Below are 72089 nucleotides of genomic sequence, written 5' to 3'. Positions count from 1 at the left end.
AAATATCAATTTAAGAAATTTTAAAAGCATATATAAATTTTCGGAAGCAACAGGATTTGAACCTGCGACTCTCTGGCAATAGTACACTGGGCGCTTTGACCACTAAGCTACCGCGGCTCTCTAATTGCGAAATAAGTATACGCATTTATATCAGTCTTATAGCGTCATTAGCGCCATCTAGTATAAAACATTGTAGTTTCTATCTACTTTTCAAAGGTCCATATTACAATGATACACTTTTGAAACAAGATGACACATTGCTTTGTTATAATTTTATAGTGTTTTAACCTACACTTGAAGGAAATATCAATTTTATAAGTTTAAAATGCTTATAAAAATTTTCGGAACCGAAAGGATTTTTTAACCTTGCGAGAACCTTGCGCTCAGGCAATCGCGGCCTGAGCGCTTTGACCACTAAGGCTCTCCAACTGCAGATGCCGAAATTAGTATATGCATTTATATCAGTATTATAGCGACTGTATCCTGTCGGTTCCGAAAATTTCGGTTATTTAAATTTATAATCATTGCGTTATGATACATCCCGTGTCTTAGTCGTTAAAAAACTCAAAAGGCTCTTTGCTGTGAGACAAATTGTATCGAATGGTGGGTTACAGAGGGAGTGTCAGATGATCGGACTTAAGCATCGATTGACTGCTACTTGAAATAATACATAAATGTTGGTTTAATAATACGGCGTAAATGTCAATTTGAGATGGTGATTACAAAAAAAATGTCCGGCTACGTTTGTCGTGGTTTTTTTTTTAAGACTCGCGGGCGCGTTTGGAATTCTCGTAGCTTAAGTTACAGCCAACATTTTAGTGCCATGTACCAATTATTTTTTGTTATGTACCTACGCATTAAAAAGAACATCTATAAACCTTTTTTTTTGTTAATGTTTTTTGTTAATCTTACAATAAAACTTACAACTAAACGAATTAATGTTAGTCATACTCGCGTGAAATGTTGTCAAGAATGCTGGCTGCTTAACGCTAGGTTGATTCTTGGCGCAAAAAATGAGCCAGCCAGCTGTTGCAATCAAAAGGTACATTAGCATTAAAAATACCTCATAAATTTTTGTTAATTTTTTTCGTTAATCTTACAATAAAACTTACAACTAATTACTACAAGTCCTACTCGCGTGAAATGGGGTCAAGAATGCTGGCTGCTGATCGCTAGATTGATTCTTGGCGCAAAAAATGAGCCAGCCAGCTGTTGCAATCAAAAAGTTGGACCTATTTAAATTAATAAATATTTGACTTGGTCTCTTCTTTGCGCTCTTTGAATTTATGGATGAGGTGAACTGTCAGTCTCCGGCGTTAGTAAACCTTAGATTAGATAAATCGATCTGTCACTTGTCGGGCTGTGCAAGCATAATCACCTTGGTTTCACAGGCCACGGGGTTACGCGAAACGATTTATTACTGTGCGATGAATTGCTGACTTGCTAGCACTGAGCTTAATTTGATGGACGTGACTTAACATTCTGCTGAAACAATGCCTATTTTTCACGAAAAGGGTTTAAACCTAGTTTTATATATGTTATGCGATATACTCGTAGCTACTTGTTACGTTGTTTAGTATATCGCGTGATTAAAAAAGGAAAGTCGAAAACTGAACGAACTTTCACATTAAAATAAGGCCGTATTGGTTTTTTTTTCAGTTAATAAATAGAACTCATCCGCGTGGCCAACGTAACATAAGGTAACCGGGGGAACAAGTAGCTTGATTATATGGATACATCATTTATCCTCAGCCTACTGGTGTCCTAAGGCTTCTTCTCTCGTAACAGAAAAGTAATTAGAACCCCGCCTACGATGCTCCAATGCTGATTGGCGGGTTCTTTCACATTTAAGAGATATAAGTAAGTAAGATAATTCAAATAATAAACTCCTTAGAATCGTCGCTCAGGCATCCCCTGATAACGGTTTTTTTTAAACATTGACAAAAAATGCACCAGATTCCAAACATGAAATAAAATAAAATAGTTGGATTTTAATTGTAATTTAATTTATTCTAATTTTAATTCTAGATTTTAATTAATAACAATTTTTTATTTTTTCTTTATTTATTTATTTTTAAAATATATCTTTTATATTTATTTTATGTTAACCGCTCAATTTAGTATATGGGTTCCCGACCTAAAATGAAATGTTTTTATTTTATTTATTTTTTATTTTATAAGGCCTCTTCAAAGATACCCCACCTCAGGGAAAATCGGGTTATGTGGGATTTTTACCCACTAAAATCCCCTCGGTGGCCATCCTCGGCACAAGACAAAAGAAGAGAGAGAGAGAAGGTAAAGAGTTGGACCACACGAATTTCGAAACGAATCATTTTCCATCAGAAAAACTTAATGACTAACGATTTCGCGGCACTACCCGGAAATCGGATCCACTATCATGATCCGTGGTATATATAAAAAATGGTAAGGATTCGAAAACCAGGCATTTATGCCACATCCAAAATTTAATTAAAAATTGGATTTTACTGATACAATAATAAAATACAAAAACAAAACTGAAGCATCTGAAATACAGTTTACATGGCCATAACTTTTCCATTCTTTGATATCTATGAGATCCCGTCATCAGTTTTCAGAATCGGTCCGTAATAATTGATGGAGAAATTATTGAACGTACAAAAAAAAGATGCAGTGGGTAAACTGTAAACGGGATCTCAAAACAGATTTTACCGAAACTCATTTTCCATCACAGCAGCATCTATTATTTAAATTATTTCTTATTCTATCTTATTTTTACATAAAATCGGAGCCTGATCGCTTTAATGCAGCTTTGATATTAATAAATTTAACCTATGTTTATATTCCCAAGTTGTTTCTTTTATTGTATTTGTGCAAGAAAGGTACAAGAATTCCTTTAAGGGTTTTATAACAGATTTCAGACAAATCTTTTAGATTTTAGCTTTAAGTACTTAAAGTACATTCTGATGAAACGCAATGGGAATTGCCTATTTATTTTTCACAATAGACACAACCCACCAATATATTATGAAGTCATAAACATCATACGGAGGCTATAAAATGCCCCCTGAGACAAACTGTATTCTGCCCGAAGCAATAACCGCAACACCGTAAAGATAGTGGGCGATATACATTTTATAGGTTATATTATTTTGTGGTCTAGTTAAAATGATGGATCAAGAAAATGTTCCTTGTTTTATACTATCGAGATCAGGAAATAAAGCAAATGTACCAACACAGACCAAGGTAGGTACCTATTATTTTTGTTAGATCAAAGGATTATAGATATATCTTTAATAACCTGTATTCTGAATTGAAATAATTAATTTCTGTGTTCCATAAGTTGACGTGACATTTTAATATTAGATGCTATGAAAAAAAAAACGATTTTTTTATTTTATTTATTCAACTACAAGTTAGCCCTTGACTGCAATCTCAACTGGTGGTAAGTGATGATGCAGTCTAATATGTTAGTGGGGTAACCCGGTAGGGAGTATGACAGCCGATCATAATTGGTTTCTACACGACGCGACACTTAATCGCTTAGCGGCACGTCTTTGTCGGCAGGTTGGTAACTAGCCACGGCAAAAGTCTCTCACCAGATCAGACCAGAGAAATTTATGTAATAATAAATTCCCAAATTGCCCCTGACGGAAATCGAAACCGGGACCTAAATTCATAGCGCTAATAGTAGCGCCAGAAAGATCACAAAAAAAAGCTGTAAAAAAAAAACCTGTTACTTGTTAAATGTATCAGACCATTGTGTTCCGTCAGTGATAGAGAACACGTTGCTTGCAAATACAATTTACAAGAACAGGATTGTTATTACTAGGCCGACACAAGGTGTATGGCTTCCGATCGATCCACACTTGTCAGCCATGTCCGATTTATGGATAGACAACGATGTCTTACCTCCGAATCAAACCTGTACGCATTGAAGAAGATTTCTTTTGGCACGCCTTGATTGACGGTTCTGGTTGCCTGAAAAGCCCAGAACCTAATGCCTACATTCGCATATAGCATTACTATGTATAAAAGATAAATTTAAGTTGTTTGAGAAGGATAATTCGTACACTACGGACTTAGCGAAAACTTAAAAATTCTGAAGCAGCGTGGAACTAGCGCAAGACAGTCGACTATTTTCAAATTTTATCATACCTATTGCCTGCCCAGTAACTGGGATGTACTCGCAGAGCAAGGTAGAAGATAAAATGCTCCGCGATAAAACATGTCACTTACCCAGTCTCATCGCAATTTACCGTTTTGTTCTTTAATTTGTACACCTGTTACTAGTTATAATGTAACATCTTTTACTCTCATATATTCCTGTATATTTCCAGTTTGCATTGTGCATTATTTCCATTTCCAGGCCGTCGGTTCGATTCCCACAACTGAAAAATTTTTGTGTGATGAGCATGAATGTTTTTCAGTGTCTGGGGGTTTATAAGTAGTACTTAGGGACTAGGTGTTCATGTGTGTATTGTCGTAGTCAGTGGCGTGCATTGTATATATGCAAATAAGCAGTGCATACTCTACCCTCAGGGTCATACAGAGCCTTCAGATAGGACCAATAAAGTTTTGTAACTAAAATGTTGAGCTAAGCACATTGTGCATACCCTGGGCCAAGGGTTATGCTCGCCACTGGTCGTAGTATAATTATTTATTTAAAAAAAAATAGAAACTTTGATTCGTGCACCTTAGAGCGACAATAAACTCTGTGATAACGTTAAAAAGTATTTCTATGAATTGTATGTATTCAGATATACAAATTATTACATATAATTTCTTAACATTTTTTTTAGGTGTTTATTATTTTTGACACTTTAAAAACTGAAATCAAAGCTGTAGTTAAAGAGCTAAACCAGCCCAGTTCAGAGAAACCCACAGCCAATTCAGATATCCACTGTTTTTGTAATCGCAGTACCTAGTTAAAACAAATGTATGCCTTAAGTAGCTTGTTAATCATGAAAAAAATTGTACCTACTTATTTATGTATGAACCCGCAAGCACATAATCCTTTAAATGAAAAAAATAGTAGCTGGAACAAAAGTGCTATAATGTGTACAAAATAAAAGTCATAAACGCTTCCTTTAATCTGCGTGAGAATTAACATCAACCGTACAATATTAATAATGTCATAAAAGGCTGCTTCCTTATTGGGTAGATATATTCAATTCTATTCAATTTACTTGTATCAGTACCTTCGGTGAATTCATATTTACAGTAAATTGAACATCGGGCGTCTGATATATTGTGCCGTGTTATGCTGATCTCACACCGACTTTTTCAAGTTAAAAAAGTAGGTAGTTATTTCTAATTGAAATTCTTAGGCACCGTTAAGCTTGTACTAGAAGTTAGCGCGGCAATAGTCCAATGAGATTTTATTTAAATAACTTCGTCTGGTCCCCTTAGCTGTTGTCAGTAATCCAGGCTAATTTATCCTTATCGTCAGCCTTTTAACGTCCCTCTCCTGTACCTCTCCTATTTCTCAAGACTCCTCTCTCGTAGGAGAGGGCTTAAGAGCATAGACCCATCACGCTGTTCCAATTGAATTGGCCGGTTTAGGCCACGCTATTGGGTAGTTTGTAAACGCATGACATATTAAGATGGCACGTGGTGTGTTTATAATAGTTTCATTTTCATTAAGGAGTCTGCCTTAGTGAGATATCAATTCGAATCTCTATAAATTATACTCATGACGATATTTGAGGTTCAATTTCAGTACTGTGTGGCATAAGGAATCTACAGATTGGTCTATACTTTTTGATAGCTTAGTGTATACTATGTACAGGCCGCATTTCTTTGTAGCGTTGGTTGGGTATTGATAACGTTATTCCCGTTTTTATTTATCGTCGCTTATTCTGTTTATGGATACAAGATATATTTCAGTGACTGTGATGTGTGAAGGTTAACATCGTGAGGAAACCTGCATGCCTGCGAGTTCTCCATAATGTTCTCAAAAGGTGTGTAGAATCCATCAGTACTGGACCAGCGTGGTGGACTACTGTCTTAGCCCCTTCTCGTTGTGGGAGCAGATCCTGGCTCTGTATTGGGCCGGTAATGGGTTGATATGGTTATGATGATGATTTTCGTGTGTGGAACCCAAACATTCACCGATGTTCTGAGTTGTGGGTGCAAACTTAGCCACCTTACAAGATAAGCTTTACATTGTATTGGGTACTTAACTATGAACTTAAAAGTTGGTGCGTGGAGTTGAGTGTGCGGTCAGCCTAGTTAAAGCTCGGTTCCTTTGCGTGATCTCCCGTGCACTTACAAGGGAGCTCGATATAAATTGAAAACAGTGCAGGGAATATCTTTGTAAGACGTGAGCCGAGATGATCTTGGATCTGTAGTGTTTGTTATTTTCCAATTCTCCACGGAATTCGCAATATCGTACGGAAACGAAGGATAGATACACAAAAGACTATTGTGTATTGTGTATGAAGGTTGTTTTATTGATTGATATATACTAACTTGACAGCCGAGTGGCGCAGTGGGCAGTGACCTTGCTTTCGGCGTCCAAGGCCGTAGGTTCGATTCCCAAAACTGGAATGATTGTGTGATGAACATGAATGATTTTCAGTGTCTGGGTCTTGTTTATCTGCATATTATAAGTACTTACGTGTGTGTATTATATTCATAAAAATATTTATCAGTTATCTTATTATCCATAACACAAGCTACGCTTACTTTGCGCCCTGTTGGGTTGTAGGTGGTGATTAAGTCGTTAAGTGTTTTCTTAGAACGTGGCGGAAGGTCGATATTATGTGAAGAAATATGAATGTTCCTGTAAATCGCCATTTGATATTATATATCCTGGATCAAAAGTAGCCTACATTACCCTCTGTCCTTTTAAGTAACACTACCAACATCAACTCAATTGGTTTCTTAGTAAGGGCGTGAAGAAATTACAAACAATCAAACACGTTTATAATACTTAAAGTACGTATATTTACTACCTAACTACATATTTTTGTTGGTACTCGAGACTAAAATATCTTGTTCTAGAAGCTTAAGAAGATTTAATCTTCTTTGCGTTGTTAAATTTGGTTCAGCCGTTTAATTGATATGCCTAGACGAAATGGCAGACTGAATAAATCAAAGGTTTTTTTTTAAAACGTGCTAAGAAAGGGCTTTTTGTATCCACTTAGTTAAGCACTTCTTCTTAATTTAACATTAAATGCTGTTTTGAAAAAGCTGATTAAATTAAGAGGGTTTTTTTTTCATTATGTTACAAGAGGGGAACTGCGGTGATACCATCATCGCACCGTGTAGCTCGCACTCACTAAAGGACGCTTTATATGCACCAAAATAATCATTAAATTTTTATTAATTTAAGCATGTATCATATATATTAATTATTATTTCTTACCTATGAATCTTACAAAAATTTAAAAGGTCTTTGTTGTAAAATGGTGTTTGTGTGTGGTGTGTGTGTGTGTATGTTTGCGCATTTATGACTAATTGTGTGTTGTGTGTGTTTGCCTGTGTGTGTGTACGTATGTGCATGCGTGTACGTTTTGTGTGTGTGCGTGTTTTTTGTAAAGGCATTACTCGTATGGCACTTAGACTTAAATTGGTAGACTTTTGACTCTCTTTTGATAAAATCATGGAGAACTCTCAGGAATGCTGGTTTTCTCACAGTGTTTTCTATCAACGTTAAAGAAAGTTAGTTCGATATTTTAATTGCTTAAATTAAAACGAATCTAACGAAAAGTTAGAGGTGCGAGGGGGGGCGGGAGCTGTTTCCGTCTCAGTCCCCAAGAAAGGGAGGTCGAAGCTCTAATTACCACCACCACTTTTACTGCTATATTAGTATATAGTTAACTTTGTGAAAAATAATAAATATATATTATGACGATGATGAAGTAAGCATAACTATGATGTGATATTATATGGGTACTATGATAGCTGATGAATATTTCTAGAATATAATAAACATAAATACATAGGTATTTATATTTATCACATCACAATATGCATACAATTCATTACTAAAATCTAAATGCAATTCTATAATTGCATGGGTGGGTATGATAATGGCTGATGAATATTTTCATTATAATTATTATATTATTATATTTATTATATTCATAAAAATATTCATCAGCCATCATAATACCCAAACCTAACCATGCAATTATAGAATTGCATTTAGATTTAAGTAATTAATTGTATGGATATTGCGAATGTCTTTATAAATAAAAATTTTTTGGACAATCCCCTTTGTGGATCATCCAAGTAAACATGACATTGGCAAAGTAGAACGTGCTAATTTGGCACACCTAAAGCCAATTAAAGAAAAAAATAATTATCTTTGAGTTTTTTTTTATTAGATATTATTAAAACTGCAGTCAGAATAATTATGTATTTTATACCTGCAGCCAGAATCGTAATATATTGCGGATTTATCTGATAAATCTGAAACCTCTCTGATCCCATCTATATTTGCGCAACGCTTCACTTTTCGATCAAATATCACGATGTGCACGTTGAATATATAAGCTTCACAGGTTATTTTTAAAACAGTTTTATTTGTATTTGAAATGACGGTATTTATTTTGGTTGGTACTTTTTTTATTATACAAATTAAACATTAATTGGCTTTGGTTTAATCATTATACCAAAGCCAATTAATGTTTAATTTTTAATGCCTGAAACGCTGAATAGATTGCTTCTTTATTTGAACGCTCTTATCCCTGCGTATACCTACTAGTCAGATTTGAGAAAGTTTTTTTGCCTGACTTTCGAGGAAAGTTATAGGCTTTTAAGTATAACTATATCCCTTACGAACCGAGTAAGATGCGAAACGCATGCTAAGCGAAAAGGAAGCAATGGTAGGTTATTAAATTTTTTTTTTTTTTTAATAATTGACAGGTAAACAATGCTCTGATAGTAATATTATAAAGCTGTAGGGTTTGTATCGTCTAAACAAAAACATACATTTTGTATTTGTTATTAAAGTGCATGCTTAGTAGTATATATAGGGTAAAAAGTGTTTGTTAGTATTTTTAAACACCTAGTATATTTTTCTTGACTAACATAACACAGAATTTATTTTAAAAAAAAAACTTGCATCGCACACCTTGCCTGTCAAGATACGTCAAAGTACTGCTCTTCGTGTGAATACCCAGAGAAAATGTGTATACGTAGGTCCATGTAGCTAAGCCTAAAGGTGATATTTATTTGATTGGGCTAGATAACTAACGTCACCTATTGCCAAGGCAACAAAAGCGTCTTAAAGTTGCCAAGTTGCTCCAACAACAATACGTACTTAAGCAAACTCCCCATCTGTATACCACAGACTATGGCTATAATAAAAATATATCCATAACAAATATACGTGGTGCCAGTAGGTACATACATAAAGTCGTCCTTATCGATTACTGAACATCTGAAGGTGACCAGAGAGATAGTAATTGATATAAATGATCCCCGTACATCAACCTTATGAAGAGTAATGAGTTGGAAACTGAATATCAGTGAGGCGTGCCAACGTTGAACCGTGAAGATTCACTTTACTATATAACTTACATATACGTATATGATTAAAGACAGCTTAGTGAAGATATAAGATAGGGTAAATAGTGTAATGAATGGAGCGGGTAAGGTAAAGAGGGATTTATAATAAGTAGAAATTTCTTCTACTTTCAATAGGTTCGAATTAATAAGATGGACTTTGGTATTTCTTATGTTTTTTTCAGAGATTGCAGCACTGATACGTCTGATAAAACGGCGATAAATATGTCATGTTAACCAAATTGCAGTTTTTAATTCAATTGTGCTGCCATGAGTTCAAATGGATGGGAAGTGAGGTAATCAACGATTAAAAGATTATAAATTCGAGAATCGACTTCTCGAGAATCTACATCTGTTTAAAAACCTACCAATTTCTTTTGTTTTGTGGTTTTTGGTTTTAATCATTTCTTTTTATATTGTTATAATATTATTTAGCTAATAACTGTACAAGTCATTCCCGCTTGAAATGGTTCCAAGAATACTGGCTGCATTTCCGCGCTGAAAGGCGATCCATAAAATCTTTGCTATTAAGTTATTTCCACATAAGGTTACATGAGTCACAGTGAAATTTAAATACATTACTCAAAGCCATGATAATAATATACGAGTGTCATCAAAAACATAAATTTTCGCTTTACCTAAGTAATTTATTTAAGTTGGTTAATTTATTTAAGTTTAACGTATTGAAACGTAATGTAAATGAAATAATACTTGAAGAATCGATGAATTTATTGAGACAGCCACGTTAATATATTAAGATAATATATAATGAAATATATTAAATTACAGCAATTTTTACACACATTAAGAGCTTTTTTAACAAATCATGAACTCTTAGCAGACTATATGTCTGTGCTTTGGATCTTTGTAGAATATACAGTTTGGCTTAGCGTTACTGCACTCCTATAACAGCACTGCAAAAATGAAACTAAATCTCCGCTTGGATTTTGGTTTTTTTGTGGTTGCTTGGTTGTTTTTGTTATATTTTATATATGTTAATGTTGTGGTAAACAAATAAAGAGTTTAATAATAATAATAATAACATTACAACAAAGCTGGTTAGAGGCAAAAATAAGCAGGTTGTAGTAGTAGTAAAAAAATTATGCCCAAAGATCGCACTCTTGATGCTTTCAATACTAAAAAAAGAAATGGCTAACTAAGCTAGACTATGAGAGTTCCAAACGTGCCTAAGTCTAAAAAGAAGCCCACAATAAACTTAAAACGGGCCGCGGACTTTTTTCTTGTTACTAACATATCTCATTGTTATTAGCATATCTCATTGTTATTTTAAAATATTCGGAGCAATAATACACACATATTAACCTTCAAAACGTCTTCTTCTATATTTCTTCGCTTATTTTCATTTCATTCAATTTAGGTGCAGGTAGGCAGACAGATATTTTTTTATTATAAGTTTAATATTCTTGTAAAAAAATCGGGTGTAGTTTCTAAAATGAACTTTTTCAATTAATTGTATATCTAAAATGACCTGTTATGTTTCGGTGTAGCCATTATTTTTTTTTAACTTGCGATATCTCCTGTGTTAAGTATGTCCGATTCGAATAAATTTAAAAGTATTTTACTACTATATATTACCCTTGATGACAAATTTAACCTTTTTTACGACTGATTTCGTACGAAGTTTTTAATTTGACGGCCGATTGGCGCAGTGGGCAGCAACCCTGCTTTCTGAGTCAATGGCCGTGGGTTCGATTCCCACAACTGGAAAGTGTTTGTGTGATGAACAGGAATGTTTTTCAGTGTCTGGGTGTTTATATGTATTTTATCAGTATTTATGTATATTATTCAATGAAAAATATTCATTAGTCATCTTAGCACCCATAATACAAGCTACGCTTACTTTGGGGCTAGATGGCGGTGTGTGTATTGTCATAGTATATTTATTTATTTATTTATTTAATTAGTTTAGGTATCGGTGATTCAACCAAAGATAGAATTAAGCTATGACATGATGAGATATTTAAAAGTTCTGTGAATAAATGATTTAATTACATTGTTATATTTATTTAAATAAGAATTAATACTGCGGGTTGCATTAGACCTACTTTTGTTTCTACTGGGGACCAAAAAAAATTAAGAACATAAAAGCTGTTATTGCGTTCTAACTTTGATAGATATTTCCTTGATGAATACTTTAATAAAGTAGTACATTATAATTTTTTTGTATCACTACTTGTTTTCTCAGGGCACGCTAAGTTATAATTTGTACAAGCAAAATTTTACTACGTAGAGTTACATAATCGCAATTTTCTTAAGAATTTAATTACTTTTTTTTAAAATAAATTATAGCCAATGTTACGTCGAGATAGTTTTGCTTTTATTTTGGTAAAAAAAAAATGGTTAAAAGCGGTCCAAAACTTTCGGAGCCTACTCGGTACAAACCAAAAACCTTTTCTTTATAAAATATTATTAGGATGGATAGGACTATTCAATAGGCTTACGTTTAATACAAACTTTGAGGATTTAAAAAGTCATCTCCAGCATGTCAAACGGTGGTTTATCAATCGAAAACGAGATATCCCACTAATAATCGCTTCGTGAAAAATTTAAACAAATAGTATACTTATAGTAGCTTCGCAATATATTTATAATAATATAGGATTTGTGGGACAAAATATTACTCTTTATAAACTAAAAGCTGATATTAATAATCGACTTACCAGAAACGGACATAAATTAGTGACATCTGAATGTCGTCTGCGAAAGGTGCAGAACTCCTTTTGGGTTGAGTATACGCTTTTACAACATGATTCCTAAGGTAATTTTGACCTAAATATTAGCAGCGAGGTTACTATACATTTGATAATTTCCTTAATGACGAGGTAGATTGGAAGCAGCCAGCCCGCTCTCATCTCCCGTAAGATAGAAAAATGATGTTGGAACAGAGCAACTACTGAGTTTCTTTCCGGCTCTTCTCGGTAGAATCTGCTTTCCGAACCGGTGGTAGAGTCACTACAAACATACAAACTTGACGTTTCAAAAGTGCTTATAAAGTTGACCTACTTGAAAATAATGAATTTTAAATTTTGAATTTTCAATAAAACCACTGTTCTTTGCGCCAGGGAGATGGACCATTCCAAGTTCTCTAGTAATTAACAAAGTGAGTACCTCTGTAAGTATCATTTGTTTAACAGGATGTACAGACAGTGAGCACGACAGCGTCGGTTCTGTAATTGGAGCAACTGAAGCGATATTTCCCCCTTGAAGCTTCGATCAAAGACATTAACGACTAATCGAAGTAATTAAGAACTGTTTGTAGCATAGATGTTGCTCAATTAATTGAATTCATCTAAAGACAGTCTGAAAGTCAAAACGGGAATTGCAAATTGATAGCGCCAAAGTTAAAAAATTAAATGTGTTTTAATAGAAGCATAATTTACAATCGATGTATCTGATGATAATTTGAGCGTTATCATCATCACCATCATAAAACTTTAACCGGCCCACGATATAGGGCCAGGGTCTTCTCTCAGAATGAGAAGGGCTTAGCCTATAGTCAACCACGCTGGCCAATGGCTGATTGGTAGAATTTACACGCCCTTGAGACATCATGGAGAACTTTCATGCACTCAGGTTTCCCCCACAATGTTTTCCTTCACCGTAAAAGAATTCAATATTAAATTGCTTAAATTCAAATAAATAAATAAATATATATCGACAATACACACATCGCCATGTAGCCCCAAAGAAAGCGTAGCTTGTGTAATGGGTACTAAGATGACTGATGAATATTTTTTTATGAATAACATACATAAATATTTAGAATATACATATAAACACCCAGACACTGAAAAACATTCATGCTCATCACACAAACATTCCCCAGTAGTGGGAATCGAACCTTGGGCTCAGAAAGCAGGGTCGCTGCAAACTGCGCCAATAGGCCGTCAATAAACGCACAACGCTCTGGAAACTACAACTACAAGTTAGGCTTTGAATACAATTTCACCTGTTAGTATACAAGCCTTAGCCCTACATCCTAGACTGTATCAGTCTTGGATTTTGGGCTAAGTTTTTAGGCTTAAAGCAGATACATTCACACTACACCTAACCTAACGGTTTCTACGCGGCATCTACCGGTAATAGCTTGGCAGTATGGCTTTCTCGGTAGGTTGATATAGCCACTACCGAAGCCTCCCACCAGACCAGACTAGAGAAAATACAGAAATTAAAATTTCCCAAATTATACCCGCTAGGAATCGAATCCGGGGCCTTCCTCTTATAATACCACACTGTCTCTTCTCTCTTTGTAGAGATTCTGCTCCCGTATATTACTATCACGTGCTAGTGATATTCAATGTTATCGGGACATTTGATATCCATAGAAAGTATAGATTTCTAAACCAAGTTTTTATACAAACTCTCATCTTCACACTAAAGCTTCAAAAGTAACTTTCTCGTTCAGAAACACTAATATTAAGTAAAAAGTTTATTTCTAATTGCAGAACTGTTTGAATCTCAAAGTTCAGACAATCAAACATTAAACTTTGTTCAAAAACACTTTTCTACGTAGCATGTAGATAGAGATAGTTTTGACAATTGTAGAAATGTCTGGAGTGTTCCGTAGACGTTAGTATATTATTTTTAGAATTTCGACAAATTCAAGGCTAATAGAACATTTATGGATAACGTAGTAGGTATCCATTGTAATATTATTTACAATATTGATAATAACTTAGCGAAATCAAACAACCGATTCCATAGAATCACCAAGTCTGGTGGCTTTGTTCTGTATATTGCACCACGGTTTTATTCAGCAACGCCTTCTTATTCTATTTAAAGAATGCTGTTTTTTTATTAATTAATGTCAATAATTATATGAAGTTGCATTACTGAATAAATCTACCGAAAGTTTGCGGATACAAATACATAATTTCTGAAAAAGAATGCGGACCGTTTATTTTCAAACGGAACCCTAATTAAAGTAAACTATATGCAACAGTCTTCATTTATTTAAAACGGAACTTCAAGCAATCGCCTGAAGGAAAATTAAAAAGAAACGAGCTAATCTTTGCGAAATCTTAGCGCAATTACCTTTGCAACGAAATTATGTTTCTTTCTTTCATTTACAGCCTTTCAGCCGTTCTTTACTGAATTCGTTTTTGGTACTTGTACTAGCTGTGTACCTGCGTTCGTTTTTGTTGTTGTTTTTAATGAAAACTATATTTATACAACGTATAAATGAAACCGAAATAATACTTCACAGGCTTTAGACATAGGTACATTATTAACTGTCTCTGAGTATTATCTGTGAAACCGAAAACCTTATAGTTTTTGAGTAAACCACTGCCATGGTCACATGCAAAATTAAAATCATGTGACTCCTGTCTTTTTAGCGCGTTGTGTAGCGTGGGTACTATGCTCGTGTCGGGTTTATTACAGGGTGATTCTTTATTCATAATTCGGTTACACGTTGTGTAATAAAGTAACATCATTTTTATTTACCTTCTTGTTTGTTTGTTTGTTTGAATTTTGTATTGCAAACACAAAATAAAGATCGTAGAAATTATAAATTGCACAGTAAAGATTTTTCGCGGAGTATAACAAACTAAGCATAATGTTCTTTGTAAATCATAGAATTCTTCTAAACAGCGCCTATTTCTATCCAATACTTACAAGACTGGTTTTATTTCAGAGTTTTAGTTAATTTAGAAGCAGTTCGGCTGTAGAACGAGTTTCCGGAGTCGATCAAAAGAGCCCCTTCTAGACCGTCGTTTAAGAAACTGGTCAAGGAGTTTCTCTTGAAAAGGTTCGAGTGAACTCCTTCTCCGCGGTGAAGCACTTATGTCTCCATGTTTTCCTTTAAACACTGTTTTATGATTTTTATTTCTTTACTTCTCACGCCTTTTATATAAAAGTTAATTTTTTTTTTTTTTTTTTTTTTAATTTATTGTTCAAAATAAAAAGTTACAAATATTTTTCCAACATAATTATCCATCCCCTTAGAAACTATGCGTTTATGGTGGGGATGGCAGGTTCGCAAGTGTATATCTAAAAAAAAAAAGAAAAAATTTATTCAACTACTTAATCTTAATGTAAAAATATTTAAACAATCTTAATCAAACAGTGGCATTTTTGAACTATTAGCTAAAAAATGTCTTTTACAATTTCTTAAAAATATATGTTTTTTTCCATTTACACATTGTAAAGCAGGTGGGAGATCTTCAAATATTTTGGGTAATATGTATTTATAATTCCTTCTTCCGTACACATTATGTGTTTTCGGTAGAATAAACTTTTTATAACTAGGCAGTTTCCGAAAATTACCATCTCGCCCTTTACGTCTAAGATGTTGTATATTACCAAATTCTTCCTTAAGTACAGCTAACGTAACTTTGCTCTGCACTGGCAATAATTTACAATATGTGAATAATTCATGGCATTCCTTTGAGTATTTTAGTTTGTTTTTTTTAGGTACTATGGTTTCTAACATTTTTAGTTGTAGGTTGTATATTCGGGTAATATATGTTTTATATGTTCTACCATAACTACTCAGACCGTATCCAATTATTGAGTCTGCTAGTGCCGAGTATAGTAATCTCAGCGTCTTGTAAGGAAGTTTATATTTGAGTATGTATAACCTACTTAATATAGCTCTCAGCCTTTCGCAAATATAGTTTACATGGGGTTGCCAATTAAAACGAAAGTCAATTTTGACACCAATATACATATGCTCCTCAACCATATCTATATGGGTACAAATGCAATGTTGTATCCTGCCGTGCAAGCAGTCGTGCGCATGCGCAACTATATGAGCTTTATATTCTGCTTTATTGTGAGCAGAATGAATATGCATGGCCTTCGTTTTTTTAATATTTATCACCAGCCCTAAATCATGCGCCCATTTGCATAGGGTGTCGAAGTTGGCTTGCATCATGTGCTCGGCCGCCCGCACGTCCCGATTAGCGACAATGATACATGTATCATCTGCGTATTGATACACAGATCCCTCCTGAAATAGGTTACACATGTCATTTACGTACATAAGATATTCGGTAGGTCCTAGTATCGAGCCCTGGGCTGTTCCTTTAGTCGTTTTTATCTTGTTACTAATGATGTTATCGATTTTTACACATGTAACTCTGTTTCTATGATAATCCTTGAACCATTCCAGGAGGGGTCCCTGTATTCCGCAATTAGTCATACTTTTATATAGCTTATCATACACTAACAAGTCAAAAGCTTTACTAAAATCAATAAAGACAACGAGTACATGCTTTTTGTCATTCAAGTACTCGTTTACTTCATTTGTAAACTGACATAGCAATTGAGAAGTGCTTTGATTTTTTTGGAAGCCGAATTGTTTTGTGTTTATAATGTTATGTTTTTGCAAGAATTGTTTTATACTATCACCTAGGTACTTCTCAATTACCTTGTCGATGCATGACAATATGGTGATTGGCCGATAGTTGTTAAAGATTTTGTGACCACCCCCTTTATATATGGGCCTAATTATGCCAATCTTCAGGGCATCAGGATATGATGCGGTCGCAATGCATGTATTAATTAGATGGGTTATCACTGGTGTTATGTATTTATTTAAATTCTTTAAATCTTTTGCTCTAATTTTGTCATACCCAGCGCTTTTTTTTTCATCGATATTCTTAATTATTTTAGAGACCTGGTTGTTCGTTGCCCGCCCTAGCCTCATTGCCACCCCCTTCCCCCCAGATACTTCTGAGATACGGCACAAAGCTTGGTTACACGTAACAGCTGTCAATTTAACATTTTTTTCAAACTCTTTTGCGAAGCTGTTAGCTAGAACATTTTTTTCTAAGTTAAAAGATTTTAATAGTAGTTCATCGACTGATATTCTAAATTTGCCACATATTTCATTTATTAAATTCCATAATTTCTTAGAGTTTCTAAAATATTTCCTAATTTCATCCCTAATGTGTTTATGTTTGAGATAGTTTATGTATTTATTTGTTTTATTTCTATATTTGTTGTATAAAATTTTGTTATCAATATTTTCTGGATTCTTGAGCCATATTAAATATAATTTTTTCTTTTGAGAACACATTTTAAGTATTTTTTTATTTATCCATTTGCAATTACTTCTATTATTATCGTTTAGTTTTGTAACTCGCGAACAGTTACTGTAAATAGTATTAAACTGCTTGCAAATAAAGCTGTAAACTTCAGTAGGGCAGTTGAATGACAGCGCTGCGCTCCAGTCAACCTGACTTAGTTGCTGTGATACATTCTTGTTATTAAATATTGTAATAAGTCGCGATGCCTTTGAATTATCGTTCACGCGGGGCCGGTGACCTTGTCGCTGCACGTCAACTGCGCTCGCGCACATAATCGTGCATGCTATTATACTATGGTCGGCTATAGGTTCATTTATAGTTGCGGTGTATACAGGCATAGCGGAGGCGAGCCGCGTAAATACGTGGTCTATACATGTTTGAGTTATAAGTTGGCCTTTCGTTTCTATTCTAGTGTACTGGGATATACCACAGCCAAGACCTAAGTCTGACATTTCGTTTAAGTAGGTCGCACTTGTACTGGTTATTTTTTTAAAATCTATATTAATATCGCCTATTAGTAGTAAGTCGGATTTATCCGTCGTTCTAGAAATATGCGACGATATCTCTGAAATGAATCTTCTTTTACAAGTATCTGGTGGACGGTAAACGGAACATAAGCTTAGTTTGTAGTAATGATTAAATTGTATATAACCAGTCACAGATTCAAAGTACTGGGTAGGTGAGGGTAACAATGTAAATGCTAGTTTTTTATGTACGTATACAATTACGCCACCCCCTCTTCTGTATTTTCGCAAGTTCGTGTACATATTATACTGTGGTAATTCAAACAGGTTTTTAGTTGAATCTCTAATATTAACTTCACATAATACAATAATATCTATACAACGTTGACTGTTAGTGATTATATATTCTATGTAGGAAAAATTGAGTAACAGTGATCTTATGTTGACTGTTAATGTAATCAAATTTATGTTTTGGAAGAGAACTAATGTACTCGTTCCAAGAATCAAAATTACCTTCTGATAAGTTATAATCATTGTTATTCATTACGATGTAGTACAGACAAAAAGTAAAAAAAAAAAAACAAGTAGATATTTAAGCTATAAGGTTATTGATGGATATTCAGACCTTTATATTATTCAGGCTTTGTTTTTTAGCGCCGTTACCCACTTCTCGACGTCACTCTCCGATCTTATTGCAAAGATTTTATCATTTTCGGACTTCCTAATTAATATATTACCGCGTTTACACCATACGAACTGCACTAGGTTGGTATCCTTGAGCTCAGACTTGGTCTTCCATAAAAGGTATGCCGTTGCTGGAGTGAGAGCTTCTCGCAGATGTATTCTGCCTTCTCCATCCTTCCCAATTACTCTTGGAGAGAGTGAACATGCTTTGGCTGCCTCTAGCCATTTGTCCCTGCATCCCTCTCGGAGTGTCAGCACAACGACCGAAGAGTGTCTTTTTTGAGATGCCGACCCTTTACTTTCTTTTCTATAAATCTTCTTGATGTCATTATTATCTTGATTGATAGCATTTCCAATTTTCCTTACTATTTCAGATAAATTTTCTTGTTGTTCTTTTGGTATTCCGCTCATTTCTAAGGTATTTTCAATTTTTCCTTGTTCGAGGGTATTCAATTTTATTTGCATAGATTCAAGATTATTTTTCATATTTATATGTTTGTTTTTTAAATCTTTCCACTGGTTCTCAATTGTTTTAATCTTTTCTTCATAGTTATCTATTTTTATTTGGAAATCATCAATTTTATCGGAGTAAAATTTTAAAGTTCTTTTAAGTTCTTCTTGTATTGAGTCGCGTATTTCATGGCGTATCGTAGATAACACGGTGGCCAATATTTTCTGGCTGTTGGAATCAAGGCTCACGCCAGCTGTTATAGAATCAGTGTCAGTGATGTCTTCTTCCTCCGGATCCGGCAGAATCACTGACATTCTTTTTTGCTTCGAGGATCCGACGCATCCACGGCACTTCCAATCGGCTTCCGTTGAGTGTAAAGCTGTCAGCTGATCGTGGCTTAGAGCAACACATTCCCCGTGCATCCATTTATTACATCGTCCGCACTGCAATCCTGGACTCTTTTTCGTTATCACTTTGTTACATTTAGCGCATTTAGGCATGGTATATATGCATGAATCAATAATAGAAAAAAATAATGCAACCGCGCCACGCGCACGATCGTTAGTAATTTTGAAGCGAAATCACTCTGTATACGTCTTTACGCGGCGCTTGCGCCGAGCGATTGAATTTGAATATACATGTTTACGTATGCTGTATATAAATTATAATTTGTATATATATTTGTATATAAATATACATTTTTATGTATATTTTAAATATATCAATTTTTCATATATTTTTCTTAAAAATTTTTGGCCACGCCCTCACCAATACTTAGATTTAGCTCCAACATGATATACATATATCTGTTGCTCCCCCATCGCCTGCGGAGAGGTGCTTGGGTTTGTAATGATGCCCTAAATCATTGTACAATATTATTTTATTATACAAACATTAACATACGGGACCACAATAGGTATACATGTACCCTCATACACTATGACATAAAACGAGCGAGTTTAGTGACCAATTTCGTGATCCCACAGATGTCAAGAGAACGTTTACGACGCCATTCCGAACACGCGCGCCGCCGTAGGTACTGCTTTATCTGAATAAATTTCTAGTATACTGTAGGGGTACGCTTCACGCTAAATATTTATCACGATTTTTGGGGTCGCGATGCAGAATCGTGATTTTTTTTTAAACATTCGCAGCAGCAGATAAGTCACTTATGGCTTTTGAGAAACTTGCGTATTTACATTAAGATTGGTTAAGAGGTTCAGCCAAACATATACTACACACAAATCCTTAACATGGATTTAGTAAATAACACCTTCTTCTTCCAGTGCCATCTCCTACCAGAAGTTGGCAACCATTGGGGCTAACTCAACTTTGTTATCAGCTGCTTTAAACAGTGACTTCGTACTTATTGTAAACCACTGGCGCATATTTTTCAGACAGGAAATTGGCCTTCGACCAGGCTTAAGCCATTAACACCATGGGGTTTTAGTTGATAAGAGTCCGGAATAACCCGGTAAACAGGTAAAAAAAAGGTCGTACTTTGGATTGCGCATTAATCCCATACCTATTATATTTTCCATTTGATCATACTACATTATCTTATTTAATCTTCTTTAATAAAGATTTAATATTTTTAAAAACAAAATCCATGTCATTTTTCGTTGTTAGAAGATAACAATGATGCGCTTATATTTTTGTATCACTCATGCGGGTAAAGTAGTATCTTGACGCTCGCTGTTGCGGTTGAAAAAGAACCGTTTGCCCATTTTAAAACTTGTCGCACTCAAATTATTGTTTGAGTGCGACAAGTAAACTTGTCGCACTCAATACACAATAGAATATGAATATATACATTACGCGAGGATATTAAATAATTCTTTTGATCCAACGCCTGTGTTTTTATCCTCTTTAGCGTACGCTTGTTCTATTTTGTTATTAAAGCATAGGCTGTTTAGCTACAATGCCGTCTAGAAACCCAACAGGGTGTTTTAATGCAATAAACTTTTAAACCCCTCCCCTTACCATCAGGTAATATCAGTCCGCGTTCTTTATACATCATATCGTTACAGGCCCACTACAGGGCACGGGCCTCATCTCACAATGAGAAAGAATTAGACCGTAATAAGTGACGGAGTGAGGGAACACGTCCTGCAACGTGCCTTTAGACCGAAACACAGCATTGATGCTTAGCGGCAGAAATTAACATGGTGCTAGTTCTTCCCCGGACGAGCTCTGTCACAAATATCTCAACTACTACTGGAACTTGTGGACGTTCCTTATTAACCAAAAAAAAACAAAAGTATTTATTTCTTGAAGACCTACCCATTGTCAAACGTCAAGTCTTCTTGTTTGTAGCGACTCAACCGGCGGCTCGAAAGGCAGATTTTACCGAGAAGAAGCGGGCACGAAACTCAGCAGCTGCCTTTTTCCAACATAATCTTTGTTACAATAATTATTTTGTCTTGCGAGAGATGAAAGGGAGCGGTGTGCTTCCAAGCAACCTTGTCATTAAGAAATAGTCAATAGAAATTAATGAATTTTTTTAACAATCATTATCGTAATAAGTGGTAAGGAATAGGGGCTATTTTGGGGGACCTAGTACAATTCACCGAACTTACCTATTAACTTAAACAAAACATGGCTAAATAAAATAAAAAATGAGGGGTACGACGTCACCGGGCGCTTGGGGCGATCGCGAGAGCTTGACATGGCTTGACTTGTCGGGTATTAAGTACGGAAAAACAAAATTGAAACCTCCTCTATTAGAAGTGAAACTGGGATGATATATGACTTATCTACGGGATTAGATCAACAGAACCATTCAAATTTGACAAAATAGGGTTTAAGCATATTTTTTTTTTATTTATTGTACCCGATTACGTAAAGGTAATAGGTTTAATAGTCTTATTTTTAGGAGTTAAGTACGTTATATAAGCTATCAAAAACCTGATTTGACGGTGCAGGTAAAGATCGTAAGGAAACCTGCATGCCTGACAGTTATTTTTAATACTCTCTATAAAAGTTCAAAGTTTATTAAACTGAGAGACATACCAAATACATATGTACCTACTATAATACGATGTACCTACGGATGGAGGTCTATTAGTTTTCACCCAAAAACTACTCGAAGGATTTGACTGAAATTTAGAATGGAAATAGATTTTACCCTGGATTAACACATAGAAAACCGTTTACCCCGGAAAAATCCATTGTTCTCGCGCGTTTTGTGTACCTAAAACTGAGTTTCACGTCGATGAGCTATAACTATAGATATAGTTTTCCATAGTAAACTTTCTCGAAATTAGATTTAGGTATACAAGCTGAGCTCCAAGTTTCCTTTCGATGAATAAGTCTGTACGTAATTGTAATTACAAAAAAAAAATTACGTGCTATTATCTAATATGTGGCGATGCGGAATAATAAAGAAATTTAAGAGCGTTAAGTGTCTGTTAAGATAACACAAGCGAAATTTTTCATTCATTGCCATTGAACCAGAAGACTGAGAGTTACACCATTACGTGATTAGCATACACACGAAGCTCTCTGCCTCCTCATATTTCATTCGTACAGCTAACGTGTGGAATACCTTCCCGGCATCCATAATGTGTTCTGTTAATGACTATTTCACTATCTTCAAAGTAAGATTTAATAGGGACCTAAAACTATTCTCAGTTAGGCATATTATTATTTACTAGCTGAGCCGTGCAACTTCGTCTGCACCTAATCGGTTATTACTTCCGGTAAAACACGAATAAAATGACATTTTCTAAAAATGTATCCTAGCTAGATCGATTTATCGCCCCCGAAACCTAATGTATACTTAATTTCATGAAAATCGTTGGAGCCGATTCAGAGATTCCAATTATACATATACATATATATATATATATAAGAATAGCTCATAATTTGATAAGACATGTCTTATATATATAGGCACGAATATGTGAATGTAAGCAACTTAATAAGCATAATTGGGTTTATTCCGAGAAAGATATTTTGAAGAGTTGTTAAGAAAGTTATACTACTTACTTTTTCTATATTGTAATATTTTTTGCAGTAATATTCGTAAAGCGTGGAAATAATTTAACTTTTGATAACCATAGCTTTACATAATAGGTAGGTACGTCAAACATTTTATTAAATAGAAATAGCATTTTTAGAAATCTGTTATTAATTCATATTATTAATTTACCTTCTAAGTAGTAGTATAATAATTAATCGAAATTATGTTCGTTGACAATTTGTATCGGAATAGTTAGCAGATATAGTTCGGTATAGTTTTTAACAAGTAGTTTAGTGGACTTTGAGAATCGATCAATAAAATGACGACATACACTGCATTCCAATAACCTATAACCTTTGCACAGCACTTTTTTTTAATTAAGTTCCAAGATGATATCCACGATTTTCGACGCTATTTATGCTAGCCGTGTGGTTATATAGTTGCATAAATAACTTCACGGCTGGCATAGGCAGGAACAAAAATTATATCTTCTGATCACCTGACAAGGGATAAAATTAACATGTCCACCTTTCAAAGCACGGCAACAGGGAATAGAAGCAGTTTAACCCCGTTTATTATTACACGTATATAATTCTGATAATAATACCACTTGTGCGTCAATGCTCGGAGAGTTGAAAGCTGTAGGACAAGATATTTAAGATAGTATCCTTTTCCCGCGGAGAAAAATGTGTCTTCCCCATGCTAGCCGTGAAGGTTCATATTTCTATCACATATAGGAAAAAACACGTGTATATACATGACCGTTACTCCATAAAGTCAAGTAATTAGAGATACAGTAATTGGGTGGCATTTTTAAATAAAGGTATTTAATCTAAGCAATTATTAAGAAACACATCTTTGACTTTTACTATTTTACAAAAAATCCTGAAATTGCGTAAGTTTTTTCAGTCATAACCTATCGAGTCGTTAAGAAATTTTGTAGACTTTATCTAAGTTGTAACTTGTTTAAGATGTACAAGTAATGATTTTCTGTAATACTGCGTAAGTAATAGTTACTTTTTACGATTAGAATAATTACAGAACGACTTGCTGAAATTGTACAGTTAACGTAGTTATGAAGTCTACATTCTACCACCCATTTTGAATTTCGATACAATATCAATTGTTTTCAAAGGTTTTAATTTGAATTTACAGTTATATACTAGTGGAATAACCGTAAAGTTTAAAATGAAAACAGATTAATGTTAGTAAATATGTATAAAATAAATCTAAAAAATTGATGATGCACGCAAAAATTTCAGAACCTACAAGATTCTCCGTATCTCCTGCAATCGTGGCCTGAGTGCTATGCCAATTAAGCCCCACGTTACGTTAAGGTTCACGTACCACGAATGCAAACAATATTATATGCGTTTTCTATCAGGCCTATGTCGATTATTTAATATTTTCTCGAAGCAAATGTAAAACACGTTAAAAAAAGAATAAATTGAGTATGATGGTTTGTTCTTTCGAAACTACCACCATGATCAGTTTGGAAAGCAGATTCTATGGAGAATCTCTCAGGAACTTATTCCAGTTAGTTTCGGGTTTTACTAAACCGATTTCAAAGAGACCAAACGACGTAGCTTAAATAATTTTCCGTGATTTATATGCAAACACGGGGCTTAAATTCAAAGTGTAAAGTTCTTTCAAATTTAAAAAGAGGGAACGCAGTCAAAAGTGTAGTGTTACTGACTCTAAAACCGTAGTTTTATTGCAGACAATCTACAGTGACTTTAAAGGCCAACTGCGGTGCTCGGAAATAAACTGACTGACTTCTTTAGATAGCTTTACAACTACGTGCTTCAATATGGCCCGATAATCTCATTGGGCCCAGGAAATAGTCACGTAGCCTTTGAAGGTGTAAAAATATAATTCGAATTTTCTTAACACCTGTTTTTGATTGCTCCAGAAATCATCCTACGAGATAAAATCTCATTATCATTAGAATTGCTCTTATTTTTAGGGTCGTGTCACCAAAATGGTAAAAAGCTTTATATAGAAGTTGTGAATAATGCTATTGAATAAAAAATTAAGTTTATAGAAAACCATTGCAAAAGAAAATTGGAAGTGAATTAAAAGGATTCTTTTTTTCAGTAAAAAAAAGCAGATAAACTGAGGTATAATATGAAAGGCACCCTCTGACACCACTGTTATATAATGAAATACTCTTAAATCTAGGAAGAAAATGTGAGCACTTTTTCATCCACAGGTGGGTCCATCAAGGCGACCCAATATCTACAAAATTGTTTATCACTATTATTATTATTAAAAAACCAAATTAATAGACGCAGCTGAAATGGCTTGCCGCTTTAAATGGAAGTGGGCGGGACAACTATATCGTACGCAGGTATCAAATGAAAGCGCTTGACTAGTAGAATAATTTGCACTTTATTGAAAGGGAATGATTATGTGTGGGAGAGGTTTTTAAATTTATAATCAATGTATTATTTATTTTAAACTGCTATTATCTATAGTTGCACATTTTGTAGATCCTACATTGTTGAAGCATGACGAACTATTCTTATTTGCAACAGTGATTGTATGGAACTTCTAAGCATACTCTGCCTGTCTCAAAATCTAATCTGTATTGCCATTACGAGTTTCCTAGTACATACAGGTCATACTACTGGTGGACAGAAAATGTAATTTTGTACGTATTTCGTAGAGATTTTCTCAGGCATAAAATTAGGTTTGCGGCGGACCGCAGCTGTCTTCGAGGCAATAGGTATCAGACGGGGGCAGAACGTCCGAGTTCCTACGCAATATTAGAACAAGCGTGTTGTGCTTTTGGTTTTTTTTAAACTTAATAAATATCAAGTCATTATTAAAGTAAATTGAACAATGCTATGTGTCGTCGAGCACTATTTACGTAACTGTCAAAAAAAATCCCATAAATTTATTACACTTCTCATGTCTTTCGGAATGGTAGCGGCTGAAAAAAAAATTAAACGGTAGCCTTGTGGCACCATATTCAAATGTGAAAGTTTGTTTAGTGTTCGGAAGTTGTATTTTTTATTTGTACTTTATTTAACTGGAATAAAAGCGTTAATAGCGTTTCTAATGGCGCGGGGATGAAGTGGTAGAGACGTGTGTTGCAGGAATGAAATAATGAGAAATTTAGCTACGTATATATAGGAATCAATCATGTTTTCTCTGCTCTGGTTGCCTGACCTTCAACATAGACACAATTTAAGGGTGTGTAAAGTATAATATTATAGCCTTTTTAACGACACCAGTGACTAGAATGTTTAGCGCCCCAAAACATATAAAAATTTTAATATTCAATTGAATAAAGTATGTCATGCAAAACTTAATGAGAGAGATTTCGAAATATATATTTCATTTTTGTTTGTAACATAGGCTACTATGTTACCCTCCGTCTTTTCAAATAACTCTATGCTAAAAATAAAGTTGATTATTTGATTGGTTAGCGTTGCGTTGTTGGATGTTTTCTTTCACTGTTAAAGCAAGTGATAGTTTGATTGCTTAATTTAAGAACGCACATAACTCCGTAAAGTTAGATCGAAACCAAAGCCTTATTAACTAAGCTATAAACGGTTGTATAATATTAATTTTCAGGCTAAAATAACACGCCCATCCGTATTGGATAAGCTTAAACCCACTCTTGCATGGCAAATTAAGCCTTTGCCCAGGAATAATAATAATAAAATAATAAATAAATAAAAAGTATATTAACTAAAAGGTTGATCATATTATCTCAATGCTTTGTAACAAATTGAATGGCTGTATTTTATTTTGTAACTAAACTATAAAATAAATGTAAATTAGTCGTTCATTTAGATGAGACTTTATGAGGCATAAAATTAGGTTCGCGGATGGCCGCAGTTAGTCTTTGAGGTATGCGCCAGTCAGAAGCCGAAATACACGCCAAGGGAATCAAAGTCTTTATTGTTTTCTTTGTTATTTGGGAATCATATGCTTATAATTATGCCCGTGATTTCGGAGATTCCTATAGAAAAATAAAGCGTTTCACGAACTCCTATGCGATCAGCAACGACGTTAGGCACCATCTAAAGGTGAGACACCGATTCGGAGGATTGTAAAGTTTAAGGGACTAATAAGCAGACAGATGATAAAAGAATTTAGAAATTAGTGGCCTAGTGAAAATCGATTGTTGAAAGGTATGCCTAGGCATCTTCTTTGCTTAGGCGTTACTTAATAAATTCCTACCTAGGACCTCTCACTTCTAAGACAGCACTTACCACTGCTCCAGGGAGGTAGACAAAAGTTAGCTTAGCTATAACTACAAGATGGCCTACCAATCTATATAGCTTGTTTAAGCTATATTGATGTAAATTATATCATACTACGACAAAATTGTCGTAGATAGATATTGCTTACGAAAATGTATCACACATAAATGTATTGAAATTAAATTTGGACTGTAACAATATTATTATTGGAAGTAAAAATAAACTTTTAGTGCAGTTTAGGCTGCATACAATTTGTAATTCATTTAAGGGTAATTCTATATCTTCTCATAACAAATAACCAGATGCAATCCTTGAGATGTCTCCCAATAAGTTCAAAGTTTATATAAAACGTAAGCTTATAGAAAAATCCTATTATAATATTAAGGATTACATTTATGACAAAAAAGCTTGGGTATAAGTTGCTCTTACTTCATAGCCCAACATTAACTAGACTGTGAGATGGTGATAACAAAAAAAACCTGGTTAAGTTTGCTGTGGGCACTTCTTAGACCAGGGCGCGTTTGAAACCCTCCTAGCTATAGTTTTAAATTAACGAATGCAGTTATCACCATCACTAAAATTAGTGTAACATGTTAAATGTATGTAATACTTCATAAGTGCCTGCAATAAGGTCTGCATAAATAAAACCTTTTTGAATTTGAATTTGTATATAAATCTTAAGAACCTTACAAGTAAACATGGCTTAACATCTTAAAAATTAAAATGTCAGAGCAAGAAAAACCACAACATATTCCGCCTATTTGTCAGGACTATTAATGTACAAATTGTGTTGCCCTCATACAGAATCTCAAGCATAATCTATTTTGCTGACAATATTGGTCAAGTAAAATGAAATTGCGAGATTTATTTCGTTGATGTTTTCTGAGGCATAAAATTAGGTTTGCGGGTGGACGCAGCTGTCTTCAAGGCTATATCGGCCGTTGACGGGATACGAAGGGTAAGATAAGAATTAGCCTATTTCAGCCTCTGTTCTATGTTTAAATTTTCTAGGGCTCTGCATTTCAACAAAACATCCTGACAAACAGTCTTCCCTCTTCAGTTCGTTGCTGTGTTTGCAAAAATTATATTTGTCGTTATCACCGATTTACTTCCACTATCCTACACAATATACCTTGTACCCCGGGGTTGTTTGCCTGCCTGTCTTCCTCCAGAATTGTGAAAGTTTTGACAAAAGCAACGATCGAAGCGTCTAGGTTGGAGCGTGCGGACCTAGAAATTAAAGAGTAAGTAGGTACTTACCGTTACTGCTGGAAACTGTCCCACATGTTTTATTTCTCTTACCTCGTTTTCTGATAACTGTAACTTTTAGCCCAAGCGCTCAGGAGGAATAACTCTGTCTTTCAAGCGGAGTGCGTGCGATGTTGAACAGGAAGGAAGGCTTCAACATCAACATAAACAAAAATCTTTCAAGACTGCCACCCTGTTTTACAAACCCTAACACAATGAAACACAGTAACACTGAGATTGATACGACTGGATGGCCATAACGGAAAGATGATAAATGACGCAGCCGACGAACTAGCGCGGCTGGAGACATCGCTGAAAGTGGTAGGACCGGAACTTATTACCAATATCTTTCAGTGAATATAAAACATGGCTACATAAACAGACGCAATCCTCACACTCAGAGCTATGGATTAACGAAAAGTCTAAGCATACAAAGGAGGCCTTTCCAAACCTTAACACACGACTAACATCCAAACTACTAAAACAAAGTCGGAACAAAGTAAGGACTGTAGTAAGCATGATAACAGGGCATTACCGACTAAACATACACCATTTCATTTTAGGTATAACCGACAGTCCTCTAAGCAGAGCATGCATGGAGGCAGATGAAACACCGACTCACGTATTGCTCAGATGCAGAGGAGTAGCAGAGCAACGCGCAGCATACCTTGGCTCCCCAGCATCACTCCCCGAAACACTCTGACCGGTCGGCCTGGACGGCCTGCTAAGCTTCTGGAGTAAGCTCGGCTGGCTGGAGTAATCCAGCGGGGAGCGGTACCAGTGGCAGTATTTACAACGGAAGGTTCCGGACGACCAAGTACGGAGACAAGCCCAGAGAAAGAAGAAGAAGAAGAACTGAAACTTTATTAAAATTCGCTAGCACACGGCTTAATTTCAAGCCCAAATTATAGAAGTGCATTTAACGCTAGTCCGCCATCTGTGGTGTGCCACCATGTTGAATTTAGAATGACGTCACGTCAAGGTGTACAAAAATTTCAGCTTAATCGGTTGAAGATATCTGCTTCAAAATTTTTGCTTTAAGATTTTACCCAAACTAGCATATATAGGTACATACATTGCAAGTTAAAAAAAAGCTTTTAAAATATCAAGCCAATAGTTGGATAATATAGTGAACAATTGACCAAATTATTAATTCCAATAAGAAGCCCGTAGTTGGCGTTAGCAACCACCTTTGAATGTTTACCCTTATCAATTACCCTATTTAAATCTGAATAATCCTAATACGTGGGACATGGTGGGCTCAAGCTCTAAACCCCTCTCCCTTATGAGAGGGAAAACTATGCCTTGGATATAAATAGGCGGATGATGCCATTTTTTAAAATTATTATTAAAGGTTTATACTAAAAGCCAAAAAAGTACCCTCATAAAAGGTTTTATAATAAAAAGAATGATAACATTAGTAGCTTTAATTTATAAGTAGCTGCAATAATTCACATTTTTTACAGCTTAGTTGGTCAGTAATTGTTATTATACCCCGGGGTGCTATCTACCATTGACCCTTCCAACCCCTTCTATAGCAGTGCTAGAAAGTAATCCTTTGTAATTGGGTAACCTTTAATTAATTAATTAGAATAAAAGTTTGCAGAAAAAGTCCTCTTTTCTCTTATTTCATATCATTACAATATAATACAGCTTTGGCCGAGGCTGGTTCTCGCTATAATTATTTTACGGCGATAATGAATGAGGCTATTAATTTCATAGCAGCAGGCGGTGTAAAAGCTAAATTCTCGGTTCAGAGTTAAAAGCACTTTTCTTTGTAATAAAATCTACCAAATGGATCACAGTTCTGGGCTGGGGCATTTCTATACCAACTCCCTCCGTTTGACTGGATACAAATGCGAACAGTTGGACTTGTGGAAAATCCCAAGCATAATATATAAGAGTACCTGTTGCCCACGACTACGTCCACGTTATTTAGTTTGTTTATAAATTGAGCTGGAAATTGTTTCTAGAAAATAAATAAGTTGTTAATTTAGAACATAATTTTTATGTATCACCATAAGCTTTCTCAGCGTACGCCAAGTAACGCTAAATGCTAAATTTTGCTACTTTTAATTACATTATTCGTAAGGGTCACCAATAAAAAAAAAATGCTGTCTATTACTAACTGATAATTTAGCTTTCTTTTGGTAAAGGAATGGTTAAAATATGTCCAATACTTTCGAAGCCTATTCGGTAAACACAACCCAAAGAAATTTTTCCTCTCTCTAATATCAGAATAGATATAGATAATATCATAATCATTATCAACCCCGTTACCAGCCCACTACAGGGCACGGGTATCATAATGAGAAGGGTTAGGCCGTAGTCTACAACGCTGGCCAAGTGCGGATAAGTTCACACTTCCCTGAGATCGCTATGGAGAAGCATAAAGGTTTGCGCACGATTTTTCCCTTCACCAATATATATAATATACCACCAAAATAGATAATATAATAATATAATATACTAGCTGTTGCCCGCGACTTCATCTGCGTTTGATTTTGTTTTTTAATGTGGCATTAAATTTAGTTGTAGATTTAAAAAAAATAAAGTATGTAGTATCGCTAAGCCTTAAATCAGGGTTTTGCTGCTGTCCGCTGTGGAGTTCTGTCCTCTAACTCCAACCGCAGTTTGGGCAAAATTAAACACATATTATAACCTCTATAGTACAAAAATAATTATTTAAATCGGTTATAATTTGTCGGAGTTATGGTGTAAAATCGTAAAACACTCATCCCCTCTCCCAAAGGAACCGGGCTTAATGTCGGAATAAAAAGTATCCTATATTACTTCTAACACTTCCAAGAATATGTGTACAAAGTTTCATGAGGATCGGTTAAGTAGTTTTTGCGTGAAAGCGTAACAAACAAACTTACATTCACATTTATAATATTAGTAGGGATAGGGAAGTAGGGATTATAAGATACGGTACTATTAACGCTGTTCCAAGTCGGGTTTGGACTTAAACGATTATTCAACTGTCACTTCATAATTTTTTTTTTAATCACAAACTATAGACTATATAACTGCCTATTGACTGGGTCATTGAACAAACAAAACGGCATCGACCCATCGTGCTAAATGTTAAAGTATCACTATGCGGGCACTCGTGATAGCTTTGTATTTCGGATTAATGTATTTGTAAAGCTATTCTAAACAAAAATGAATTTGATCCACAGACAAATGATGAACACTGGCTGTGGATCAAAATTTGTATCAGTGTGTGTCATTTAATATTAATACGGGTGCACTTTCAATACACTTTTTTTGGCGTGGTTGAAAACCTTTGTTGCTATCTCCGACCCTTGGGCAGGACGAAGGTTATGTGGGACTCCGCGCTCTAAAGGGGTATACCCAAACTAAAAACTACCACGGCATGTCAATCTTGTTGGCTTTGTTAGACGCCCGGGGAACCCGTTATATACCCCTCCCGGACGAACTTTCACTACACTTAACTCTTCTGAGAGACGGTGTCAGACACCTCCGGGTGTCGTCGTCGTCATCAATGGTCTAGGATTTTATATAAGACAGACGCAACATGCCATGCGATAGCAGCGAGGCTTCAACTCAGCAGCCTATAGGATTTTGGTATATAGGGTGCCCTTCATATTCTTATGAAGTAGGTCCAAAGATCTAAAGTCACTTTACGCATGTATATGATGCGATATCACAGTGACACTCCTTGCCTCGACCCTATTTATTCGTCTTTCAATAAAATTATACCATACGAAGTTGATCTTTTGTGCTTATTCATTTTTTACCGAGCTGCTGACAGGGTTGAGCCATCAATCAATTATTGTTTGTACAACATCAAAGAAATGTTCGGTATAAAGTTAGCTTTGTGAGTTTTTTTATCGTCAGTCATGACATTTTCTTATCTAAAACCAATAGGTACATACTTGTATTTTTCTTAGGTTTATGGCACGGCTTACCTATACCTATATAAAGTACGCAAAAATCTTACTTTTATTTAAGCAATTTTTTTTTTAAGAACTTTTTAGGACAATATATAATTAAACAATGCAAGGGGCAATGCTGCCAGCATCTTGGGAACTGTGCCTCGCTGCGTTGGTTTCGAGGACGTTTTAGATTTTATTTAGTTTTTAAATAGTTTATTTTAGGTTATAGTTATGTATTAATAAAAATTATATTTTATTTAATTAATAATCGTGTGAATAAAATTAAACAATTAGATATATAAAATTTGACTTTCAGGTACATGAAATTTGAACTTGCACTGCAAACGCGCACTTGCAAAATGCATCTACTTAGTTGATAAAAAATAAAAAGACAAACTCTCATTTTTCTTCGGTCTATAACGAAGGCAAAAGGGAAACGAATTATGTAAGGTGGTAGGTAATATTATTCATACTTTTTTTAAACACAAAAAGCCAATTTTTTTTTTTTAAGTTTTTAACGTAAATCACTTTATTTTGGCTTATAAATATACAATCCCAAAAGTTTGTTTTTTTTATTCTACTACAAGTTAGCCCTTGACTGCAATCTCAACGTGTAGTAAGTGATGATGTAGTAAGATGGTAGCGGGCTAACCTGTTAGGGAGTATTTATACCTCTAATCGGTTTATTTTCAAATCCTTTTGATGTTCTCGCTAACATGTTGACGAATGTAAATGATTTTATTATTTTACTCGAATGTATTTTTTTACTCGAAAACTTTTGTGACCGTTTTAATTTGCTAGTAGACGTAGAAGCAGAACAGTTTCGAGGACTATATAAGTGTAATGACAAGTACCTCCTTACATTAATTAGTATTTGACGCGGACTAAAGATGTTTTAAAAATAGCAACCCTGTTCACAAACCGCCTCACTTGGCTACATTTTAGAGTAAACTGACGCCATTTAAGCTCGCAGCCAATTCGTGCCAAGAGTTTCGAGCCACGCAAATCATTTACCCTCTGGCGCTTGGAGTTTTATTTAAACGCTCTAAAAATCATATTTTTGTTCAACATTAACATTTTCTCTTGGGAACTTATTTCATTAATTTCATGTTACTCGTATATTATTAAATTTTACCTTATTTTTCTTATAAATACTAATTTTAAAAAATAAAAAAAAATAAAAATCCTTTACTTCGACCATAAAGTTGATGTTGATTTTACTTTGTATTTTAATCTTATACCATAGAGCTCCTTAAGTTTACGTATATATTAATTTATTTATTCAATTACAATTCCATTACAAAATCATATAGATTACATAGTTATTATATTTTCAAAAGAGAATGTCAATCTAATGTATACATTTGAAATGGAACCCTGTGAGGGCGCTGTAATCAGAATGAGAGGCGAACCTTTTATTGTCATTATTAAATATTCTCATTAAGAAAGTCGTTTATTTTATAATAAGCTTTCTGCAGCAAGTAATGTTATATATATACTTACTTATAAAGACAGAAAAAAAAAATAGATATATCAGTAACTAGACATCGGCTATAAAAAAGTTTGATAAACTTTGTATAGCCGATGTCTAGTTTCTGAAGTTGCTAAAGTGGTAAATATTATTATCCCTCGATCCTAAATTGTATTTAGCCAACAATATTGTTTGGACCGAATCTATTGATGAAAATTCTGCGTCTGGTTTTTTTTGCACTATAACATTAGCATAGAAGTAAGTCTACATTAAACACGAATAGTAAAAAAAAAAACCGCGGCCGCTTTACCGTTAAAAATGACAATATTTTAGTAATATTAATAAATTTAGGAAAAATATTAAACAATACATTCATTTGAAATAATATTTTTTTTTTAATTTAATGGTGGTTCAAATAAGAATATTATAAACATCTTTCTTTGGAATGGCATATATGTCCAGTTATTTTGGTTAAAAAATAAGATCCTTTCAAATTAAAAAACAATTTTCCAAGTCAGTTAATAAGTAACGGAGTACCTATTGGGTTAAAAATACCTTTTTTTAAGGTCGGTAAAAAATACGGCACAGCTGTACACAACCGTCCCTCCATTAGAAGCATCGTACTGGAACTCGACAAATCGCTTTGCGTTACGGTTATGCCCGTAGAGCGGTGATTAACCACTGCTGAAACCTTTTACGTAGATTTTGTCGGCATATTTTTGGGTTTGAAAAAAAACAAACATTTTGAGCGCTTCACTATTATGTCCCATCTAAATCTGAATTTAGAAAAAAATGCTGATTGCGAATGTTTTACAGTTTCCAATCCTAATCCACGAAAATTACTTATTAAAATTTTCAGATGTTTAGATTTTTTTTTATTCTACTGCAAGTTTGCACTTCACTGCGTTCTTACTTTTATCTCCCTCTCTCTCTCTCTTTTATTCGGTAATTTACTAGCTGTTGCCCGCGACTTTATAAAACTTTGATCTGCCCTGAGATAAAAAGAAATCCCGGAACCGCGTATCTCCAGCAGAACCTGAAAATCAGCTGTAACTAAATATATTAGCATGCAGATCCTTCCCCTCGGTCCCTCAAGCGGTGTGAACGTGTAAAAGATAATTTTATTTTTGCGTAAAATTAATAAATAAAAAGAAGAAAACCAAAAACGCGAAGACTAAATTGTAGTGAAAAAATAGGAGTACATAAGATTAAAGGAAGTAACCGTGCAAACGTTGTCTACGCCTCATCAGTGTGTGCAAGTAAGTGACAACTCACAAGACGTTATAGACATAATTACTGCAACACATATGCACCGCTTTCGATAACTCTGCGGCTGGCTGCTCCCCTGGTACAACTGTTTGCATGAATAACCTATTCACGCGCCGCCTGTTTTACGCGCCGTCTCTCTCGTAGGAACGACTCGCAAGAGTGAGCGTTATCTCCACGGCGCACGCGGCGAGTACTAAATACAAAACTACCCACTTGTCATCTATTTACACTACTAAGTCTTGCTGTGCGAAATGGATCCCTCTCAGCTGCAACATAAAATTCATTTTGCTTCCGATTCTGAAATTTCGAAAAAACCATCAACATCTGAAACTACTCAAACCCGTTCCAAACGTACTAAACGTTTGAGCGATGACCAGCCCGGTGATGTTTTTAGCCTATTCCAAACCGAAATGAGGGAAATGTTAGGTTCTTTTATGGACAAACAAAACTCACGCTTGGACTCGCTAGAAAAGCATATCACAGAAATCAAACGGCAAAATGAATGCATCAAATCAACTAATAAGGAAATTGAGAAATCCTTAGGGTATATATCGGACCAAGTCTCAGATTTACAGACCAAAATAAAGTTTTTAGAAGAGGATCGAGAAAAGCTGATGGAGTCGTGTAATTTCCTCCAAAACAAAATTGAGATAATCAAGCGCAACGCAATTAAAAGCCAAATTGAAGTAAGATGTGTCCCTAAGCGTATCACGGAAACGAAACGGGACTTATTTTCCCTGATCCAGAAACTATCCAGTCACCTTAACGTCGAACTAGATGTATGCGATCTACGGGATGTGCAACGTATACCAAACAAGCGAGATCAATTAAATTCAACTCTCATAGTCGAATTTTCAAATACAATTATAAAATCGGAGTTCCTCAGTGCAATAAAAAATTATAGAAAGAATAAAATGGGTCCCGCACTTAATACTATCCATCTTGGCCTTCTTGGTTATAATAAACCGATTTATGTGTCGGACAGCCTTACAAGCAAAACTAGAAAGTTATTCTACCTATCCAGGGAGGCCGCTAAGTCGAAAGGTTATGAGTTCTGTTGGACTGCGAACGACAAGGTTTACATGAGAAAAAAAGAAGGTCAACCCTATATTCTTATCCAGTCTGAAGAGCAATTGGCTAAACTAGAGAGTGCCCCGACGTCTGTGTCCGTACCACTAAACTTGCAGAATAATATGTGACTAATGGGTGTTAATTATACTATACTGCAAACCATGTATCTGTGTTTTACGTTCAATTTAAGAAAGATGACTGGCGCGAAATGTTATCGTCCCTTTGGTAATATATTATTTGGGGAAAATATAGTTATTTTTAAGATAAATCGTATTATTACTACAGTAGTGAAATATCCATGCATTTTTTTTCTGTTAAATATTTTGAATAAAGACTTAATACTAAGTCGATATAACGTGATATGTAGGGTTAAATTGTTCAAAATATGTATTAATAACTTTATATTGTATATTGAAATCATCCAAACTCGTTTCATATTAACTAACTACACAGCAGCTATACTTACACTACCTCCATACCTTACTCACCATTATTTGTACATCCGCGCAAAGTCTAATATCGTGTGGCACATCCGTTACGTATATAAACATTGTTTATTTAAAAGTTGTAGTAACTATATATTTTGTTCCTTTTTTTCTGGTAATTTGCCATTTTACCAATTAAAATGATTAATACAGCTGTAATAAATGATTTGGATACTAATGTATCCGCATCGACTAGTACATATGTCAATGAGCCCCAGCTATGTATTAGATACCTGGGGGTATTAGACATCAAATTACAGTTCTATCACAAAATATAAGAAGTGTACGTAAAAACCTAGATTACCTAACTGTGTTCATACAAAAATTAAACTTCTTACCGGATTTAATAATTCTGACTGAATGTTGGTTGTTGGATGGAAATACTGCATTTAATCTTACAAATTATGAGCAACGAAACTCTACACAATATCTCAACAAAAGTGATGGAATTGTCATTTATTTTAGACAAGGCCTCAAAATTAATATATCTGAGCCATCGTTTTTAGATGCAAACTGCCTAATAGTAGAGTTAGAGAAGGCTGTAACCGTAATATGTATCTAAGGTCACCGTCCTTCAAAAACATTGATAACTTTCTTACTTCACTGGAGCAGTTATTAAAAAACATTAAAGGTGAAAGTTGCTTCATTGTAGGCGATATTAATATAGATATTAAAAATGACACAAATGATACGAAATCAGATGAATACTTAAATCTTACAGCCCAGTATGGCTTTGTCCCTGGTCATCAACTTCCAACTCGGGGCCTAAACTGCTTGGACCACGTTCTTGTGAAATCACGAACAACAACTTCAGTAGTAGTCTGCAGATCAGATATAAGTGATCACGATTCTGTTATTTTTTCAATTAATAATAATAAGCAAATTACTTTACCTAGACCCATCCACTTAAAAAAGGTTAATTATGTGCAAGTAACAAAAGATCTTCAGCTTACAGACTGGTCTAAATTGTATGAAAAAACTAACGCTAATAAAGCCACTGATGAGTTTATCAATATTATAAACACTATTGTGTCTAAAAATACAGAGCTGCGTACTATCCGTCATTCGCAATGTATACTTAAGCCATGGATGACTGCAAGCCTGATTAGATGTGCGGAGAAACGCGATCGTCTCCATATGTCAGTACGTAAAAATCCGAACGACCAAACTCTTTTAATTGACTATAAAAAATACAGAAATACCTGCAATAATATCTTACAAAATCTTAAGGACGAATACGATAGAAAAAGACTATTAGAGAATAAAGACGATCTGAGAAAGAAGTGGGATGTTCTTAAAGATATTTGTCATCTTAATTCTAAAAATAACAAAAAATGTAACAAACTTATAACTGAAAATACTCCACAACCGACACACGTACTTAACGAGGCAAATAACTATTTTTCCACCATAGGCGAAAAGCTTGCAAGAACAATTCTGGATGAGGTAGGGAAAACTGAAGCTGAACTAGCAAAAAATATCTCAGCACAGAGTGTCAAAAACAATAGCCAGTATTCTTTCTTTTTCACACCGACTGATGAACTAGAAATCCTGAAGATCATTAGCAACCTTAAAACTAGATCTGCTGCTGGCATAGATACTATCACAAACGAACTTTTAAAGACATGTAAACTTGTTTTAGCTAGTCCTATTACATTCATTTGTAATCTTAGCCTATCTTCGGGGGTAGTACCAGATACGTTTAAAATAGCAAATGTGTGTCCTATCCCAAAGGATGGAGATCCTACAGATGTGTCAAACTACAGGCCGATATCTTTACTTTCTTGCATATCCAAAATAGTTGAAAGGGTTGTTAATAAAAGGCTGTTGGATTACTTGGAATCTAGAAATCTTCTTTCAGAAAATCAGTACGGTTTTAGAGCGATTCGTTCTACTGAAGACGCGGTCACTGAACTAACTAATTTTGTTTCTGCGAAGTTGGATCAGGGAAATAGATGTATTGGTGTCTTCCTTGATTTAGCCAAGGCTTTTGACACTCTGTCTAGGAAAATCCTGATCAAGAAATTAGAAGCATTGGGAATACGTGGTACTCCACTGCAATGGTTCCAGTCGTATTTAACGGGCCGCAAACAAAAGTTACGGTTGATAACCTATCCAGTAAAATAGCAGAAGTCAATTTCGGTGTGCCTCAAGGCAGCGTATTGGGCCCAACCCTATTTTTAGTCTACATAAATGACCTATGCTCCCTCAACGTCAGGCAGGCAAAATTTTTCACCTTCGCGGATGACACGGCCGTAGTCTTTTATGGAAATAGCTGGGGCTCAGCGGAGCGGTTATGTCAACAGGGTTTGCAAGAGGTTTTTGCGTGGCTCAGAAATAACTTGCTTACCGTTAACACAAGCAAAACAAAAATTATCTGTTTTAAAATATCGAGTAGAACTGATCCCATAGATACATTAAAAATTAAATTCCATACATGTACTGACTACAAAAGTGAGAGCTGCAAATGTCCTATGCTCGAACAGGTAAGTAGTTTAAAATACCTCGGTGTTGTAATAGATGAAGGGTTGCGATGGGACAAACAAATTGAAGCACTAAGGGGTAGGCTGCGAAAATTTATGTTTATATTCGGAAGACTTAAAAATGTGGCTAATGCAGAAATAATAAAGCTTGTCTATGAATCACTCTGCCAATCACTACTGAACTACTGCCTACCAGCGTGGGGTGCAGCTGGTAAAACCTACTTACTCAAACTTGAACGTACTCAAAGAGCCGTCTTAAAAACTGCGTACAAAAAACCTTTTCGGTATCCTACTGACAGCCTTTATTCAGAGTGTGGGTTCTTGCGTGTTAGACAGTTATATATAAAATCCGTTATACTTCGATTTCATAAGTCCGCAGCCTTAACAGTTATAACGCGCTCACGCGTGGAAGTTTCCTTTTTTGAGAACGAAGTTTGGACGTAGATTTTACCTGTTTGCTGGACCATTCCTCTATACGAAGGTTAACAGAATACTAAAAATTGTAAAAATGTCACGATATAAATGTAAAAAGACACTTGATAAATGGTTAATTGAATCAAACTACGGAGAAACAGAAAAAATGCTCACAATATTAGAATAAATATAACATACAATAAACACACAGAGAGACACACGCATGCACACGCATGCACACACAAACACAGTCATACACACAATCATACACACGCACACACATTGCACACATTAAAGAACAATTTTTTTGTCATTATTGCTCCAATTGCTTTTTTTGTATGTTTTTGATTTTTTATTTTTATTTTATTATTAAGTTACCTTTATTGTATTCAACCTGGAAGGAAGTGACTTCCACGACACAGGGAATCCTAGTGTGGAAATCACGGACTTTATCTGTATTCTTTGGATTACTTTTTATGTGTTTGTTTGTTTGAAATAAAAATTTCCGCGTATCTAACTTCCAAAACAGAGGATTTTAAACTTAGATTTTCGCGGTTAATCAACATTTTTTGTAGATGTCAGTGTAGAACAGTTCGTTAAATATCAACAAAACCAACACGATAGCGGGTAGTCAGATTCTGCCCTTGACATCCAACTTGACATTACGTACCTCCGCAGTCCCGCCGTGACTATGATCCATGCAACTGAGTCCAATTATCGACAAAACCCAAAACATTATCGTTGTATGTACCCGTTGAACTATATTTAAGAAACGTTTCTTAGTAGACTAGAAAGAACCTACTCTTCAAATTTCAAGGCTTTATAGTTTCTGAGATTTCGTGATGAATAAGTTAGTCGGTGACCTTACGCTTTAATCTTAATATATATAAATCTCCTGTCACGATGTTTGTCCGCGATGGACTCCTAAACTACTTAACCGATTTTAAATTAAATTGGCACGCCGTGAGCAGTCTGCTCCAACTTAAGAGATAGCTTAGGTCTTTAATTATAGTCGCAATTTTATTTTATTACAAATTATTTGTCTATATTTAATTGACAGTCACATGTTATATATATATACTACTATACTCATTTAAGGCTTAGCGATACTGAATACTTTAAAAACAAAATCTAACGCAGACGAAGTCGCGGGCAACAGCTAGTATTATATATAGATTGCCTCTGCCAAATTGCCCTCTACCAGTCTTCAAAGCCGAGACAGCGCGCTTATAAAAAAGTGTTCATCACTGCACCAGGGAGTTCGTCAAAAGTTTTCAACGTATTCGTTATCATCAACTAGTTAATGTACTCTCGTTGGGCACTGGGCATAGGCATTCTGTTTTTGAAGGAAAATGGATTAGTCTAAGACCCTACACCCTACCTAATGCTAGCTACCCCAATAGTATAGCGATAATATTACCTATTAGGGTAGCTACTATGAGACAGGTAATAAACGTTAAACCCGCTATACCTATTGTAGTATAAACGTTAAACTCGCTATACTACAATAGGTATAGCTAGTTTAACGTTTATTACGTGTCTCATTATAGTTATAAGTGAAACTAATAAAAAAGTGCCACGTTGTTAAGTTCGTTGCGAAAATGTTCATTTGCTAAAAAAGAGTGACGAGATCTTGGGTGTGGCAGAAACTGTACTCTTTCTCAACCCAAAACGTACTAATAAGAGAACAGGTTTATATTCTTAACCTGAAGCATGATCGCTGGGGCCAAAGTTTCTAAGTCGGGCACTGTTTCAAACAATCGCAATTGCGCATAAAGTTTTTAATATGCAAATGTTTTACCCGGATAAACATTATGAACTATGGTCAGTTTGTTTGCGCGAAATATTGCAGCAGGATAAGCGGTTTTGTTTTGAATTATGAATATATTTTATTGTGCGCCTCTGCAGCTGTAGTCATTTCGGCTTTAGTTTATAATTTATACTTCAAAATAACCAACGATGTTTAAGCGATTAAACTTTTATCTCGGTGCTCTTAATCACTTACACTTTTTAGCGCAGCCACCGTCTAAAACTGCTTTATGCATTCATTTGCTGTCCCTTTTTATGAGCTTTTGTTTAATTGATTATGATATACATATATCAAAACACCACCGACGAGGTGGACGGTCGTCATTAGGCGCGTCGCAGGTAGCCGCTGGGTTCAAGCGGCACAAAACCGTGGAATTTGGAACTCCCTACAAAAGACCTATGTCCAGCTGTGGACGTCAATCGGTTTATATGATGATGATGATATATCAAAAGCTTTGATTTTAGTTAACTTGCGTGAAAGGCTGGTGGTTAGCTTTTTAAAAATGGTATGTTCATGCTTTTTTTTAAACAATGGTTTTGGTTAAACGCCCACGGGTAAAAATTTCGGCGGAAATAACATTTAAAATAATCCCGGATGCAAAATAAACTGTTTCTGCTACTTTGCGATAACTATGTAATGTAAGAATCTACATCTGAATTCTATTTCAGTATTATTAGAGCTCTTAGCGGCAGATCGCTTCAAGGGAAGTACTACCACTATGTTTATTTGTGCCGAGCAGCATTGTTAGGTGTTATTAAAGGCATATGAGGTTTTACAGCTTCGCCTCAGGTTGATGGTCACAGGACGGCACTTAATACGACGCGATTCTTGCATGCGCTGCGAAGTGTTGCTCTGTGTATAGGCGATGGTTTTGAACTTGACATTAGGTGGGCCATCTGTTTGGTCCAGATTATTATATCCTTTAAAAATAAAATTATTTATGACCGCCGGTTGGCGCAATGGGCAGCGACCCTGCTTTCTGCATCTAAAGCCGTGGATTTGATTCCCATAACTGGAAAAATGTTTGTCAGTGTCTGGGTGTTTATCTGTATATAAACATATTTATGTGTATTATATTCATAAAAATATTCATCAGCTATCTAAGTACCCATAACATGAGCTACGCTTACTTTAGGGCTATACGGCGATGTGTGTGTTGTCGTAGTATATTTATTAATTTATTTGTTGTTTTTAGGCACAGGGTCACATAGTAACCAGTAGTAATAACATTTAAAACAAAACTGCAGCGATCGCTTGTAACTTTAAACATATTATATATGATATTTCTGCTAGTCACCAACTGACAACTACTAACTGGCATTAAAGCAGAGCGGTGGGTCTGGGACCATAAGATCGTAGGATGGTGTTTTGACTGCAACCTGACCTGGTGGTAAGAGATTATGCAGTCTAAGATACATAAATAAATAAACTGCGACAATACACAAATCGCCCCAAAGTAAACGTAGCTTGTGTTATTGGTAGGTACTCAGATAACTGATGAATATTTTTGTGAATAATATATATATAAGCACTTTGTAATATACAAAAAAACACCCAGATACTGAGAAACATTCATGTTCATCACACAAACATTTTCTAGTTGTGGGATTCGAACCCACAGCCTTGGACTTAGAAAACAGGGTCGCTGCCCAATGCTCCAATCTGCCGTTGTAACATAAGGTACATTAGAACCGTAATCGGTTTTGGCACCGTACTGGATAATTTATACTGCTTAATTTAAATAAATAATAAATAAATAAATAAATATACTACGACAATACACACATCGCCACCTAGCCCCAAAGTAAGCGAACCTTGTGTTATGGGTACTAAGATGAATGATGAATATTTTTATGAATAATATACATAAATAAATAACAAAACACATATAAACACCCAGACATTGAAAAACATTCATGCTCATCACACAAACATTTTCCAGTAGTGGGAATCGAACCCACGGCCTTGGACTCAGAAAGCAGGGTCGCTGCAAACTGCGCCAATCGGCCGTCAATTTAATTTATTATTTGAATTTATAAAGTAATTAAGCATCGGCATCGCACTTGTCGGCAGAGTTGTGATTCGCCACGACAAAAGCCTGACCAGACCAAAATTAAGAATTTTGCAATTCGCCCCTCCTATGATCGATCCCGGGACCTTTTACTTATAAGACCACCAAGCTCACCCGAGCAGCAGGGAAATCGAATAAAATTATCGCCGTTTGAATCCTAAAAGCCTGCCAATTCGTTATTTATATTATACTTCCACGAATAGCTATGCGATCGCCTAAATCAAGATTGGTGGACAAATAAGCTCCGGCCCTGCTCTTGGGATTTCACAAAATCCGCATTACAGATTGATCTCGCCTTTGGGACGCTGAGTAAATGAATACATTTGGAGTCAATATAAAACGATCTACTTACCTCATTCCCTCAATTGTTCCTTGTAAACAAAATGCTTTTAATAATGAAACTATTTAAGACATAACGATGAAACCATATAAATCTTAATAACTTGTTTTTAAGATTTCTATGGATGAAATGTAAGTTTGGGTTCATCCATTCATTGGCTTGTGATCTTCCTTACAAATATTAGAAATGCAAAAGAGTGTTTGTTTGTTTATCCTTCCTTCACGCCCTATCTTAGCAACCAATCAACTTGTTTTTGTCGGCATAGATTTAGTTGAATAAATAGAGAGTAACATTGGCTACTTTTTATCCCTAGTAAATAAACAGTTCCCACGGGATTTTTAAAAAACCGTATAAGGATACGAAAAACGCGGGAAACAGCTAGTTTTAGTAAATAAATAAATGAATGAATACATTTTTATTTTACACCACATAAACGTATAGAAAAATGGAAATATTTATTTATTCCTTAAAATAATTGTTTTATAAATATAACCTAAAATTAACTATTTAAAACTAAATAAATTTAAAACGTCCTCGAAACCACCGCAGCGAGGCACAGTTCCTAAGATGCTGGCAGCATAGCCCCTTTGGATGGCCAAACTAATTCGTTGGCCAAGGTAACTGCCCTATAATAAAAAAAAATATATGCCCTGTAATAGAAAAATTTAAAACAAAAATTTACGAAAAGTATACAATTTGGCGGCCTTATCGCTACATAGCGATCTCTTCCAGGCAACCAAAGGCGTAAAACACAGCTCAAGTAGAGAGGTAGGTGGTGCATATAAATAAACATATATATTTGCATATATGCCTACATACTATATATATACCGCCATGGTGTAGTATCATCAGCCTTCGTTAACAATTTTTTTATTGTAAAAGTACCAAGCATATGAGGATGGTTTCGTACAGACCACAGAAAAACATTTCACAGGACATGCAAGGAACTTGTCCTGCTTAGTGCCGCTCTGAGTACATTCATCTGAGGTTGGGTAAAGCCTCTTGCCTGTTATTAAAACAGAAAAATACAATGCAATGCTGCTTGGCAGCAGAAATGATCATAACGGTAGTTCCAGACAAGCTCTGTAACAAAAATCTCTACTAGGTACTACTAATTCCAATTTACTGAGGTGATATGTTATAATTCATCACATTAACTCATTACCGGCCCACTATAGAGCACGGGTCTCGTCCTACAATGAGAAGTGGTTAAGATCGTAAGTAAGTATCGTAATCCACCACGCTGGCCCAGTATATTGGTGAACTCCACACAGCTTTGAGAACATTACGCAGAACTCTCAGGCATGCAGATTACCTCACGATGTTTTCCTTCACCGTTTGGGCAAGTGATATTTTAATTACTTGAAACTAAATACTTAAGTGTTATAATTAAAGGTTTTTATCTTTATTTGATTATGCCACGTTATTGGCTTTAATACATGTGTCCTTTTCTTTATATTCTTGTAGAAACGCTCAATATGCCTTAATGAATTGTTTCACCCGATTTATTTTTAGATCCAATCTATCATTGAATCCAAGCATTCCCAGAAGGAATGAGATCATTTTCTCGCGATTTATTTCATTACCTCTGCCATGAAAGCAGAATTTGAGACACCTCAGGCCGATCAATCATTCCGATATATCAGGACCATTAGGGTAAACTGAGTTGAAAAATACAATCTCTTTTCGAATAAAAATTCCATCATTAAGATAAACTGTAGTTTAGTCTATCACCTGGCCATATAGCCTGTGCCACAAGTTAACCAAATCTTTATATATATATTTCTTGTGTGCGTGCGTATGTCACTGAACTCCTCCTAAACGGCTGGATCGATTTGAATGATTTTTTTGGTATGCGTTTGGGTGGCGCCCTGGATGGTTTAGATTCACAAATCAGCCCGACAGATGGCGCTGGGGTCCGCTAGTAATGGTATATTTTAAATTTCGCTTTCACTTATGTCAAAATCTTCAAAGTCAAAATAAGTAACTTATCAAGCTCGAGTGGTATATAATCGGGATTAAACTGACAATTAATTAAATTTTCATTTCAGCAATTTAGTTTGATTTTAATAAAGTGTCTATTGACCGTGATGATTGCAAACTTTAAGTTAACCTCATTTAGTCAATTACAATCAAATTCATAATTATAGTGTAGTAATAAATATACTAAGCCCTAAGATGTGATAAATTAGTAAAATGCAGTTATTTTCCTATTTTCACCAACAGTGGGCGATTGGACAGCTATGCTCGAGGAACTCCTACGTTAACAAATCAGAAAAAAGAAGATCCCTAGGAGAACCACAGTTACTGACGTAATTTACAAAGAATCGTTAGTATAAAATTTTTAGTACATTAATTAAATTATGGGTAATCTTATTTTTATTTATATGTGATATATTTATCCTGCTTAGTGCCGCTCTGAGTACATTCATCTGAGGTTGGGTAAAGCCTCTTGCCTGTTATTAAAACAGCAAAATACAATGCAATGCTGCTTGGCAGCAGAAATGATCATAACGGTAGTTCCAGACAAGCTCTGTAACAAAAATCTCTACTAGGTACTACTAATTCCAATTTACTGAGGTGATATGTTATAATTCATCACATTAACTCATTACCGGCATATATCTATGATATATGTTTATATCTTAGTTATTGCACCACCAACCTTTTTTCTATTTTGGTTCCTTTTACGCCTTTGGGTTGGCTGGAAGAAATCCTGCCTGGACGATAAGGCCAAGTTGTACTCTCTTGCTCTATGTTTATATCTCTGTAACTACATTTTTCTTTGGTGTACCTAAAATGTGTATTCATTCGTTCATTAATTAGTGATAATCGCAAAATATTTTTTTCAATACGATAATCCACTATACCTTATACTTTGACGTCTGGTTTCAGTTGTCATCACCCCAGTTTCCGTTGGTCTTACGAAGCGGCTACCAGATACGAAATACCAGAGAACGGACATCAGCGTCCTCTGTGCCATTGTCATACTTCAACTGACAGTATCTTTCAAATTTCAGAACGTGACAAAAAACTGCTCAACGATACACCACGTTTATTAATAAGGGGGGCTGAGTGTCCATCGAATGACATCGAGTGTCGTTTCCGGCCTAGTTATGAGGAATTTTAAAAATGGCTTGAATTATGTATTGTGCAACAATCTCGTACTCAGCCATACTCAGCCACACTCAAACTGTCTGAGAGTGCTACTCAGTGACGCCTCTCTACCAATCGGGCAAAGAGTGCTTGAAACGTGCCAATTATTTCCTCTGAAAACAGTTCTGTTTCAATTTTATTAATTAAATTTATGGAAACATTTAATGCTATGAAAGGAAACCACTAAATTATTAAAAAAAACGGCTAGCTAATTAATGTATTCCACCAGGATTTTTTTTGCGTATAATTTATAAGGTTGATTTAAAAGAAAGCTAGACATTATTTTTATACGAATATTATAAAATACTGATAGCGAGTTTTAATTTTGTTTCAGAAACTTGCTCCACTTACTCAAACCTTAAGCTCACAGTCTCGAAGTTTCCCAAGATCTCGTTCGCGGTAATAAAATAAATTAAAAAGCTGAAAGTACCATGTACCTACAACAGTTCTCATTTATTCAATGTGGGAATTGAAGCAATTTCCAGAAAGAAAATTAAAAAGCATCTGGTTTTCCTGCCGGCCGGGCCCCTCGGTACACTGAAAAAACCTTTCACTTGTTTCGTCTGAGAATTTAGATCAGATTAAATTAGTTTTAAGGTTTTACTCTTTGTTTCTAATTTTATCAAAAGTTACACTCCAATTCGTTATATACTTATATAACAACTATCTATACGCATTAAAAAATAATGTCAAAACAAATTAAAATCTATTATAATCATTGAAAATGTTATAATATTATTCTTTAGGATTCGGATTAGTGACACTGATATCCACGAATTGCCTTACTCGTGCACTGTGGATATTCGTAATAATTTTCGTTAACATGGATGTTTATTTAAGTACTAGCGGACCCTCGTGAATTCGTCTGCGTATGAGTCAATCGAGAAGCTACGATGATTATGATGTTAGCATCAGATCTATTCGATTTGACTTTTATTTTACGTTTATGTTTTTTCATTATTTTAGTTGATACATACAAACATACATCTATCCATACATCCATCCTCACAAACTTTCGCATTAATAATATTAGTAGGATGGTACGCATGCATTTAATCGTTGTCCCATATTCCTTGCGACTTGGTGTTGCTATTTGTAAAGAGTTATGTGCTTTATCTCCGACAATATTTATCAGATCTTAATTAAAATTAGACAATACATGTTAGTATACACTTTTAAATAAAAAAAGAACTATTCAAATCGGTAAAATTTAACAGAGCTATGAAATAAAATTGATAAAAAAATTCATCCCATTTCCCGGATGAAACATAATATTGTTTATCGGGATAAAAAGTATCCTATATATTGACCCGGAATATCAGCTACCACAACACCAAATTTTATTTAAATCCGTTTAGTAGTTTTCAAGTGATGCCCGAACAGACAGACAGACAGACAGACAAAAATTAAATAAAAATCTGTTTTGGACTCGTTTATAAAGCATACCCCGGTCAAAATTTTTTAAATATATTAAATCTTCCAGTTACAGTTTTATTATAAGTATAGATTACAAATGTACACGAGACTTAACAATAGCAAGACGTACCATTTTTCCTAAAAAAAAACCCTCGTAAATAACTCAGTATGAGTTCAGAGATAAAGAAGAATATAAAATGAACAAAACAATGATTATATATCTGTTCAATAGTATTATTACTCGTATCTATACCTACTAGTAATTATTCCAAGACATTGACATCTGCTAGTGACAGATATTGTAAAAAGAACGATGATGGAATTCGATTTCAAGAACTTCGATTAAAAAGCTTCACCAAGCAAGAAATTGCCTTCCCCTTTTTCTTTACAAATTTTCCGGTTTAGTGAGTTTTATTTGACATTGCGAATTATGTATCTTTATTGATACTGTTAAATATTTATAGAGGGTATGAAATTGTGTTTATACCTGCCAGCCTGGGTTATAGCTATTACACATTGAAGAAAAATTACACGGAGCGATGTCAATTTTTACTATAATAATTACTATTAGGTTTGACATCATAAATCATTGTAACGAGTATCTCCACATGCGTAAAGACTATATTTACAGTTAGAATGGCATAACAAATCTTTGACATATATTAATGTAAGATTTAAAATCTAATGGTTCTCTTAACTTTATATGTTATCTTGGTCTATTTGAAGTTTCAGAATATGAAATCAAAACACTTACACTGTGTTGTACTTATACCTTACTTCCCTAATTCTAAACATTGTGTTAATGCGGTCTGGATGAAATTGTAGTTTGTCTGTTTACTTTAAATCTAGCATTTGCCCGCTTTTTGAGAGCGGGAAAACTGAACATTTATTTATAAATAAAAAGTCAAGTAGTACGGTAGGAAAAAAATCAGAGCTTTTTTAAGGTGTAGGTAAATAAAAACGTTTTATATACTATACAACGTAACCTATCCGTAAAACCGAAAACCAAAAAGATTAAAACACGACCATAGTTTTTACTGAAAGAAATCAGATACAGCCCTAACATCACATGCAAAATTAAAATCTTTCGTCGCGTACCTAATAAAGTACTCCTGTCACTTTATAAGGTACGCGTCGCACAGTACTGGCACTGTGCACGTGTCGGTCTTTTATCTTCAAAAGGGTTGTCAAAGGAAACACTTAGTCTTGAATTCGTTTGGATGGAAAAATAAAAATACTTCTTTTAATTTAATAGTTTTACGTGGTGATTCTTTTAAAATTTATCACAGCTTTTTCTTTTTGCGTGAATGCCTATAAGCAGGTTTTTTGGAGTCTGTTTCTTCGGTAGCTGGTTCACAACAGTTATTGCAGCATTGAAGGTCTGTACCACTGTTTCTGAAACAAAATAGCAGTTACGTTACGAGTGTTCTCTAAGAGACCTGCCCCTTTTGTCTTTTAGGTAACGAAATTCTTAGTACCAGTCAAAAGTTTGATAATGTCCATCCCGTGCCTCAGATAGAACTTTAAGTCGTCGGTTTCTATTACTATCCCAGGAATGGAACACATGCTTTCATCGCCAGTAGCCGAGCACACCAATTTTGAGCCTAGTCGCAGTTTGTACGGAGTTCATACTTTGACGTCAATGATATTGACGTTAACACAAACACATCTTAGTCAGTCTCCAGAGAGATCTTCCAACTACGCGGGAGATATAGTGCACAAGTGTATGCGAAAACACAGGTGCATTCTCTTTTTCTTCACTCTTGTAGTCCGATGGGACGAAAGACATCACGGAGGACCTTTAGCTCAACAGGCTTAAGGGTGAATTACTGCCAATGTGATAATGTGTGCCACTCCGAGCTGGTGCTAAGAATTTTTGATAACAACACTTAATACTATTTTGGACCCATTGGCCCGAGCCGAGGATTAAACCCAGTCTACTATCGACAAACTAAATCGACTACAGTAGATCATGCTAACCTCTAGACCAACGAGTTTTTTTTAATTAGTCATTGTCATTGACGTAAAATTAGTCATTGTCAGGAAAGATGTAGGTAGGTACATAAGAACATAGATAGAACTCTCTAGACCAGCAATATATTATATTTATAAGGCAGCTCAGGCTGACTGCCTTAAGAGTAGACGTAGGTTTAAATAAAATAACCATTTCACTAGTGCTAAAGACTAAGACACTAGAGGTATCTCTGCATCGTTCGAGTCCAAATAGGACTGCCGTGTATCGATAATGCAGTCGAATTCATATCAAAATACATTGACATACATACATGACATTGAGTAAGTGACTCAATGTCATGAAAATTGGTTGTTAATCAAATATAATTTAAATTGATTCTTAAAAACTATTTAATAAATAAATAATAATTATTAACGTTTTCGTAAAAATTCTAATCAATTTAATAAAATATCTAGCTAATATGAATTTATAGTTTTAAAGTTTAATTATTTACCCACTTTATAAAATTACTATAACATTAGTTAACCTACACGTCGCGTCGTAACAACCTCCCGCTAACTAGTGTTCATCACCATTTTAGTGTATTTATCTACTAAATAAATTTATTTAGTAGATAAATTACCATTTTTACAATTATTTAGTGGTGGTATATAGATACAACCACTAAATAATTGTTAAAATGGTAAAGGTAGACTAGGGATGCAGTCTGTACATCGCGACCTTATCAAATCGAATGCGTCTCGGGTAAACAGAGCGACTACTTTTATACGATTTATAAGTGGAGGGCTACTGATGCACGACAGGAGCAGGTAATTAATTTAAGACTTAAAGTATTCCTGCATCCGTTCGAAATCGTTGATTATGACAGATTCACAAGCTTACGGAAGGTTCTCTGCAATCCAACTACAGAAGCACTTCATCTTCATGCCAACGGCAAGGTGTTCTCCATCGAAGTCCACTCCACCCACCGTCACCGCCACGAGGTGACCGCGACGCATAGCTGGAGCTCCTGCGTCGTCCTGATAACATTGGTGTTGTCACATACAAACTTTATAAGTCCTGAAGTAATGAAATCTCTTTCATAGTGTCTTTTTCTAAACTTACAAGTTAAAAAAATTGTCATGGCACCCGCGTCCTAACCCAGCTAGTTAAAATAAATATATACTTGTTAGTTAGGCAGATAGGTGCACAAAAACATAGCATCCTGATTTTAAAACTATTAAAATAACAATAAATAATAAATTTTAACCCCAACAATGGGCTGGCTTAGCTTGGTGATCTCCACGAAATTTTTAAAGTGTGGGTCAAGCTAGTGGTAGTTGGAATATATTTTACTTATATTACCTCAGTGATATAGAGCCGTTCGCTTGAATAACATAAAAATTCATGACGATTTTCTGAAAAAAAAAAATATTATGTTAGTTTAAATTTTTAAATATTGGAAGCAGGCGTTTCCTTGCGGAATTCCATGATATACAAGGAAATTTAAGCTCAATTTGATATTAGAATTTGTACGGTGTGATCATTTCGTAAATATTTATCATTATTTATCTTTTCTCCACACCCAACAGATCTTCGGTTATGTACCCTCGCACGCACATTTCGCACTTTACAAAGAACAATTGTAAAAATGGCAAACATCTCCTGAGTTGTGTATTGCCGAAGATCTGTTTGGCGTGGAGTAAAAACATTGAAAAAATTCAAAATCACTTTACATATTCCCCCTGTTCTTCGCGGAGTATAGCAAATTGTGCGCTTAATTTTCACTGTACCTATATTAAATTATTTATCAAAGTAAAAGAAGTCACAGCAACTTAGGAACACCTTAGGAAGTGTCAAAGAGAACTGTAAGCACTTACTCATTCTGTACATTACTGGAACTGCTTTATTTGTCAGTTTTTGACACGCATGCATATTTACAAATCCAAAAATTTCGATCGTTAGTTTATTTTGCTGGAAATAGTGACAAAATTTTACAAAATTGTTCTAGGCTATAAAACTAGTGAGAACAATTTTTATTTATTTAACTACAAGTTAGCCCTTGACGAAGTCTAAAATGGTAGCGGGCTAACCTGTTAGTAGGATGACAATTATATTTAACCAATACGCCTAATCAGTTTAGACATTGTACCGGAGCGCTGAATAGATTAGGGGCACGTGTTTGTCGATAGGGTTGTAACTGACCACGGCCGAAGCGCTTTACAAGACTAGACTTAGAAATTGTTAACTCAGAAACCATATCTCGTCTAATGTATTCTTTCAAAACTACAATTTGAAATTTTTCAACAGATTAACAAATTCCTTAAAAGCCTGCAACGCAGGACTTTATGAGCTGCAGATATTCATGGGCGGGCGCACTTAACATAAAAACATTCGTGGCAGAGTCACCATCTGTTTATATATACGAGTAGATTAACACAATCCGAAAAAACTAAAAAAAAGACATTCGATGCACAAACATCGAACAAGAGAAAATGTTATGCTCTTTGCTCAGATTAAGCCTTGTAAATATTAATTTGTATATACTCGTATATCTTGATTGATATACTTACTCGTGCTATAAATCTAGAGCTACTCACTTGATCACCCATTCTTCGCCGCCAACCATTCCTGTAATACGATATCGATCCTCCAGTTGGACGACGATCTCTCTGACGCATTCGATCATTATTGACTTCAAACCTTTCGTACAATTGGTTAAGTATGCCCTGGAAGTCATTTATATTACGCGGCGAGCTTTTAACTGAGTACCAAACCTGTTTGAAACTATTTAGGTATACTCCAATAAATGTTCGGTGAGTTCAGTGACTTTTTTCCTCGTTACCATAGCAATCGTAAAAATTATGTAAAATTACAATAGATATTTAATAGTTAAGAAAATAAAATTGTTAATTTGGCCAAAAGGGGGACTTGCTAGCAGCGCGGTGTGGTAGCTCTATCAGCCATAGCAGTTAAAAATGAACGTAGTTTTTTCTCTAAGCTGTTTAAAAAGACGTTAAGCGTACGAATTTTTTACCACTGGCCCAAAGATACTAAGACTAGATGATGGAGCGAAGGGGATATCTATGTAAAACGGAAAAAGCTACTGTGTACGTAATTTTCAATACCATTTTACCACAAAACAATGCTATCCTCGAAGTACCTAGGCAACCCCTCTGATAAAGTACAAGGCAAGTAATACAAAAATATAAAGCAAGTCATTGAAGGGTTTAAGCATTATTTTTGCCTGGTTATTATACTAGTAGGGTTATCAAAATCACATTACTACCATCTAATGCATTTCAGGTTTTTCAGTGTATTCAAGATGGGATTTGGCTTTTAAATAAAAGTGTTTCATTAAAAACAACTCAACATCAACCTAGGCCGTAGTTTGGCCTTAGGTTACACATCTGGAGAGGCAAAATCCAGCCGAAATAATGTGAAAAATAAAACACAGAGCAGTCTTGGACAGAGAGCCTTAATCGCATATAAGATGGTTTTACTATCTGTGGTGTGATTTAAAACATTTTTATACCTAGTACATCATTTATTTTGATATACCTAAATACCAAATTATTTTCCCAACTTTTTTGCTCTGCGTCACTGTTAAAATCAGTTGAATCCTCGTATCGCTTTTGACGATATTTATAACGCTAAAAGATTATATTAAATGAATGTGGATAGATATGAGTGGAGATAGCAGTAGTTAAGAGTTTGGTTTCAGTTTCGGTGGGCCGAGTTCGAATCCGAGCACGCACCTCCAACTTTTCTAATTTATGTGCGGTTGCTACGGTGAAGGAAAACATGAGTCAGTTAAAAATCGGTTGAATCCTCGTATCGCTTTTGACGATATTTATAACGCTAAAAGATTATATTAAATGAATGTTGATAGATATGAGTGGAGATAGCCCAGTAGTTAGGAGTTCGGCTTCACTTTCGGGGGGCCGAGTTCAAATCCGAGCACGCACCTCCAAGTTTTCTGATATGTGATGTTGCTACGGTGAAGGAAAACATCGTGAGTGAACCCGCATGCCTGAGAGCTATCCAAAATGTTCTCAAAAGCCCAATCAGCACTGAGCCAGCGTGATGGACTACAGCCTTAACCCTTCTCACAATGAGAGGATGAATATTACAAGGGACTTCGTTAGGGCTCTCTAGACCTTTGTCTTCCTCTATATTTACTGATATTTTTTTATGAACAACTGCCTTCTGTACACGACCCTTCATCCAACAACCAAGCGAAAGCAGACCTACGCTAATTTAGAAATCAAAATTCAAAAACTTGGAAATTGAACCTGGAACCTCTCACTTATGGTGGTAATAAGATCACATCGCTGTTCTAGAGGAATAAAACGGCCGATTGGCGCAGTGGGCAGCGACCCTGCTTTCTGAGTCCAAGGCCGTGAGTTCGATTTACACAACTGGAAAATGTTTGTGTGATGAACATGAATGGTTTTCAGTGTCTGGGTGTTTATCTGTATATTATAAGTATTTATGTATATTATTCATAAAAACATTCATCAGTCATCTTAGTACCCATAACACAAGCTACGCTTACTTTGGGGCTAGATGGCGATGTGTGTATTGTCGTAGTATATTCATTTATTATTTATTTTATTTATAAATAAAAAATAGTATAAAAAGTCATACGTTGTTTTCTTCTATAGACGACGTTGGTTTATCTTTATAAAATACTCTTTTACTCTGTTCTCGAGCTCTAGTCACTGCTTCATATTTGTTAATGTCCTTCTTTCTATTCTTCTTGAGTCTAAAGCGTATACGTTTATTACTCCGTTTACGAAAAGTAATGTTTGTTAGATTATAATTATTTAATTCTTCGAATTTATTGGTCTGAAATCAGGGGCAGAAATGTGTCTGTGTCTATATGTTGTACTTTGAAATAAATGCATGAAAAAGTGATAGCCTAGTGGTAAGTGCTCTGGTTTAACTTTTGGGGGGGCAAGCCGTGCACGCCCCTCTAGTTTTTCTAAGGTATGTATTTTAAGAAATTAAAATACCACTTGCTAAGGTGGAAGAAAATATCGTGAGGAAACCTGTAACATTATGGAGAAGTCTCAGGTTCACCATAATGTTCTCAAAGGCTAGCGGAGTCCACCAATCCCCACTGTGTCAGCGTGGTGGACTACTGCCTAAACCCTTCTGTAGTGGGTAGATAATGGGTGATGATGATGATAAATAATAGATACTAAGACTAAGAATTTAGGATGCTACTTATAAAACTCTTACTCTTAAATAAAGCTTAAATATAGCTACTTGGCGAATACAACTTCCATAATTTTTTAAGGTTTTACTTATGTTGAAGCAAAGTTTGGTCATTAACACAGATAGTTACTTTATATTCATGCAAAATTAAACAACGTAACCACCAGGCAGCTCCTCGGTGAGGCCTCGACATATAATATCACGACCACTTGAGTCACTCGAAAAAAGATATCTGTTGGTTTCAACTCGTCGGGCATACTCGAAAGTTATGCTGCATTTTATATAATTATTATAATAATAAATATACTATGGTTGTATTCATTAATATAATAATTCACGGTTGTCTAATTGAATAATAAAAAAACCTTTAAATTTTAAGGAAATTGTAATGGATAAGTACTTCCGATGTTATTTCCTCCTTGAAGACCGTAGTTGCTTTTGTATCCGATTTAAATGGAACTGTCACCTTAAACAATAAAATATTGTTCTCATTAAAAGAAAAGTACTTCAAACACACATGCTCGATTAGGACTTAAATAATTAACGTTGCATAATTTATAGGATAATCTATGGCAAAATATTTTTATTCTGGTAAGTATGGGAAGCTGTGGCTGCGGCTACTTAATACCCAAAGGCACAAAATACCGCGAAGCGATTAAATGCTTCTGTACTAAAGTACGTGGCATAGAGACTGGTTTATGGGTGAAATATCCCGTTTAGTTGTTTCCTATAAATTCAGATATTCACACAATATAATCGCTGCAGAACTTGTCAGAAGCACTTCCTCAATCCTTCAATAAAAAGGCTGGTTTAATTATTAATTAGTACATCCTTATAAGATTAAGCAACTCTGTGTTCGGTGAAAACTACAGATTTACTTAACATTCAAAACCGTTTCTTCAAAAGTCAAGAGATACGATTGAATTAACTGCAATGCATTCATACAGTTCAGTTCTATTACTTACGCCCATTTCTGTACAGATGCTTAAATAAAGAAACTAAAATTTCTCGTTTTACTAGACATAGTCCTAAAAAGTGTTTAAAAAATCTCCGCATAGCATATAACTGCGAGGAAAAATAAATAAATACATATATAGTTTCCAACATCATATTAACTTTATTATAGAATGTTTGTGCGCATACGCACACACACACACACACACACACACACGCACACGCACACGCACACACACACACACACACACACACACAGCAGAGATAGAGAATGTGAGATGGACGCACGGGCACACACACATACAAACTCTCACACACACACACACACACACACACACACACCTACACACGCGTTTAAGTCAACAAGCTATTCTCACTTAAGTGCACTAGAGAGGCACTGGCCCCTAAGTTACGGGATACCTATTGAGTTTTCTAATAAATAATAGTCATTAATAAAACAAAACTTACGTCGTCGTTCTTACCCCAACTGAACACCAATACGTCAGCATCAACCGGTGTGCTAGTTCTCTCAGTAGCTAGAGGTACCACCTGACCAGGCTTATCGGATATCATTCCGGCAAATGTATGCACTAAGGCCAGATCTGCTGTCCAACCACTATAATTTGGGTGAATTAAAATCCTTTCTATAGGTAGATATTGTTCGTAGCCTGTATTGAACATCTTCTTTGTACCGATTACGACGAACGATGCTGTCATCTCTGGTTGTATGTGCTGATTATCTTTTATTTCACTGTATAAAAAGTTTAGAAACGGTTTAAAGCCTTTTTGTTTGTGAAAGTGGCTTCGGATTTACTCTTCCAGTGTAAATATATATTATTATTAAAATATATGTGGGTAACGGCAGTGCAAACCAGAAGATTATGCTGGGTAATCAACGTAGAACGTGGTAACTGGATCAAACATTTTTTTTGCTTAATACTGAGTACCACTACGGTACTAAATAATAATACAATCAAATTTTATTGCAATTTACCTAATTTGGCTAAAAAGCAATAAAACTGCAACCTAAACTTCTAAAAAATTGTTATATACTAAGAGATACTCATTCTCGTTCGTCGTTTCGACACGACACGACACTTTATAGATGAAAAAAATATAAATTCAGATTTTTTTATAACCTTTAATCCATACGCAAAACTGAAAAAATATGATAATATGAATAAACAATACGGAAACTCGTGGCAAAAATCATAGTCAAGTTAGGTTATATGAGCTGCCTAGTGAAAATCGATTGGTGAAAGGTATGCCTAGGAATCTCTTTTGATGAATTTCCTGCGTTAATTGCCTTGTTCGTCGTTAGTGAAAACGGGCATTAGTCTTTTTCGATAATTAGTATCACTTTGTTCATGTCTCTTTAACGCAGCACATACACTACACTATCACTATTCACTAACTCAGAAGGGTTTCTCCTTTTTAGTCTTCTCACTAATTTCGCAGCTGGATTGCCTCGACGTTGAACTAGTATGGAGATTTAACTTTGTACTTTACCTTTTCACCGTGTTTCGGAGAGCATATTAAGCCGTCTTTCATTCATATGTGTTTGCTGTCACCCACTTTTCTTTGATGGCCGATTGGCGCAGTGGGCAGCGACCCTGTCCCTGTCCCTGACCCTGACCCTGACCCACGGCCCTGAGTCCAAGGCCGTGGGTTCGATTCCCACAACTGGAAAATGTTTGTGTGAAGAACATGAATGTTTTTCAGTGCTGGGTGTTTATATGTATATTATAAGTATTTATGTATATTATTGATAAAAATATTCATCAGTTATCTTAGTACCCATAACACAAGCTACGCTTACTTAGGGACTAGATGTCGGTGTGTGTATTGTCGTAGTATATTTATATTTATTTATATTATTTATTAGGAGGACAGTTAACGACTCCTTTTTGAAACATAATATGTGGTATATGAGTTCATGTAACTTTTCTAAGTTATTAAATTTAACTCTCATCGTCAACCAGCATGCCTGAGAGTTCTCCATTATGTTCTCAAAGACGTGAGAAGCCTATCAATTCGCATTTGTCAGCGTGGTAGACTACGGCCCAAACCCTTTTCATTATGTGAGGTGGACAAGTATTTGTTTAATGATTATGATGATGATCATATAGTGTAAAGATACTTTGAATAGACATGCCCTATTTATAGTAGAAACACTTGAAGAGTTTATTATATAATGTGAGTACTAACAAGCAATGTGCAGCTGTTATAACGACGTTATCGTGAATAATGGTACCGGTGCAGATCTTTTTCGCGCCATTTGTGAAAACAATACTGTAACATAAGGGAGTAATTATTATCTAGCTTTTAAAACCGCCCTGGCGCAGTGGTTAGCACACTGAAGGCAGTGTGTTAAAGCAAAATACAAACAAAACATTTTAATACTTGAACCAGATAACACAAAGAAATTGATACATAATATATAAAAAAACATTTAAAAAATTATTTGGTGTCGTAATTTTGGAATTCAAATTATCAGGATTTTCTCTGTTATGGTCTGGCTTTGGTCGTGGCTAGTTACCGACAAATAAGTGCCGCTAAGTGGTTCAGCGTCCCAGCACGATATCGCGTAAAAACCGATTAGAGGTATGGGTTTATTATCACTGCGATACTTTTAACAGGTAAGCCCGTTGCCATCTTAAACTGCGTAATCAGTCGAGATGCATTGAATTGCTAGCTTGTAGTGAAATAAAAAAAGCTTAGTAAAGCAATTTTGAAGTCATTGGGCATAAAGTAATTTTAACCCGTACGAATTTACCCTTTAGGGTATGGATACCCAAACCACAGGCACTTTCGCCTTATTCTGCTTCTAAATTTAGCCCTAGGACTAAATCAGCAAGCACTAATTTATTAATGACTGATGATTGCTTGGAACTAATCGTATGTGTTATTAAATAGAAAATAACAAACAACCAATTAATTAGCTGCTAATAAACTAAATTAATAAATTATAGGTACACTAAAAGAAACAGCAAACGTATACAACGTGTAAATGAAAACCGAAATAATACTTCACAGGCTTTCGGTACCTACATTGTGTACCGAAACTGAGACTTATCTGTGAGACCGAATAACTAGTAGTTTTTGTGTAAACCACTGCCATAGTTTTAAATGAAAGAAATCAGATACAGCCCTAACATCACATGCAATATGAAATCATGTGACTCCTGTCACTTTATGAAATTATTTATGCACCCTTTAACAGTATTTCGTGATTCGGTTACACGTTGTATGATGTAATTATAATTACGGAAGAGTAATTTAAAATTAATCTGAAGCCGAGAACATTTTATTATACTTTAGAGTATTTGTAAAATTAATTAAATGTCAACTTACTCGATCAAAGCAACGAACGAATAATGATCTTCTGGAAGAGTCTCGTTATCAAGTTCCTCCGAATCAGCTGATAATCAAGTGAAAAAAGTCTTATATTTAACGACGGGGTGCTATGTATGACGTGTCTGTGTGTGTCTGTCTGTGGCATCGTAGGTCTCGAACGGAAACACCGATTTTAATTTTGTTTTTTTTTTTGTGGTCGCTAAATAGAAATCGGTCCACGATGGCCGCCGCCACGAAATGAAGGATTGCATCTTCTTTCACCAGCCCTTGAATATGGGTATCAAATAAACGGGCTTGACTATTAGAATACTATAAACTACATTGAAAGTCGGAGTTTTTAAAATTTTTAATTAGTATTGAGAATCCTATTATTTTATCCTGCGAAATTAAAGAGTTCTCGAGGTATTTACGCTCCCTATCAAAATTCTAAATACAAAAACGGTGTTTTTTTAAAACCCGGATAGGTTTTAAAAAAACACCCTTTTATTTTTCAGAATTATCGGATACTTTAGGAATATTATAGATACACACTTTATACTGTATGTTACAGTTTAGTTTAGGAGTATTTTCATTCACAATCCGATACATCCTAATTTACCTAAGAAATTATGTAAATACATTGCTAATCATCATTTACCTTCAAATGGCTATTATATTATGTAATTTTCCAGGTAACCAGACTACGTGGTGGTGAAAATGGATTTACTGTATAACAACATAATTATTGTTAAGTTACCCCGAATGTGGTAGATCGCAGAAACACGCAGGACACTTTGGTTTCAGTTGAGGACCTGGTAAACTTTAGGCATGCTCTGAACTGGCTAGAGCAACCTCGCAAAGAACGTACAATTAATGATTCTACTGATCGCGTATAGAAAGAGGATCAGAAGCAGAAGATAAAGATCGAACCTCTCCATGGACCGCTGTGACCATAAACGTACACAAAGCACATCACGTCACTGACTATTATCAGGAATATACATTTCGGAAATACCTCCATTTTTTTTAATGCCTTTAATACAATCAAGCGTACGACTCACGTACCTACTACAAAAATATATTTTTATAGCATTTCTGCGAATGCAATTTTATGACATTTTTTGATAGTTTTCGTTTTCTGCGTTATTATATTCTTATGTTGTTTTCTCTAGAATTGCGTTTTAACAAAAAACCAACTTCAGAAAGAAAAGATGCCTAATATTAAAAAAAACATAATTCAAAATACGAGACTGACGCCGTGGTACGCATGAAGCAGAAATAAATCGACCAAACATCTAATCCAGTAAAATAATTCATAAACATTAAATTCAAAATTTAAAAAAAGCACCTAAATATTCCTACTTATTGAAAGGAAACGAGCCTTTTCAATATGGTGTTCATTATTCTTCTAGTTAATTAACCCATATTGAGTGAGTTGTAAAATAATATGTATTTTGCCATTTTCAGGCGACGGCTATATTGAACCGATTTTCATTAAACTTAGCTAAAACACTCCAGACAAAAAAAAAAACATTTCTAAATAGGTTCATCTGTTCGGGAATGTAAAAAACCCACCTTTTTGCATCGGGGTATCAACTTCCAAGAAAAAGAAATACCTATTGAAAAAAACAACTCATTTTCCTGGAAAACTTCTTTAGTTTAATGAAGAAGCTTAAGTCGGGCGGTATTGCGCATTACTATTCATCCCAGAATTCAAGTTGTTGTGAATAATACGATAAATAGGTAGATATAAGGGTAGTCTAGAAAGTTTTGTTTAGTAACTAATTCGATAAAACAACAAGCAGATGTCCTAGAAGGAACCTTTTATCATCTATGGTCATCATTTAATTAATCATTACACACTTTATATAATTATATTCTAAACTTTTCAGCGTGGATTGTATTTAAAAGTTTGTGGATACATGTAGATATAGGTTTTTATACTCTTCAATATGTGAGCGTGTCACTTAAATATTTTGAGCTGTGCAAAATTCAAAAATGTTTTATTCATGTAGACGTTATTACAGGCACTTATAGAGCGTTCATACATATAACATGTTACCACTAATGTAAGGTGATGGTGATAACAACATCCGGTAACTTTAAACTAAAACTACGAGCTAGTGCCACGTAACATAACAAAAATGTGATTGATTCTACAAGGGTGAATATCAGCTGTAGATGAAGGAAATGACATTTTTATAATCTAGTTTGTTTTAAGTATAAATTCATCAGTGTACATATAAAAGATATTTGGAAATACGCCAGTTTTCTTCTACTATCTGCTACTATCTGATCTTCGTTTAGTAGTAAAATATGATCATAAAGTAGTCGGTTTTATACACTTTTGACCCATCGGCCTATACCAAAAATATTGTTTTAAAACCTTACTATAACTAGGAAAGGTCACGTGAACGCTATTAATCTGGCAACATGTGTGCGCAACTCTGTTATATACAACAATTTGAATAATGTGTAGCCAAGTTAATATTATGGGTCCATTATTAAGCCTAGAAAGTAGTAATAGTGAAACGTTGATTTATTAAAGGAATAAAAATGTTATTCTTGTGGGAAAGTTCTATTTTGAAACTACCCTTACTATGTTTTTGTAGTTATAATTGACGGATTGATAATAAAGAGGTGGCGAGATATTTTCCATCAGAGGTGTGGACCGGACTGGATGCGAAAGGCTCGCGACAGAAAACTTTGGCGAGACTTGGGGGAGGCCTACGCCGTAGAGGCAACTTAAACGTAAATGTATTTTTAGTAAATGTAAAGTTATTTGTAGTAAAAATATGTAAAATATAAATGTAATACGTTTTAGAAATAAAGGCTTTTTTATTTTTATTTTTTATTTTATTTTATTTAATTGACGGACCTTCGTCTATAAACAGAGCAACACATCGCAGGGCAGAACATCTCCTAATTTCTGATTTGATCACGTAGAGATACTTCTAACATAGCTCTTTCCATTGCTCGCTGAGTGATTCTGAGCATTCTTATGAGGCCAACAAATGAGAAAATATAGTCAATTTATTCCCCGTCTTTGATGGAAAGAATTTTGAAGACATTTTTAATTGGATATTTCATAACTACAACTATCAATCTATTAATACTTTTTAGTATTTGACAGCCCAATCGTCGAGCAAGATAAATACACATCACAATACGACCATTAAAGTCAATAAACGATGTGATAGCGCGGGCGAGCGATGCGACGTGGAAGATCGGGGTTTATTGTGTAGAATAGCGAATGCAAGTTCTAATTGGGAAAATATACTTATTATTATAAGGGAGGACGAAGTCACGGGTAACCTTTAGTAAAGTTTTAGAGCTTTATGTCACTACATTGCTTTGATATTAACAGTGTATTAAATTATATTATATACGAGTAATTTTCATTAGTTTAATGATAGTTGTTTATCATGATTCATGATATTTGATATTATTAATGTCGACAGTTAGCGTGATCATAATATTAATTACCAAATAACATAAGTAGATAATTTCGTCATAATCATTATCAGCTTACTACAGGACACGGGTCTCACGTTGGCCAAGTGCGGATTGGTAGACTTTACACACCTTTGAGAACATGGGCGTGGGTTCGATTCCCAGAACTTTATAATGTTTGCTAGATGAACATATTGTTTTTCAGTATCTGGGTGCTTATCTGTATAAAGTATTTATGCATATTATTCAAAAAATATTCATCCGTTACCTTAATACTAATAAAACCAGCTACGCTTTCTTTCTTTATTTATTTACTTATTTTATTATTGAGATATCTCGGACATGCAGGTCCAGATCAAAATTTTTCTTTGCCGGTAAAGCAAGTTATATTTTAATTGCCTAAATTAAAAACAAATACGTAAGAAGCATGGCGCAGATCAAACTAGGTCCAATCGAAAGGGAGGCCGAAGCTCTAACCACGTAGCTACGACCGCTTTATTATGATTAAAGTTTTATATTTTAATATTGTCGTAACTACTACATTTATAAGTTCAGTTACGACATAAAATTAAATGCAATTAAAATAAATACATGTCAAAAGTAAATAAAACTAAATTAAATAATAAAATAAAAAATAAAATAAAACTAAATTAAATCTAATCCAAATAAACCAATTCAAATATCAAATTTAAATAAAAAGAAGAATGAGAACAATCCCTTCAAAGTCTAAGCGGCATTGGTATTGCAACGAGCCTATGTTATTGGTTATGAGGTCTGTAATAATATCACATACTCTTACTCAGAGTTAGGATCATCATTACATCAACCCTTTACCGGCCCACTACAGTGCACGGGTCTCCTCCCACAATGAGAATGGGTTAGGGCCATAGTCCACCACGCAGGCCCAGTGCGGATTGGTGGATTCCACACGCCTCTTGAGAACATTATGGAGAACTCTCAGGCATGCAGGTCTCCTCACGATGTTTTCATTCACCGTTGAAGCAAGTAATATTTTAATTGCTTTAAACGCACATAACTTAGAAAAGTTAGAGATGCGTGCTGGGATTCGAACTCGGCCTCCAAAAGTGAAGTAGAGGTCCTACCCAATGCGCTATCACTACAATTGCCCAATGCGCTACCATTGCAATTCTGCATCGTTTACTTCCGCTTTAGAATATATTTAGTCATAGTAGAAAATTTTATATTTAAGCACATCACCTCAGTAGTAAAACGTAACAGCCTTTCAGTGCAAGGAAATTGAAGACCATAAAGGTAGTATATGATATATCGCTTGGCATAAAATTTAAGCCTCTCCGTTCATTGTGATCCCCGCTGACTAACAAGGAACACGATATTGATCGAATGCAGCTTTGAAAAATACAATATGCCCAGTGGTTGTATTCATATGGCATTTACTCTGCCGGATATAATAGTAACATTTTATCAGTATGCAATTCCTTAATTTGACGGCGGATTTGTGAAATGGGCAGCAACCCTGCTTTCTTTTTCATAGGCTGTTGCTTCGATTCCCACAAATCTAAATTATTGTGCGATGAACATAAATGTTTTTCAGTGTCTGGATGTTTAGTTGTAAAAATGTAAAAATATTTATCAGTCATATCAGTACCCATAACACAAGCTAGGCTACCTTTGGGGCTAGACGGCGATGTGTTTATTGTCGTAGTAAATTCATTTTTATATTATACTAGCTGTTGCCCGCGACTTCGTCTGCGTTTAATTTTGATTTTCGATGTGGAATTAAATTTTGTTGTAGATCTAAAAAAATTAAAATATTCAGTATCGCTAAGCCTTAAATGAGGGGTTTGCTGTTGTCCGCTGAGGAGTTCTGTCCTCTATCTCCAACCACAGTTTAGGCAAAATAAAACACATATTATAACCTCTATAGTACAAAAAACATTATTTAAATCGGTTATAATTTCTCGTTATGGTGTTATAAGTTATGGTGTAAAATCGTCAAACACTCATCCCCTCCCTCAAAGGAACCGAGCTTAATTTCGGGATAAAAAGTATCCTATATTACTTCTAACACTTCCAATCACACAAACAAATTATTTATATAAAACTAGCGGACCCAATCGCCATCTGTCGGGCTGTTTTGTGAATGTAAACCATCCACGGTGCCACCCAAACGCATAGCAAAAAAATCATTTAAATCGGTCCAGCCGTTTAGGAGGAGTTCAGTGACATACACACGCACACAAGAAATATATATATTAAGATTAAATCATATATATTGCACCTAGATTTAACAGATTTAACAGATTGGTATATTCAAGAGAGGTATGACTTTTCCGTTTCAAAGGCAAATTAAATAAACACAATAAATTCAGTTCATAATATATTGTTGAGTGAGCAAGAAATTTGAAACGATGAAATTACAGTATAAATAAATTCCTTCCTAATAATCTTTACGCGGCTCGCTCTTTTAGGTTTAATTCATTAATTCATGCCTCTGTTTTTTGCCGAAAATTCAGAAGTCATTAAACGCTCAATATTTCCAGCGGAGAGCTATATAAAAGGCAAGTCACGCTATTAATTTTACAGGAAAGAGGACAAACTTTTAAGTTCAAGGACACGAAATTTGTATTTTACATAATTTATCATCATGATTATTCTACTTAATATAATAATAACTACTGGCTACTACTACTACCAATCTCCTAAGAAAGAGGTTTTTTTTTTCTAATGCGAGAGGCACACTTATATAATGAAATCATACTATAGGTACAGCCAGATCTAAATAGCAAAACTAGTGGCATAAAATTTGTTTCATGACACTAATTTCATAAACAATTTTACTTGTAAACCTCTTATTTCCCAATGCGTGCGTTATAAAATTAGAGCCATAAACTTTAAATTGTTGATGATCTTAAGAAGCTACTTATTTATAGCTTTTGCCCGTCGTCTGCATGGACTTCAGAATTGGGACGAAAGCTTAGCTCGTTAACAGTCTTTAATCCTACCACGGGAACTATTTCAGAGATTGTTATAGAAAGTACATGTTCTTTTACGTAGCATAGGGCATGCATACCAAATTTCAAAGCTGGCTGCCCGTGGCTGAGCTCATAAACAATTTTAAATTTTCCCTCAAGAACTACTTCAGTAATAGGGATAAAAGGTAGCTTATTTTCTTTTCCATGTCAAAGGCTACATGCATGCCAAAATTCATCCAAATCTGTTCAGCCGTTTTTGCGTGATTGAGTAACAAACATCCACACTTTCACATTTATAATATGAGTAAGGTTATCGATAGTTACTGATGGCCTAATGAGCCGGATGGAAGCTAAAGGCCAAATTTACAAAGTTGGTTTGTGGTTGCAGACCTTGTTTTTCCTCATGCATCCACTGTTCCTACTCACCGCTTGAAGACGGAGCCACAGGAACGCTTCCGCAATCAACCGCAACTCTGCCAATGGTTGTCTGATAAAGCAGACTAGCCTCGCCATCCAGAGGCACAGTGAAACAGCAGAAAGCCTGCCAACTTAAAAGCCCTACTGCTGGAGATGGACAACCTCGTTTGCATCACTCCGAAGGCACAAGAAGTAAGAGAGGAGAAACAACCTCCCGCTCCTGGCCTTCCATCGCATACCTGGACGCCCTTCCATCCACCCCTTCGGAAGGGCACGTGGTGTTATTAGCCATCGGCTAACAATATTCCATGAAAATTTCCAGAGAAATTTTTAACCGATGATTTCAGGGTGCACCGGCCCGAATGTTTGGTCGAATCAGGGGACTCAAATCACCAAGGCACACATCATGAACTCGTGAAGGTTACCCGATCTAGCATACCTCGGGTGCAGATTTAAGTCAACCTTGCGCAACCTAACAAGTATGATTACTTTGAAACAGAACAAAAATATAACATTGATGATTTTGAATAAAAGGTAGATAATAATATTTGCCCACCAACTCAAATTAGAGCAGCGTGGTGGTTCGATGCCCTCTCGCCTTTGAGAGACCATGACCTTTGCTTCACAATGTGACGTTAATAGACTGATGAAAATGTAGACGCTTTATTCTTTTCGCAACAACTAGAAAACATTTACATAAGCGCTAAAAAGAGGAGTAGGTACGAAAATTCAGGCACTCTAAATTGTTGTAGCACTAAATAATGGTTTAAGTGTTTTACATTGTGGGATCTTTTCCTAAAACAACTCTCACTTATATCTATAATGGTAAATAGTAGCGTCTTTCGGAAATAGTCCACAGTTTTTGTGTAAGGTTTTACTAAATCGGTCCCTTCTTTATTTAGAGGCAGAGTAAATGGGTCGTTCGTACAAATTGTGGTACCAAAACTTCAATTTACCTTTCTACGAATTTCCAAAATGAACTCTGAGGTACGGCTATTCAATTTATATTTACCAAGAGTGATCGTAGCGTTTTAACAGAGGTTCGACTAAAACTTTACCTTTTTTTGACAAACAAAACTAAAGAAGGTTTTTTGATGCTCTGATGTTGCGTTAATTGTACACGTTTACTTTTCATCTTCCATTGATCCTACTAATGAATATATCTAATGGAAAACTAAAAAATGAAATAACCATCATTACATCAACTCATTACCGGGCCACTACAGGGCACGGTTCTCCTTTCGTAATGAGAAGGGGTTTTGAGATCGTAGCCCACCACGCTGGCCCAGTGCTTAGTGGACACCACGCTCCTTGGAGAACATTATGGAGAACTCTCAGGCATGCAGGTGCCCTCACGATGTTTTCCTTCACCTTCGAAGCAATTAATATTTAAATTGCTTAAAATGCACATAACTTTGAAAAGTTAGTGGTGTGTATTGAGTTTGGAAATCACCGCTTTTTATAAATCTTAACACTCCTCTTCAATTTTTATGATGACTTTACAATCTCTGTCTCCGAACTCGGAACGAAACGTACGTAGAGGGTACATTTTGGAAGATCTATTTTCAAATTCAAAAATGCTTTATTAATTTAGGCCTGTCACAGGCACTTATGAAACGTTTATACAAATATGTGTACATAATTGTGAGGTGATGGTGATAACAACGTTAAAGTACAAATGCGCCCTGGTCTAAGAAGAGGCCACTTCGATTCTTAAAAACCGTGGGATACATTAAGTAGGTATTTAATAAAATAATAATATAGACATTAAATGTCGATAATACACTAAGACACATTTAGATAAATTAACCGCGAAAATTAATTATTCACAAAGCATTTCTATTTGAAAAGTAAAGGGATGTTAGGAAAATTCAGGAAATTGTATGATTTTCAAGTACAATCAAATCAATGTGCCGATATCTTGCTCTAACTTAAACGCTGTTACCAGGGCAGTAGGAGTCAAGTAGAGTTATCGCAACAAGCTGTATCGGTATCAATGAGTCTGCAAATGCTTTTAACTTTCCTTTGATAAATCGTACAGCTCCTTACAACAGCTTTTAGCACAAATAAATAAACCTGTATGTACCTATTATACGTTGTTGAGACTGAAAAGATTGATAGATTTTATTTCTGTTTTTCCTACAAATTCTTATTTATTCATTTCAATTATTTTATACTTTTTTACATCTGCTAATTCTAAAATTTTGCTACTATTCTTGGCCAAGAGCGTTTTCCTATCTGTTTATTCTTGAATGGATGAACCGATTTTGATTTTGTTTTTTTTTTTTTTGGTTGGGAAAATCGGTCCAAAATGGCCGTTGCCACAAAATGGCGTATTACATATATATATTCACAACTCGCTCAATATGGGTATCAAATGAAAGAGCTTGACATATAAAATATTACAAAATAAAGAAAAAACGAGAAGGTTTATTTAGTAAAGAAATAAACTCTAATATCTCGGCCATATAATAAGAAACCGAAAATACGACCTACTACAACTCATCATACAGGGCAAGGTCCAATGAAAATGAAGCGTTAGGCGAAGAACGTTATCTTGGCTTAGAAACTTACACCAATGGTTACGAAAAAGCACTCGTTCCCTCAGCACCAAAAATACAAGTTGCCTTCCTCATCGCCGACCTTCGCAAGAAGATAGCACTTTAAAAAGAAGAATTATAATAATGTACACATATTTAAAGTTGGGTATTTTTTAATTTTTTGTAGTAATAAAACAACAATAGGTAGATATATATTAATGCAGCTAATGCTTAAATTAAAGATAAGACAATTAATGAAGGGAATTCCAAATCTTACTCCTTTAATTAGTCATTAGTCAGCTGTGGGACATAAAACACATCCCCCGCTGTTATTAAACCAAGGAAAATTTATACCACTTAAATATTTCTACCAAGAAACCTTAAAATTGTAAGGAAACTTATTTACTTTGAAAATAGAACAATTTCCGCTTAGGCCAAGTACCCACCAGTGATGTGCGGAGTAGAAGAATACAACAGTAAGTAATATTACTTAATTTTCCTAGCCAAGCGTTTTTTATACGGACCAATGAAAATGGCTCCTCGGTTGGCATATTGGATAGAAACAGGTGCAACTTTGCGGAAAACCTTGATACACAATGATCATTATCGTGATCATTATATCTACCCATTACCAGCCCACTACAGGGCACCGGTCTCACACAATGAGAAGGGTTTACAGCGTTTAGTCCACCACGCTGGCTCAGTGCGGAACGGTGGACAACACAATAATGGTGGAATACAATGAACATTCAGCTTAATCTATAGATACGCAATATTATGAAGCTAAAGAGTTTGTTCCGTTGAACGTGCTAATCTCAGGAACTTTGGTTACTGACAAATACTTTTTATGTCACACGTATATAGGCAATGTATCAAGGTAGTCTTAAGGCTATACAATATCACGCTTGGACTAATATGAACGGATCATCAATAAAAAATGTTGCAAGAAAGGGAAGAATTATTCCTTTTGAGCGCTTACGATGCATACACGGTTAAGGTGAAGTCAAAATGATGTATAGAATTATTCGCCTTCAGAATTTCCAAATAAAAAGTCAATTTAATCTTACGCCAACGAAATCGTGGTGGACTACTAGTACCTTTTGTATAATTTGCATATGCTGCATTTTTAAGTAAACTTTGACGAAACGTGCGTAGTATTCACCTAATTTGGAGAACGTTAATATGGAGTTGTAGGTATATCAACAAAAAATACATGTTTTTTTTAAATAAATCCTTAAAACACATTTAATTTCACCGTACAGGTTAGTTTGGTTGTCACAGATTGTAACATATTGTAAATTGTTTGCATGTTAACAATAATTAAGAGCTTTAGAAAAATAGTTTTGTTTTATTCCGTCACGTTCCAAACCCACTTTAAAAACATTGTTCCACACACACTTTAAAGAAATTTGCGCTTAAAAAGTTATTGGTTTCATGCATTAACCAAATGATTGGTTATAAAAGTCGTTTTGATATGTTGCGATTTAAACTCCACGATATAAAATATTGCTTATAAATATTACGATATGCTAGAATCTTTTGTTCGATTGAAGTAATTACCGCTCCGTCTGAAGCTAGTAGATGTAGGAGTGAAATGAAGCAAACATAGCTTCTATAACGGAACGGGAAGCGTTTTCTCGGAAAATGTTAATCGATAGTCTTATAAGTAATTCGTTCAAACTTAAACTTGGCTGTTTGTTACTCAATCGCCCAAAAACGGCTGAACGGATTTGAATGAAATTTGACATGAATGTAGCCTTTGACATGGAAAATAATAAAGGCTATCGGGATAAATGGAGTAAGGAAAATAGGAATGAATACTTATACTGCTCCTATTGCTTAAAAAGTTCTTGTATAAATTGAGTTTACGTAGTATTTGGCTCATTTCCAGCGCATTCGATGAACCTAGCTGGAAGTAGGTGTAGCATTGTAGCATGTTCGATTTAAAGTAATGAGCTATGCCAATTTCATTGCATAACTCCACAACCAATGCACTGATTGCTATTATATAGGGGGGAGGGGGTCAAACTCTAAATTAGCCTTTCTATGCCCAATAAAAAGCTCTTTTTTTTATAAGTAAATAATTATATTACGACAATTCACACATAGCCATCTAGCCACAAAGTAAGCGTAGCTTGTGTTATGGGTACTAACAAGGATGATTGATGAATACTTTAATGAATACTATACATAAATACTTATAATATTCATAAAAACACCCAGACATTGAAAAACATTTATCTTCATCACACAAACATTTTCCGAGCCACAGTCCTGGACTCAGAAAGCAGGGTTGATGTCCATCGTGCCAATCGGGGGTAATGGAGAGAGCTATGATCGCAGTATCTCTACGTGACCAAAACAGATATAAGGAAATCTATAAGAGAACCAGTGCTACAGACATAGCTCAGCAAGTTGCAAAACTGACGTGACAGTGCTCGAAAAACTGATGGAGGTTGGGGTACCAAGGGGCTGGAATGGTAACCTCGGAAAGCGTTGCATGGAGTCCCCTCATGGTGAAAATATCACATAAAACGAGTCGCAGGGAGTTTCTGGATAAAGGTGGAAAAACCCTAGTGTGTGAAAATTTCTACAAAACAGCATTAAACCTACTTTGGTTGAGAAGATGATGATAGTCATTCTAAAATTAAACTAATCAAACATTTAATAATTTGTTCATCAGCCTCATATATAAATAAATATACTGTCAGGTACGTTACGGATAAATAACCTGTAAGATGTTAACTTTCACTGTTAGCGATAATTTCCTAGGACTTACTACCGTTGGTC

General features: G+C 35.1%; 2 protein-coding genes across 2 annotated transcripts; both read right to left on the bottom strand.

The window, feature by feature from the left end:
- Window positions 1-18652: 18652 nt before the first annotated feature.
- On the bottom strand, window positions 18653-19111 carry LOC120627060. The gene has a single exon (XM_039894899.1). It carries the CDS (start codon window positions 19109-19111, stop codon window positions 18653-18655), a length of 459 nt encoding a protein of 152 aa, XP_039750833.1.
- A 30640-nt stretch (window positions 19112-49751) lies between these two features.
- On the bottom strand, window positions 49752-60915 carry LOC120627059. Its single transcript, XM_039894897.1, has 12 exons — window positions 60866-60915; window positions 59954-60020; window positions 58808-58891; window positions 57068-57350; window positions 56046-56111; window positions 55073-55273; window positions 54271-54283; window positions 53023-53186; window positions 52303-52396; window positions 51788-51840; window positions 51326-51462; window positions 49752-49863 (listed from the first exon to the last, which is right to left on the bottom strand). Exons 1-12 carry the CDS (start codon window positions 60906-60908, stop codon window positions 49752-49754), a joined length of 1317 nt encoding a protein of 438 aa, XP_039750831.1. The 5' UTR covers window positions 60909-60915.
- Window positions 60916-72089: the final 11174 nt, after the last annotated feature.

This window comes from Pararge aegeria, chromosome 10 (assembly GCF_905163445.1).
Source record: "Pararge aegeria chromosome 10, ilParAegt1.1, whole genome shotgun sequence".
Taxonomy (NCBI): Eukaryota; Metazoa; Arthropoda; class Insecta; order Lepidoptera; family Nymphalidae; genus Pararge; species Pararge aegeria.
Note: the sequence above shows the minus strand (reverse complement) of the source record. Positions and strands in the feature narration are given on the sequence as shown.

Excerpts from the sequence above, each read along its gene's own strand:
- LOC120627060 (XM_039894899.1), bottom strand. The coding sequence starts at position 19,111 with ATGAGCGGAATACCAAAAGAACAACAAGAAAATTTATCTGAAATAGTA.
- LOC120627059 (XM_039894897.1), bottom strand. The coding sequence starts at position 60,908 with ATGTGCTTTGTGTACGTTTATGGTCACAGCGGTCCATGGAGAG. Across the intron at positions 56,112-57,067 it reads GTTGGGGTAAGAACGACGAC|GTGACAGTTCCATTTAAATC; the intron begins GTAAGTTTTGTT and ends TTATTGTTTAAG. Across the intron at positions 55,274-56,045 it reads AGGAGGAAATAACATCGGAA|ACCAATAAATTCGAAGAATT; the intron begins GTACTTATCCAT and ends CCCTGATTTCAG.